Source organism: Lycium barbarum, chromosome 12, assembly GCF_019175385.1.
Source record: "Lycium barbarum isolate Lr01 chromosome 12, ASM1917538v2, whole genome shotgun sequence".
In the NCBI taxonomy this organism is placed as follows: Eukaryota; Viridiplantae; Streptophyta; class Magnoliopsida; order Solanales; family Solanaceae; genus Lycium; species Lycium barbarum.
The window spans coordinates 35,167,302-35,239,390 of record NC_083348.1 but is presented as its reverse complement, the minus strand read 5'-3'; the positions used below and the strand labels follow the sequence as shown (position 1 = coordinate 35,239,390).

General features: G+C 38.1%; 2 protein-coding genes and 1 non-coding gene across 6 annotated transcripts; 1 reads left to right on the top strand and 2 right to left on the bottom strand.

Annotated features, from left to right (window-relative positions):
- The first annotated feature begins 44,350 nt into the window (after window positions 1-44,350).
- Window positions 44,351-44,447, top strand: LOC132625301 (small nucleolar RNA R30/Z108). Its single transcript, XR_009576736.1, has one exon. It is a non-coding gene; the product is annotated as a small nucleolar RNA R30/Z108 (small nucleolar RNA).
- Window positions 44,448-47,181: 2,734 nt separating this feature from the next.
- Window positions 47,182-49,785, bottom strand: LOC132623195 (L10-interacting MYB domain-containing protein-like). The gene is made up of 3 exons (XM_060337922.1): window positions 49,632-49,785; window positions 48,085-48,483; window positions 47,182-47,846 (listed from the first exon to the last, which is right to left on the bottom strand). The coding sequence occupies exons 2-3, from the start codon at window positions 48,442-48,444 to the stop codon at window positions 47,331-47,333; spliced, it is 876 nt and encodes a 291-aa protein (XP_060193905.1). The 5' UTR covers window positions 48,445-48,483; window positions 49,632-49,785; the 3' UTR covers window positions 47,182-47,330.
- A 6,827-nt stretch (window positions 49,786-56,612) lies between these two features.
- LOC132623134 (uncharacterized) lies at window positions 56,613-63,097 on the bottom strand. 4 transcript variants are annotated; one of them, XM_060337838.1, is made up of 8 exons: window positions 62,418-63,090; window positions 62,216-62,320; window positions 61,367-61,453; window positions 59,871-59,921; window positions 59,555-59,648; window positions 59,381-59,465; window positions 59,044-59,276; window positions 56,613-57,153 (listed from the first exon to the last, which is right to left on the bottom strand). In XM_060337838.1, the coding sequence occupies exons 1-7, from the start codon at window positions 62,553-62,555 to the stop codon at window positions 59,111-59,113; spliced, it is 726 nt and encodes a 241-aa protein (XP_060193821.1). In that variant the 5' UTR covers window positions 62,556-63,090; the 3' UTR covers window positions 56,613-57,153; window positions 59,044-59,110. The 4 variants fall into 4 exon arrangements, with proteins under 4 accessions (XP_060193821.1, XP_060193822.1, XP_060193824.1 ...); XM_060337839.1 differs by having other exon boundaries at window positions 56,613-57,118; XM_060337840.1 differs by lacking the exon at window positions 56,613-57,153 and adding an exon at window positions 58,829-58,931 and having other exon boundaries at window positions 62,418-63,092.
- Window positions 63,098-72,089: the final 8,992 nt, after the last annotated feature.

Here is a 72,089-nt window from a genome sequence, read left to right as displayed (position 1 = left end):
TGAGATCTCGCCTGACGGAGTATTATTATACGACGGCAGATTCTGTGTACCGGACGTTGCGGGCTTACGGCGGCAGATTATGGGCGAGGCCCATAATGCACGGTATTCTGTTCATCCTGGTTCCACTAAAATGTATCGGGACCTCAGGTGTTTGTATTGGTGGGACGGCATGAAGAAAGATATTGCTGAGTTTGTTAGTTAGTGCCCGAACTGCCAGCAAGTTAAGATCGAGCATCAGAAGCCCGGTGGATTATTACAGGAGATGTAAATTCCAGCCTGGAAATGGGAGATGATTAATATGGATTTCGTTGTTGGATTACCGCGCACTCCACGCAGGTACGACTCTATCTGGGTTGTTGTTGACAGGCTGACGAAATCAGCCCATTTCCTTCCGGTTCAGACTACTTATTCGGCTGAGGACTATGCCAGATTGTATATCAGAGAGATAGTCAGACTTCACGGAGTCCCGATATCTATTATTACTGACCGAGGTACCCAGTTTACAGCAAATTTCTGGAGGTCATTTCAGGAGGGATTAGGGACTCAGGTGAGTCTCAGTACAGCTTTTCACCCTCAGTCCGACGGGCAGGCCGAGCGCACTATTCAGACGCTCGAAGATATGTTGCGGGCCTGCGTTATTGATTTCAGGGGCAGCTGGGACGATCATTTGCCGCTTATTGAGTTTGCCTATAATAACAGTTATCACTCCAGCATTCAGATGGCTCCGTACGAGGCCCTTTATGGCAGGAGATGCAGGTCTCCTATTGGCTGGTTTGACGTGGGCGAGACTAAGTTGATTGGGCCAGATGTGATCCAGGAAGCTGTAGATAAGGTAAAGCTTATTCGAGAACGATTATTGGCTGCTCAGAGTCGACAGAAAGCTTATGCAGATAGACGACGTCGACCGTTAGAGTTCCGGATTGGCGACTGGGTATTCCTGAAGGTGTCGCCCATGAAGGGTGTCATGAGATTCGGTAAAAAGGGTAAGTTGAGCCCCCGGTACATTGGACCGTATCAGATCGTGCGAAAGATAGGCGAGGTCGCCTATGAGCTAGACTTACCATCCGACTTGGAGGCCGTACACCCGGTGTTTCATGTGTCTATGTTGCGGAAATGCATTGGTGATCCTGCCAGGATATTCCTAGTAGATGACATTCAGGTGACGGAGCAGTTATCTTATGACGAGCAGCCTATATCTATTCTGGATCGACAAGTGCGGAGACTACGCACTAGAGAGGTGCCCTCCGTCAAAGTCCTGTGGCGCAACAATAATCGGGAGGAGATGACTTGGGAGGCGGAGGACGAGATGAAGAAGAAATATCCCCACTTGTTCCCGACATCCTCAGGTAATCTAATTTTCTTTTTTCAGTTTGTTGTGTTGAGTGATAAAATAAATTACGTATGTCATTATTAAAAAAAAAAGGGACACTCCTGCCTTGATCATAAGACCATATAAGATTAATTTAACATTCGGGGACGAATGTTCTTAAGGGGGGAAGAATGTTATGTCCCGTGTTTTCGTATAATTGGAAACCGAGAAAAACAATTACGACTTGTGTGTTATAAGGACATAAATTTAATTTTTGTGAATATGGCTATGTGGTTGTGAAATCTTTAATGCTAAGACCTCGGGGAAGGCCGAGGATAAAAATTGGAATTTCGGAAATTAGTTTCGGGAATTACAAATCGGGACTTTTCAAGAAGTGGGCCCAAGAAATAAAAAGATTACAATTGAAGCCCAAGCAAGAGAAGGGGGCCGGCCAAGCCCATTTTTTTAAAGGGTCATGTGCTATGCACATGACCCCAAATGGATATATACTAGGGAGCCTTAGCAATTCAAGAACAAAAAATCAAAGAACTTACAAAAAGGGGGTTTCGGCCGAAGTGCAAAGGAAAAGAAAGAAAAAAAATTCCAAGCTTCTTTGTGATCCAAAAATCTTGTTCTTCTCATAGTTGTGAAGTGCTCAAGACCCTCTTCAACGGGGTATAATTAGTTTGGCACAAGAACTACGTTTGCGACAAGTCGGAAAATCAAGAAAAGGTAAGAATTTTGCCCCTCTAATGTTATAGAATTGATATGAATGTGTTAAGGATTGGAAATAGACGAGAATCCCGTGATTTTGATATAAATAGAAAGCTGTGGGTGTGTGTGTATAGTGTGTATTGGCCGTGAGCCATAGAGAGGAAATTGATGTGAATTGATCTTGGTTAAGTTGGTATAATGTGTTGTTGTGACCTTTATGTCGTAAAAGATTAATTGATAAATGGAATTGGCGTTGAAAAGTGATTTTGGATATTATCGGAAAGTGTATACCCTTGGTATCATTATGTATATCATTGTATATTTAGGGTGCTAGATACTTTAGATATGAACTTATAATGATGTTAATGAATTCGGGATGAAACGACGTGAGTTAGAATGTTCGTCGTGAACTTTTGATTGTTTTGAAGAATTATGGAACATAATGGATTTTGGTGTAATTTCGGGTATGGCTTGAATTGTAGTTAGGTTGTGATTGTATAAGTTTGAATGTGGAAATGAATACAATTATGTAGATGTAGAATTGGAGTTTTGAAAGTTTGAATAGAAGTTGCCAACTTAGATAACAAAGTGGAATTTTGAAGCTAGAATGGCTTGATTGTTGTTTGTGTTGTTTGTTGATGTGTGGGCTGTTGTTGTTGTTGTATTTTGAGCCGAGCTAAGTCTCGGGGATGTTAGATTTATAGGGGAAGTGCTGCCGAAATTTCGGTAGGCAAAAATTGGAGTTAAAGGCATTTTTTAAGCCTAAGAATCTCAATTGGTAACTTTGACCATTTGCAGATTTTTGACGAAACGGGACTGGACTTTTGGAAGGGCTTACGACGTCTGTGAGGTATGTAAAGCTTCCCAATTCTTTATTTGGCATATCTTAGTGTGTTAGTTGAATATGAGACCTTCCGGAGCATTTCTGCTCCTCGAAACCCGATCCACAGGAAAGTTACTATTCATTCAATTCGATTGAAGCCTAAAGGCTCCCTTTTTGGCTAGAATGCCATTATTCGTCCGAAACCTATCGAAATGTGGTCGGGTAACCTAGAAATGATTATGTATGACCCTTGGCATATTACTGCTCATAAAAAAATATGTTCGCCACCTCACTTCGACTCGAGGTGGGTCCGCTACCCCAAAATGCCCGATTTGCCCTTCGGGCCATCTTTGAGAATAGAGTTAAACGTACCACTTCTGATCTTTGGAACATCCTTCCACGGGGTATGTTTGGACTATTCGATGCACTAATCCAGGTTTTGAACTATATGGACCATTTTGGAATCGTTTTGCAAAATGAAACCTTATGTCGACTAAGTATTCGACTATTTTGTAATAGGATATGATTTATGAGTTTACTTTGTTTTGAAACACTATTTTGAAATACGATTTGCATTTGGTTGCTCACGACTCCGCTCGTGCCTTATTATGACTTCGTTCACCGGTTCCCGGGCCGGTTTTGATTCGTGCGTTTTATGATAATTCGGCCGTATGCTGTGTTACGGTTCCCAAGGCTTCGCCATAGGGCCGGGTTCCGTTTGGAGTTATGCTGTGATATGGCTCGGGATGCGATACGCTCACCGATGATTATGATTATGTTCGGGGATGTACGGAGATTTGAAACCTTCTGGTGTTATGATGTGTGTGGTGCCAGCGTCGGAGTGGCGACCACGTTCTTAAGCGTTTGCATGATTTTATTTGCATAAAATATATGTATATGATTCCGATACAGATTTTGACATACCAGTTTGTACCCCACTTCGACATTTGACTTGCTTTCGGTTTTGAATCCATAATTCTGTACTCCGTGCTTTACATACTCGGTACATATTCCGTACTGACCCCCTTTCTTCGGGGGCTGCGTTTTATGCCCGCAGGTGCAGATATCGGTGATCCTCCGCAGTAGGCTTCACTTCTTGCTATTCCGGAGTTCTCCTATTTGATCCGGAGTCCACTTTTGGTACAGACTCTTTTTGCTTTGTATATACTTTGTATATTTGACAGTTTGGGTATGGCGGGGCCCTGTCTCGCCTTATGTTATGTTTTGAGTTCGTAGAGGCCTGTAGTCATCTTTGTGGGGCGAGGGTCCTATGTGTTTATGGTCTGATTTTGCTATCGGGTCTTAAAGCGGTCTGTTTGATATGATGGCCCCACATGGCCCTTTTGTATATATTTGTATTTTGACCGGCGATGTCTATTCCGCCGCTTTGTTTGAGTTTGGTTTGATATGACCGCTTAAGACATATTTTCGATATAAATTATGTTTGATATAACTTCTTGAAAATTTTGAAATAAGTTCGGATTCGGAAATGAATATGCGATTTGGTCTGGGTACCCAGGTAAGGTGCCAGTCGCGGCCCACGGGGCTGGGTCGTGACAGTTCATTGATGATATCTTGGTGTACTCTAGGAGTAAGGAAGAGCGTGAGAATCATTTGAGAATTGCTCTTGGGGTATTGCGAGAGAATGAGTTGTATGCTAAATTCTCCAAGTGTGAATTCTGGTTGTCTTCTATGCCTTTCTTGGGGCATATTATTTTGAAAGAGGGCATTATGGTGTATCCTCAAAAAATTCAGGCAGTCAAGGAATGGGCTAGGCCTATATCTGAGATCGAGATCCGTAGTTTTGTGGGTCTGGCTAGCTACTATCATCGGTTTGTGAAAGGGTTTGCCTCTATTGCTTCCCATTTGACCCGTTTGACTCAGAAAGAGGTACCGTTTCAGTGGTTCGATGAGTGTGAGGAGAGCTTTCAAAAGCTCAAAACATTGTTGACCATAGCACCAATTCTAGCGTTGCCCGCAGAGGGCAAGGATTTTGTTGTTTATTGTGATGTTTCACGTTCCTACTCATGATCTAGAGTTGGCAGCGATGGTGTTTGTGTTGAAAATCTGGAGGCACTACTTTTATGGTGTCCATTGTGAGGTGTACACAGAACATCACAGTTTGCAGCATGTGTTCACTTAAAAATATTTGAAATCTAGACAGCGGAAATGGATGGAACTGCTAAAAGACTATGACATCACCATTTTGTATTACCCTGGTAAGGCTAATGTAGTAGCTGACGCATTGAGCAGGAAGTCAACTAGTATGGGAAGTCTGGCTCGTTTGATTTTTTTTTAGCGTCCGTTGGCTAGAGAGGTTCAGACTCTGGCTAACAGTTTTATGAGACTGGATATCTCTAACACAGACAAGGTGTTGGCTTGTGTTGATGCTCGATTATCAAATTTAGAGCAGATTAAAGCTAAGCAGTTTGAAGATGCTAACTCTGTGAAATATGTGACAAGGTGTTGCGTGGTGAGGCCAAAGAGGTCGTGATTGATGAGGAGGGCGTGTTGTGAATCAAAAGGCGAGTGTGTGTGCCACGTGTGGGCGACTTGATTAAGACCATTCTGACAGAGGCTCATAGTTCGAGGTATTCAATCCATCCTAGTGCCACTAAGATGTATCGTGATTTGAGGCAACATTACTGGTGGACTAGGATGAAACGTGATATAGTAGAGTTCGTTGCTCGGTGTCTGAATTTCCAACAGGTGAAGTATGAACATCATAAACCTGGGGGTACACTGTAGAGGATGCCCATTCCTGAGTGGAAGTGGGAAAGGATAGCCATGGATTTCGTTGTGGGTCTTCCGAAGACGCTAGGGAAGTTTTACTCTATCTGGGTTATTGTTGACAGGTTAACTAAGTCTGCCCAATTATTCCGGTGAAGATAACTTCTGATGTGGAGAAATTGGCTAAAATATACATTTGTGAGGTACTTAGGCTTCACGGGGTTCTTATCTCCATTGTGTCCGACAGGGGCACCACTTTAACATCCAAGTTTTGGCAGTGTTTGCATGAGGAGTTGGGTACGAAGTTAGATCTTAGCACAACCTTCCATCCTCAGACTGACGGGCAGTCTGAGCGGACTATTCAGGTTTTTGAGGATATGCTTCGTGCGTGTGTGACAGATTTCGATGGGCGTTGGGATTAGTTCATGCCCTTAGCTGAATTTGCTTACAATAATAGCTATCACTCGAGCATTGATATGGCCCCATTTGATAGGTCTCTTATTGGATGGTTTGATGCGTTCGAGGTGAGGTCGTGGGGTACTAACCTCCTGAAAGAGTCCCTAGAGAAGGTGAAGGTGATTCAAGCCAAGCTTTTGGCAGCGCAGGGTAGGCATAAGGAATATCCGGACCGCAAGTGTCACGACCCAGCTAAGGGCCATGACGGGTACCCAGGGCTAGCCACCGAGCACCACTCGTGCTACTACTCATCTTGCTCATTTAATGGTCTTTCATCACCTTTATACTCAAATTGTAGGAAAATCATATTTTATATGTAAACATAAATACTTTTTAAATACATTTGCCTCTCGGACATCAAAATAATATATATACACATAATAGCATCTCGTGAGACCATCTAACCCACACTACGCATCTACGAGCCTCTACTGGAGTACTAAACATAAGCACGAGACAAGACCCCGTCAAGCCCAAAAATACATATACATAAATATACACAAAAGAATCGTCATAAGCAACTCCGAACAAAGGAGTGATTTCAATCAGCTGACGGCTACTGCTGGTCTGGGTCGAACTCTCCTCCCTGTCTACCTGTGGGCATGATCACAGCGTCCAAAGAAAACGGACGTCAGTACGAATATTGTACTGAGTATGAGAGGCATAAACAATGAAATAGAAAATTGACATAAAGCAAATATCAATACGGAACATCTATATCTAGCTATCATGTATAAAAGAATTAAGCCATGTTGTCTTACTCAAACTCATCATCATATCATGTATGCATAATGTATAAGCTGCCCGCTCATATAGGTGCGGTGTAGTAATGTATAAGCTGCCCGTCCATATCGGATCCGTGTGATAATCATAACATTAGCCTGCGTCCAGGCCTCCCGCGTCCGGGGTATCATCTCATGCCGCCCACTAGTGGTGTCTGCCCATGCCATTTGGCCATGGTGTATCGTATAGCTACCCGCCTTAGCGGTGACTGCCCGGCCAACTAGGCGCGGTGTTATATCTCCATTATACATGCTCTTCATAATATGCTTATCGTAACATACTTATCATAATACATGCATAAGGCTTATGAACAGTTTTACTTTATCGGGGTGACGTAAGGTCGTGATCCCCCGATTTCATTATGGAGCAATTATCGACATCCTGCCTCACCTTGAAGGAACTAACATATAAGGTGAGTGTGAGCAATAAATAACATCATGCCATTTTGGGATCATCATATCATATCTCTTATCTTATATTACCATTCATAGTTATAGGCTTTTAGCTTTCCGGGATATAGGAACTCATGAAGAGGAGGAAAATTATGTTATGAGATTCATGCCATTAGAAATAAGGGACTAGCCTCACATACCTTTGACGTTTAATTAAGCTATCGTTCGCTTGCTCTCCTTCGATATCGCGTTTCTACCTTCAAAAGAGAATTCGCCTTTACATTAGTTAATCGACTATAAGAACGCGTTACTAATTCTAGGGAAAATTTGGGCAGTACTTCCTTTGGTTATATTACTTTTCCCATATTCTATATTAACTCCCAAACCCTCACAACAATGTTCACAATATAGTATTCCACAGTCATCATTTATCTACGTTTACCACATTCCACCATTTTTCTCCAATTTTTCCACATTTATGGGTTTTAGCTCATCATCATATTTTCTCATACATCACACCTATTTCATGGTCTACACGTCATTTATAACATATTTATACTCCCAAATCATCAACAATCATAATGCAATCCAACTATCATTCAACTATGGCACTATTCACATCTTATGACCCATTTTACTATATTCTTCTATAATCCAAGTGTTTCAATGTATTTATGCTTCAATCATCATGAGAAGGTCATCAAACTTACCTTGGGTAGTGTTGGAACAAGCCTTGAGCAACAACACTCTTTTATGCCAAAAACCCTATTTCACTTCCTTTGCAATTTCTTGGTGTAGATGAACTTTGATGAGCTTCACACCCTTGGTTCCATGGATTTCATGTAGTTGACCACTAATTTCCCTTAAATTCTTGTGGATGAAATGTTTGGAATGTTCTAGAGTTCTCTTGAGTTGTGTAGATGAGAAATGAAAAGGGTGTCACGACCCGACTAGGGCCGCGACGAGCACCCGGCGCTACCCCACCTGGGCACCCCTTTAACATACTTTCACATAACGTCTAGGTGAGCCACAAATCAAATCATGCATTCTAGTCATCAATCATACTAGTCCCATTTGGGCGACAACATTTCCTATATAACATCATAGGCATCTATGCCACATCAAATGTACATGGGCCGACGTGGCCGACAAAATAATATACAAAACACGGGCCAACAAGGCCAGACATATCTAACCATATACACTTGACTACGAGCCTCTAAGAAGAGTATAACTTATCACATGAGCGGGACAGGACCCCGCTATGCCGATAATTATATACACAAAAGAATAAGTACCCAAAAGCTATGGCTCCGAAAGAAATTGAGCTCTACTATGTAATCTCTGAATAAGCAGCTATGGATCAAGTCTGTCTCCCTGCGCACCTGCAGGCATGACGCAGCGTCCACAAACAAAAGGACGTCAGTACGAAGAATGTACTGAGTATGTAAAGCATGATCAACATCATTATAGAAGCATAATGAACAACATGTGAAGTAGCATAGGAGGGGAGACATAATATCATCAATATGGCACTTACTTGCTTTCCATAGAGACATTCCGTTTCTATTGCGTATCCGCATACATACATCCATATCCGTACTTAATTACCCTCATAATCATTTACATCTCATATACATAACATATTCGTACTCTTAATGATGTCATATACATAACATATACACATATATACGGATATACATAGCATGCCCGACCATGAAGGTTCGGTGTTTCATACATACTTGGCCAACCAAGGCTCAAGGTTATATCTACCTGGCCCTACCAAGGCATCAGGGTTATCTGTACCATCTGCAGATGTGCGCGCGCGTTACGTAATCATATACATACATATACATATATTCTGCCCGGCATTATAAGCTCGGGGTTTCATTATAGCCCTTCATAGGCACACATAAGTATAATAGCCCATAGGCACCTTTAGCATCATTATTATTATCATCATCATTTCTATCATCATTATTATCGTCATCATTACTACCATCATCATCATTATTATCGTTACGTCTGCATTATAGGCTTACTCATCGTGTGAAGAACGTAGTACACATCAAGGATCACAGGCTCAGTAGCTTTTGAGAATAGAATCATATGGAGCACATCATGAGCTCATAGAAGGATAAATGATTGGCCAAAGAACTATGCCTTATGAAAGAAGGGTTAGCCTTACATACCTTTTCGTTGAATTATTCTACACTTGCACGTACTCCTCTGATGCTCACGTTTCTACCTTCATTAAGGTCATGCTATCAATAGAATCGATAACTAGCACACATGGCTAAAGCTAGAGAAAATCGGACAGCATCTCCTTTATTCATACAACGTTTGTCCATATCATGATTCAACTCCCAAACGTCAACAATACATTCACAATATCATAACAATGGCCATTAGTCATTCACATTATCCACATTTCTCAATTTACTTTCATTTGCCCATATCTAGGGCTATAACACATGATTTAGTCCATTCACATACAATATCTATTTCATGGTCTTTCAACATCATTTATAACTCATTCATGTCACAATATAACAACAATCATGATTCGATTCCAACTAATTCTGTAAATGGAACTATTCAACATTCATGACCCATTTTACCATATTTTTTCTACAATCCATGTATTTCAACTCTCCAATATCTTAAACAACGTATAAATATCATGAATCCTATCTTAGATGTTGTAGATGAGCCTTAGTTGATAATACTCCACTTGAGCAAAAACCCTAGTTTTCCTCCATTTGGATTTCTTGACTTGGAGCCCGTTTGGATTGGCTTATAAGTTGCTTAAAAGTTGCTTATAAGCTGTTTTCAGCTTTTTTGAGTGTTTGGCTGGCCAGCTTAAAGTCATTTTGTGCTTAAAATAAGCTCAAAAAAATAATTGGGCCCATTTGACTTAGCTTATCTAAAGCAGCTTATAAGCTGAAAACAACTTATAAGCCAAAAAAAAATAAGTTAAACTACCCTAACTTATTTCTTTTAGCTTATAAGCTGCAAACAGCTTATAGGCATAAGCCCATCCAAACAGGCTCTTGGATGATCTTTAATGGGTTTTTCTTACACTTGATTCACTTGATTAATGTTGTTGATAACTAATAATCCTTGAAAACTTGTATAATAAATGTAGAGAGATGTTTTAGAGAGAAAGGGTGTGATGTAGAAGTGAAATGAAATAAGTCTTGGTCCCCTTATTTAATGACTTAAAAATCTGAATTGAAGTGCACAGTGGTCGTAAACTTGGTTTACGGCCCGTATTCCAGTTTACGGACCGTCCTTCGTGGTCGTGTTTAACCATAACAGAATCAGAAACTTAGGCTGTAACATGGTGATTTACGACCATGGTTTACGGGCCGTAAATCACTTTACGGTCCATATTCCAGGTCGTATTTAACCATTGATCATCTGGCAGAAAGTTGAAGTCTCGAATGCCAAAATACGACAGGCCAGTTTACGGTATACCATTTTACGGTCCGTATTTCACTTTACGACCGACTGGCCAGATTGCAAACCTGCAACTTTTCACATTTCTTGACTCTTCATTCTAATCATCCACATCTATTTGCCTACCTTGCTCATCTCATACTTTGCCTTATCTTAGCCAACTTTCTCGTCTTGCATCGGATGCCTTTGAAATCTCGCCTAAGGTCGTCGAACGTCATTTCTTACTCATGAAACGTCATACACTCGTACTCATCACTAGTTCATTCACTTTCGTGCCAACGGAAGATTTTCCGAGGTGTAACAAAGGGTCTCTTATATTAATCACAAAATCTGATTTTTATGAACAGTAGTCGGGATGCACAGTGGTCGTAAACCCAGTTTACGGGCCGTATTCTGGTTTACGGTCCGTCTTTCACGACCGTATTTAAGCATATCATAAACAGAAAGGTTTGCTGGAGTCATGGTGGTTTACAGTCACAGTTTACGGGCCGTATTTCACTTTACGATCCGTATTCTGAGTCGTATTTAACCATTTCATCATTTGGCAGAAAGTTGAAGTTTTTTGGAATGTTGGAGGATAATGGCAGTTTACGGTCCGTAAACCACTTTACGGGTCGTATTCTATTTTACGACCAACTGGGTCAAAGTGCAGATCTGTAACTTTCTCATTTCCAAGATTCATAAATAGTCATTCCCTACTTAGTAAAACATCACACACTCATACACTTCGTTGGTCTACTCGTTGTACGTTCACGGAGAAATTTCCGAGGTGTAACATTCTTCCCCCCTTTTGGAACATTCGTCCTCGAATGTTAAAGACTCGGGATTCTACGAAAATTTCGCCAGAGTTTCCCCTGTAATTTGGCACTACCAACCTGTCACAACAACCCATAATATCATCGCCTAACAGGGTTACATCACAACATCGACCTATCTATGGCCACACGCGACCAAAAGCATGAAAATAAAAATACCTTATATCGCTGGCGCTTCATCTTGAATCTCTCCTGAGGGTCGAAATAAATGCGGATACCTCGACTTCATAGTCTCTTCTCCTTCCCAAGTCATTTCTTCCCGATTGTTGTTTCGCCATAAGATTTTGACTGAAGCTACCTCTTTATTTCGGAGTCTTCGTACTTGCCTGTCTAAAATAGCGATAGGCACCTCTTCATAGGTTAGCTTTTCTATCACTTGCACATCATCTATCGGGATAATCTTTGTGGGATCTCCAATACACTTGCGGAGCATCGAAACGTGGAAGACTGGATGGACTGATTCAAGCTCCGAAGGCAAATCCAGCTCATAGGCTACATGAACCACCTTGCGGATAATTTTATAGGGTCCAATGTATCTAGGACTTAGCTTCCCTTTCTTACCAAATCTCATCACCCCTTTCATTGGCGATACTTTCAAAAATACCCAATCACCAACTTGGAATTCCAAGTCTCGTCGGGGATTGTCCGCTAAAAGACTTTTGGCGACTTTGGGCTGTCAACAATCGATCTCGGATCACCTTAAATTTTTCCACCGCTTGTTGAATTAATTCAGGGCCTACTAGTTGTGCTTCTCCTGTTTTAAACCATCCGATTGGGGATCTACATTTCCTTCCATATAAAGCTTCATACGGAGCCATTTGAATGCTGGAATGATAACTATTATTGCATGCAAATTTGATTAGAGGTAAATGATCGTCCCGACTTCCACCGAAATCCAACACACATGCTCGTAGCATATCTTCCAAGGTCTGAATAGTGCGCTCGGCTTGTCCATCATCTGCGGATGAAATGCCGTGCTGAGCTTCACTTGAGTGCCTAGACCTTCTTGGAAGGACCTCCAAAACTTGGCTGTAAACTGTGCTCCTCTATCTGTTATAATGGATAATGGAATACCATGAAGTCGCACAATTTCTTTGAGATATAACCTTGCGTAATCTTCAACTGAGTATGTAGTCTTAACTGGGAGAAAATGGGCTACTTTCGTCAATCTGTCCACGATCACCCATATGGAAATCATACTTGCCTCGAGAACGAGGTAACCCCACGATAAAATCCATGTTGATCACTTCCCATTTCCAAGTAGTGATTTATATTGCTTGCAATAAGCCTCCTGGCTTCTGATGTTCGGCTTTCACTTGTTGGCAATTCGGTCACTGTGCTACAAATTCTGCTATGTCTCTCTTCATGCCATCCCACCAATATATTAACTTGAGATCGTGATACATTTTGGTCGCACCTGGATGAATGGAATACCAAGAATAATGTGCTTCCTCTAGAATTCGCCGGCGCAATTCTGCCACATTCGGCACACATAGTCTGCCTCGGTACCTAAGAATTTCATCAATAGAAACTTCAAATGGAGACTTCTCCATGGCACAATTGGGAGTCTTCATATTGTCGCTCCTTCACTTCTATGTCCAAGGACGAAGTTGTGGGATCGTTGATACTAATACCCACATTACCCGAATCTATTACACGTACCCCAAGACTAGCTAGTTGGCGGAGCTCATGAACCATCTCTTTCTTTTCCGGAGGGATTTCACATAAACTGCCCATCGATCGGCACCTAAGCGCATCGGCTACTACATTCACTTTTCCCGGGTGGTACAAAATGTCCACATCATAATCTTTCAACAATTCTAACCACCGCCTCTACCGCAGGTTCAACTCCTTTTGCTTGAAAATATATTGAAGACTTTTGTGATCTGTATAGATATCAACATGCACACCATACAAATAATTCCTCCATATTTTTAATGCATGAATAACCGCAGCCAATTCGAGATCATGAGTTGGGCAATTCCTTTCATGTTTCTGTAATTGTCTCGAAGCATATGCAATAACTTTACCATGCTGCATCAATACGCACCCTAGTCTAACACCGGAAGTGTCCCAATATACAACATAGCCATCTGGCCCTTCTGGAAGTGTTAAGATCGGAGTTGAGGTCAATTTGTCTTTCAACTCTAGGAAACTGCATTCACAAGCATCATTCCACTGAAATTTTGCTGACTTCTAGGTTAGCCTCGTCAATGGGGCTAAAATAGACGAGAACCCCTCTACGAACCTTCTATAATAACCTGCCAACCCCAGAAAACTACGAACTTCTGTAGGCGTTGTAGGCCATGGCCAAGTCTTCACAGCTTCAATTTTCTGAGTGTCGACTCGAATGCCATTATTTGAAATGGTGTGGCCCAGAAATGTCACAGAATTTAGCCAAAACTCGCACTTTGAAAATTTCGCATACAATTCTCGGGCTCGAAGAATGCCAATAACGATTCACAAATGATCTGCATGTTCCGAATCCGTGCGAGAATATACCAGAATATCATCAATAAATACCATTACAAATAAATCCAAGAGAGGCCTGAAAACGTTATTCATCAAGTTCATAAACACGGCCGGAGCATTAGTCAACCCAAACGACATCACTCGGAATTCATAGTGACCATATCTCGTTCTGAAGGCCGTCTTGGGAATATCCGCTTCTCTAACTCTCACTTGATGATAACCCGATCTCAAATTTATTTTTGAAAACCATTTGGCACCCTGTAGCTGATCAAATAAATCATCAATCCTCGGAAGAGGATATTTGTTCTTTATCGTCACTTTATTCAATTGCCTGTAGTCGATACACATTCATAAAGATCCGTCTTTCTTTCTTACAAAAAAGACTGGTGCACCCCACGGCGATGAACTGGGCCTAATAAACCCCTTTTCAACTAAGTCTTTCAACTGCGCCTTTAGCTCTTTTAATTCTGCCGGAGCCATTCGATAAGGAGGAATAGAAATAGGCTTGGTGTCCGGCAACACGTCAATAGCGAAATCTATTTCTCTTTCTGGAGGAAGACCTGGAAGCTCATCAGGAAATACATCTGGGAATTCATTCACGATCGGAACTGATTGGAAAGTTGGCGGCTTTGCTTCGGTGTTATGAATCCGAACTAAATGATAAATATAGCCCTTGGCTATCATCTTCCTCGCTTTAAGGTAGGAAATAAACCTACCCTTCGGAGATGCTGCATTACCCTTTCATTCAAGCACGGGCTCTCCCGGAAATTGGAATCGAACCACTTTCAATCGGCAATCAACATTAGCATAGCACGAGGCCAACCAATCCATACCCATGATTACATCGAAATCTATCATTTTTAGCTCAATCAAATCAGCTCTGGTCTGACGATCACATATCACAATGACACATTTTTGTACACTTGCCTTGCTATCACGGGATCACCAACCGGGGTGAGTACCTCAAAACGTTTAATTAGTTCAGGTTTCGCCACAATACAACCAGCAACATATGGAGTAATATAATCTATCAATACATACACATCACGAGAGAATATAGACAATATACCTGTAACCACATCCGGGGAGGACTCAAGATCCTGTCGTCCGGCTAAAGCATATACACGGGGCTGAGTGGCACCTAAAGTAGATGTTGCCCCTCTGCCTCTACCTCTGCCTCTACCTCGGCCTGTTGACATCTGGGGAGCCTGCCCTACCGGGCGTGCTAACGAGGAACCAGCTGCTAAGCCTGTGGGCTGAACTCCAACTCTACCACTTATCGACGGGCAGTCCCTCATCATGTGCCCAACTTGGCCGCAAGTATAACAAGCGTCCGAACCCTGGCGAAACTGTCTGGAATGCAATCTGCCGCACTGGCTGCATCGCGGTACTGGGGGTCTCCTCTGACTATAATCTTCCCTAAACTGGGAATCTGGAGTCCTCGAACTCGGGCCCTGTCCTGAGCGGAAGGAGCGATCAAATCTCCTACCTGTAAATCGAGGAGGTGCACTGGTCACCGACTTCCCTGAGTAACCAAAATATGTCTGCCTTGATCCCCCTCTATAACTACTGCCTGCTCCCATAGATCTCGCCCTCTTACCTTGCCTTCTTTCATTATCGCGGTCATTCCTTGGTGGTTGTTGTCGCCCCTCTAAATTCTGAGCATGGGCCTGTATTCGGGAAATATCCATCCCGTCTTGCAAGGAAGCCGTCAACCAATCTCTGAATAGATGTAGCCCTAGGCCACTTACAAATCTATGTACCCGATCTCCCATGTCGGCCACAATAGCCGGGGTATATCTAGCCAAAGAATTAAATTGCATGCTATACTCCCGGGCACTCATATTTTCTTGCCTCAGATTTAGAAACCTGTCCGCTCTAGCTCGGCGGACCTCGGGTGGAAAATAGTGACGAATAAATGCATCCACGAATTCTTGCCAAATCGGAGGAGGCGCATTGTCACGACCCAAGCTCGTAGGCCGTGACTGGTGCCCGATATGGACACCCGTATACATACTCTTTAGCTATATGTTCATTTCACATCAAACTCAATATGGATCTTATAACGACCAAACCATGGTCTCAGAACTGTCACATAAATATTCATATAAATGCAAGTCGACAAGGCTGCCATCATATAATAATATCATATGCAAACCGACAAGGCCGCCATCATATATGAACATCATACCACAGCACATCGTATAGACACAGCTGAACAGAACCCATACACAACCCACACATATGTCTACAGACCTCTAAGAGTAGCAACAGTAACGTAATATATGACGGGACAGGGCCCCGTCGTACCCTTAGTCCACATAGGCATATAAATATATATCCGAGAAGGATTTGTACCAAAGTCTGGACTCCGGAACAATGGAGCTCTCCAAAATAGCAGAAGGGGAAAATCCTAAGCTGTCGGATCACCAAAGCGAATGTCTTCACCTGCGGGCATGAAACGCAGCCCCCCCCCCCCCCCCCCGAAGAAAGGGGGTCAGTACGAAATATGTACCGAGCATGTAAAGCATGAAATACAGTAAACGGGATCATGATTTAAATAAGAAGTACAGAAAATGAGTACAATAACCAGAATACCAAATACTTGCTTTCGAAACATAAATCATGCATGTCAAAATCATATATCATATCCGGCCCCATTATGGGACTCGGTGAACATGGTCGCCACCCCGTCTTTGGCGCCAAAACACAGCATAACTTCATAATATAATATATATCTCCGTAACACAGCATATCTCCGTAACACAGCAAAACTCCGTAACACAGCATAACTTCATATCACAGCATAACTTCATAACACAGCATAACTTCAGAATATACATATATATATATATTGTACCCGGCCCTTTAATGAGGGACTCGGTGAACAATACAGTGGAAGTGTGCACGATAACATACCCGGCCCGGGACTCGGTGAAAGATATATTGAGATATGCACGAGCAGAGTAGTGAGAAACTATATGCAATTTAAAACATTTTTAAAGACTCAATAGAATAGTCAACACGAACCATCGTTCGCAATTTCAAATAATAGTCATCTCATATACCTTTCGGATGTCCCTGTGGATTATATCAAAATGAATCTTTGAAATCATGTGTACACATTAATATAGATGAATCAAAACATAAGTTATGGGAATCAAAAATCAATAGCCATCCTAGTGGCTCTAGGAATAGGAGTTTCCTTTGGAATCGTATATATATTGTATATTCATTTCACAACGATCATGTCAAAAAGAAAGAAGGGTTAGATTCGCATACCTTTAGCGTTTATTCGTCACACAATATGTATACGCTGCCCAATAATACTTCAACCTATATTAAGATGCCAACAACTACGTTTAAGTTACGGGGAGATTCAAAACGTATTCTAACGTTAGTAACTCCTTTCTAGATGTTAAGGCGACGTTTACTCTTGTATCCAAACCAAGTACATATAACCAGCCCATCATCAATAATTATATGTTCAATATCAATCCGGACAGCCCACACAATATTCCAAACATCCCACATTCACAACATGCAATAACGATTCACATACGGCTACTACATTCTCAAGTTACTTCTAATAGTTTGTAGCCTTAACGTTTGCATGTAACAACTTATAACAGCCCATCCAACATACAATATGATGTATACTCTTAACTTATAATTAGTCTTTCCAACTTAATGAAAACACAAGTCCAAAACAGTCCCTAACCAACAACACATCCAAAACAGTCCCTAACCGACAACATAACAATGTTCGGAATTCTTGCAAACGTTTACGAACATACTAAGCCAACCACATACGATTTTTACACATCATTTCATGTCTTCTTTTCATATAATTTCAGTAAGTTATGGCCAGCTATCCACACGACAAGTACAACATCAATTCATACGCAACTACGCTATATCGTCATTTCTATAATCCTTACAACAATTCTCAAAAGACTTTAGTTTCAACTCCAATCATTAAAAACCTTCATTTCCATCATAAATTTCATGATAATAACAATCAAAATATCAAGTAAAAACAGTTCACTAACTTCCTCACAAAACAGTCCACACACGGTTTCAACATGCTTCAACATCACTTCACATAAAATCATAGATTCACTTTATTTTCATACTAACACAACTTCACCTTTAACCTTCCAATTATTTTCATTCTTTTTACCATGAGATCTATGATAGTAACATCCATATTTATTAAAGAAAATTAGTTCATTAATTCCACCAAAACAGTCCCCTCGGTCACAACAACATTCCAACACCAACATTCATGATTTTATGCATGCGATTCATGTTATTCAAGTTACAACCATACTTCAACATCAACACATATAACCTCATGGTTACTATCATGTTCCAACATCATCACACCTTATTTCATACATACAACTTATATCTACTCATCTACATCACCCTTAATGCATGGAAAAGAAAGTTAGATCTTACCTTGACAACTTGACTTCTCTACTTGGCTAGAGTTGGTGACTTGAGATGAAAATGGTTCTTGTTGCTCCAAAGACTATCTTCACGTTTTAGGGACCTTCTAAAGGGTTGAAAAACCTTGGAAAATAATTTTTGGATCAAGACTCAAAGAGCTCAAAAATCAGTCCCTTGGCCGAGACTTTCTCTCTCTAGAATTAGGTTTTTCTTTCTTTGTGTTGTGTTGTAGAAATGAATTGTGATGGCTGATCTCTTAGTCATTATTTGGTTCAAATCTGATGCTTACAAGTTGGTCCCATGCTCCACTTATGGCATGAGTCATTCCATTAACTTTACACTTAAATTTTTTCTAATTCTTTCCCTTCACTTTCGGCTAGCCTACTTCCCTTGTCTCTCCTTTCTTCATTCTTTTCAATTGTTTACAAGACAATTGTAAGTGTGGTGAATGATTCATACATCACCATTTGTCTATTGTAATCATGCCAAGATGGATGAGCAATATTTAATGTAAAGTGATCCCTCCACCATGTGATGTCTTCCTAAAATAATGTATACTTTCATAAAGTAGTAGATGCTCAAATATTCAATTGTATGCTCCAACTTTTCTCCTCAAATTTTTTAGCCCTATGGCCGAATGTAACATGTATGTTTCTTCCAAATTTAATTGTCCACAATATGTTGAAAATGTAGTTGATGAATCAACATTTAATTTCACATTTGTATGTCTTCCATTTGCCTTATTTTAGATGACTTTGAGTCATCCTTTTTACCTTGGACGTTTGATGCTCTTGTTGGCTCATTATTGTCACAAATCTTTACTTAACCCACAATTAAGTAATTCCTAATCTCCAATAACATTTTTATACTAAGTAAAATTTATAACTGATTAGGTCTAGTTTAGAAATTAAAAATCCGAGGTTTCTACCTCACGTCGATTCCTTCGCGAATAACTCGACGTATAAAATACGGGTTCTAACACGCATTCTCTCCTCATGACATTACCCAGTTGTTATACCATAAAACAACCACATCCCGGAGTCTATAAGATGCTAACTCCACGGATTCAGTTTCGGAGGCATGGACAATCTTCAATGTCCTTAGCACCTCATCTATGAAACCTTGCGGGTCTTCATCCGGATTTGACCCGAAGAACTCCGGAGGATTTAGGCTCATAAAATCACGGGCTTTGATACTTGCTGCCCGATCACTCGAACCCGCACTTTGCCGTTGTGCCTGAGCGGCAACTAATTGTGTCAATAAAGGAATGGCCTCGGTCATTTGTTGATCCGAAGCAACTGGAGGAGGGATTGGAGTTGGAGCTCCTCCTTGCTCTTCCACATTCGGCGGGGTAGAAGAGGTATTAGACAAGGCCTCATTGTGTGATTCACCTTCTTCTATGTTCATCGGAGGCTCTCTTTCTACCCGCCTGATACCAATTTTGTCACGACCCAGCTAGGGGCCATGACGGGTACTCGGGGCTAGCCACCGAGCACCACTCGTGCTACTACTCATCTTGCTCATTTAATGGTCTTTTATCACCTTTATACTCAAATTGTAGGAAAATTATATTTTATATGTAAACATAAATACTTTTTAAATACATTTGCCTCTCGGCCATCAAAATAATATATATACACATAATAGCATCTCGTGAGACCATCTAACCCACACTGCGCATCTACGAGCCTCTACTGGAGTACTAAACATAAGCACGGGACAAGACCCCGTCATGCCCAAAAATACATATACATAAATATACACAAAAGAATCGTCATAAGCACCTCCGAACAAAGGAGTGCTTTCAATCAGCTGACGGCTACTGCTGGTCTGGGTCGAGCTCTCCTCCCTGTCTACTTGTGGGCATGATCATAGCGTCCAAAGGAAACGGACGTCGGTATGAATATTGTACTGAGTATGAGAGGCATAAACAATGAAATAGAACAATGACATAAAGGAAATATCAATACGGAACATCTATATCTAGCTATCATGTATAACAGAATTAAGCCATGATGTCTTACTCATACTCATCTTCATATCATGTATGCATAATGTATAAGCTGCCCGCTCATATAGGTGCGGTGTAGTAATGTATAAACTGCCCGTCCATATCGGATCGGTGTGATAATCATAACATTAGCCTGCGTCCAGGCCTCCCGCGTCTGGGGTATCATCTCATGCCGCCCACTAGTGGTGTCTACCCATGCCATTTGGCCATGGTGTATCGTATAGCTGCCCGCCTTAGCGGTGACTGCCCGGCCAACTAGGCGCGGTGTTATATCTCCATCATACATGCTCTTCATAATATGCTTATCGTAACATACTTATCATAATACATGCATAAGGCTTATGAACAGCTTTACTTTATCGGGGTGACGTAGGGTCGTGATCCCCCGATTTCATTATGGAGCAATTATCGACATCCTGCCTCACCTTGAAAGAAAAAACATATAAGGTGAGTGTGAGCAATAAATAACATCATGCCATTTTGGGATCATCATATCATATCTCTTATCTTATATTACCATTCATAGATATAGGCTTTTAGCTTTCCGGGATATAGGAACTCATGAAGAGGAGGGAAATTATGCTATGAGATTCATGCCATTAGAAAGAAGGGACTAGCCTCACATACCTTTGACTTTTAATTAAGCTATCGTTCGCTTGCTCTCCTTCGATATCGCGTTTCTACCTTCAAAAGAGAATTCGCCTTTACGTTAGTTAATCGACTATAAGAACGCGTTACTAATTCTAGGGAAATTTTGGGCAGTACTTCCTTTGGTTATATTACTTTTCCCATATTCTATATTAACTCCCAAACTCTCACAACAATGTTCACAATATTGTATTCCACAGTCATCATTTATCTACATTTACCACATTCCACCATTTTTCTCCAATCTTTCCACATTTATGGGTTTTAGCTCATCATCACATTTTCTCATACATCACACCTATTTCATGGTCTACACATCATTTATAACATATTTATACTCCCAACTCATCAACAATCATAATGCAATCCAACTATCATTCAACTATGGCACTATTCACACCTTATGACCCATTTTACTACATTCTTCGATAATCCAAGTGTTTTAATGTATTAATGCTTCAATCATCATGAGAATGTCATCAAACTTACCTTGGGTAGTGTTAGAACAAGCCTTGAGCAACAACACTCTTTTATGCCAAAAACCCTATTTCACTTCCTTTGCAATTTCTTGGTGTAGATGAACTTTGATGAGCTTCACGCCCTTGGTTCCATGGATTTCATGTAGTTGACCACTAATTTCCCTTAAATTCTTGCGGATTAAATGTTTGGAATGTTCTAGAGTTCTCTTGAGTTGTGTAGATGAGAAATGAAATGAAAATGAATGAAAAGGGTCCCTTATATTAATCACAAAATTTGATTTTTAGGAATAGTAGTCGGGATGCACAGTGGTCGTAAACCCAGTTTACGGGCCGTATTCTGGTTTACAGTCCGTCCTTCATGACCGTATTTAAGCATATCAGAAACAGAAAGGATTGTTGGAGTCATGGTGGTTTACGGTCACAGTTTACGGGTCGTATTTCACTATACAGTCCGTATTCTGAGTCGTATTTAACCATTTCGTCATTTGGCAGAAAGTTGAAGTTTTTTGAAATGTTGGAGGACGATGGCAGTTTACGGTCCGTAAACTACTTTACGGGTCGTATTCTATTTTACGACCAACTGGGTCAAAGTGCAGATCTGTAACTTTCTCATTTCCAAGATTCATAAATAGTCATTCCCTACTTAGTAAAGCATCACACACTCATACACTTCGTTGGTCTACTCGTTGTACGTTCACGGAGAAATTTCCGAGGTGTAACAGCAAGGTCCGAGATCTAGAGTTTAAGGAAGGAGAGCAAGTGTTGTTGAAAGTCTCACCCATGAAGGGTGTGATGAGGTTTGGGAAGACGGGCAAGCTTAGCCCGACGTACATTGGTCCGTTTGAGATTCTCAAACGTGTGGGAGAGGTGGCTTACAAGTTGGCTTTACCTCCGGGTTTATCAGGCGTTCATCCGGTGTTCCATGTGATGATGTTGAAGAGGTACCACGGCGATGGTTCCTATATCATCCGTTGGGATTCAGTTTTGTAAGATGAAAATTTATTGTATGAGGAAGAGCCCGTTGCTATCTTAGATAGGGATGTTCGCAAGTTGAGGTCCAAGGAAATAGCTTCAGTGAAAGTTTAGTGAAAGAAGCTACATGGGAGATAGAGTCCGATATGCGTAGCAAATACCCTCAACTTTTTGCCGAGTCAGGTAACTCCTCCCTAGTTTTCTCACCCTTTTCCGTTCGGGGACGAACGGTGTTTTAAGTGGTATCTGCTGTAACGACCCTTCGGGTCGTTATGGGAAATTAGGACCCGTGGCCGCGAGTGGATTCATAGGGCGTCTTTTTTGTATGTGTGCATATTTTGTGTTGTGTTTTTTAGGCCTTAGTTGAATTGTGGAGTGATAGGGGGGAAACTAAACAAATCGAGCTCACTGCCCAAAAAGAACCGTTGTGGCAGTAGGAGTACCGCTGCGGCGATACCGCAATTATTGCGGTACTCGGACCGCTTCCAGCGGCCATCCATTTTCCTTAGTGGCTGTTGTAGCGGGCAATGTACAGCTATGGCGGTACTGCTATATCGGTAGATGGACCGCCATAGCGGTCACAGAGATTCTGTGGTGGGCCACTATAGCGGTCAAGCGGCGTGATGACCGTTGTAGTGGTCGACGTAAAACAGTAGCCCAAATTTTATATACTCAATTTTATTTCCTCTTTTCACAAAACCCCAACACACTTCCCAACAAGCACCTAGAGAGAATTTTTCAAGCTAGGGCAAGATAACTTTGAAAGGTAAGTTCCATTGCTTTTCATTCTATCATTCCATTCCCCTTCATTATTGTAATCATCTTCATGGGTCTTTAATGGTTAAAGTGAAGTAGAAACCCTAGAATGTCAATAAACCTTCTAAACTTGAGGGGTTAGGGTACTAACTCTTATTTATCATTTAAATGGACTGATTAGTTGCTATTTGTCGTAAATTGAACATTTAGAATCATAAACTCAGTGATTGGAGACCTAGGGTTCTATAAAAATAGTAGCTTTACCATAAAAATTGTTTGTAATGGGAATGTTGATAGAAGATTGTTATAAAATGATGATTAATGATTACTAAGGGCCTTGATAGGTTGTTTATCACCTATAAAATCATCCACCCTTAGAATGGGGAAAGGGAAGGGTATTCTTGCTTTGGTGTTTGTGAATTGAGCAATGTGACTCATTGAGCATTCTATTTTTAGACCGTGAATGTATTAAGGCTTTGAGGAAAGGAAAGGCTGTAGCAGAGTAACTTGCGTGTACTTTGAGGTAGGTTACGGTTTACTTAAGTTAGACTTTGGTTAGTTAATTGTATGTTTTGTTATCTCCTTAGGAGAAAGCATGTCTAGTTTTTATGCATGGTAATGTGTGGCTAAATTCCTACGTGAATGTGATTGAGTGATTGTGTAGGCTCCGTGCCATTATTCCTGTGTGATTGAATCTACAGTGGATGTGTTGTGATGAGAAGCTAATATAATCTTCTCAAGGGTGGTGTGACATGAAATGATGAGTTAATTGTTGATATTGGGAAGGTAAGAAACACTGTTCTGTAAGAGGTAAGGCACTCATGTGACCTGAATTATGGGCTCGTGGTCCGATGATCGTTCCGCAAATGAGAGGTACTTGATATGTCCCGCGATCGAGGTTTGTTTCGGAGCGGAGGTTTGTACTCGGGTCCGATGAGTATTCCAGAACGAGTGATACATGGACACCATCGGTCCCCTGCAGGTCATGGTTACTGAGCTAAGACATCAGCTAGCATGCATGTACAGCGAGTGAGGTTATTGTGGTAAATTTATTTCCGTTGTGGCTTACGTGATTGTGATGCTTGACATTTTGGTGAATTAATTGTGATTGTCCTTGGTCGACTTGTTGTGATTTATTGATATTCATGTTTGTTGACTGACTTGTTTTATTCTATTGATTTTACGAAATATCCATGATACTAATCTTAGTCGGCCTATGACATCTACCAGTACATAGTGTTTGTACTGATACTACCTTGCTGCATTCTTTGAGTGTAGATTGTGATATAGAGACTGTTGCTCGTCCTCACATCTAGCGTGGAGGATATTTGTTGACAGATTTTTGGGTGAGCTTCTTCCCATGCCAGGCCGCCCGAAGATCTTCTTGCTATGATGTCTTTTCGTACTCTGGACATTACGGATTACTTATTTGTTGGACTTTAGGTTCTTAGACATGTTTTTAGCTTAGAGTCCTGTACGATAACTTTCGAATTTTGGGGATTTATAATAGTTAGAACTTTCGCACTTATTTCAGTATTTTATGGCATGACATACTTCCTTTATTTGATGTTTGAATGAGTAATTATGTTTAGCTTGGTTAATATAAAACCGGATTGAATGGATAGGTGTCTTGTATGTTGGTTTGCCCACTAGGATTTAGATGGGTGCCAGTCATGGCGGGTTGGGTTGTGACAAAGAAGCAGCAAGCAGAAGAAGAAGGAAGATCTCAATCAAATGCAAAGGAAGGAACATGATTTTTTGGACAAAATGTTAGTCATTTTTTGCTGGACTATTGGCAGCACCTTCATTAGAAATGTGTTGCAAGTCCTTTATAAAATGAGTAGGTTGTTTTTGTATTATAGTTATGATGTCCCATGAGTTGTTAGTTGTAATGAGAACATAACTAATTGGAGGTTAATCTAATTAGTAGTGTTCTCCTCGCTCATAGGGGCAAGTAGTAGGAGAGGTTATTCCTCACAAATGTAAAAGAGGGAGTCATGGCGTAGCCCTCCTCCTATGTATATCTGTGAATGTGGTATTAACAAGATAGGTGTCTTGTATGTTGGTTTGCCCACTAGGATTTAGATGGGTGCCAGTCATGGCGGGTTGGGTTGTGACAAAGAAGCAGCAAGCAGAAGAAGAAGGAAGATCTCAATCAAATGCAAAGGAAGGAACATGATTTTTTGGACAAAATGTTAGTCATTTTTTGCTGGACTATTGGCAGCACCTTCATTAGAAATGTGTTGCAAGTCCTTTATAAAATGAGTAGGTTGTTTTTGTATTATAGTTATGATGTCCCATGAGTTGTTAGTTGTAATGAGAACATAACTAATTGGAGGTTAATCTAATTAGTAGTGTTCTCCTCGCTCATAGGGGCAAGTAGTAGGAGAGGTTATTCCTCACAAATGTAAAAGAGGGAGTCATGGCGTAGCCCTCCTCCTATGTATATCTGTGAATGTGGTATTAACAAGATAGGTGTCTTGTATGTTGGTTTGCCCACTAGGATTTAGATGGGTGCCAGTCATGGCGGGTTGGGTTGTGACAAAGAAGCAGCAAGCAGAAGAAGAAGGAAGATCTCAATCAAATGCAAAGGAAGGAACATGATTTTTTGGACAAAATGTTAGTCATTTTTTGCTGGACTATTGGCAGCACCTTCATTAGAAATGTGTTGCAAGTCCTTTATAAAATGAGTAGGTTGTTTTTGTATTATAGTTATGATGTCCCATGAGTTGTTAGTTGTAATGAGAACATAACTAATTGGAGGTTAATCTAATTAGTAGTGTTCTCCTCGCTCATAGGGGCAAGTAGTAGGAGAGGTTATTCCTCACAAATGTAAAAGAGGGAGTCATGGCGTAGCCCTCCTCCCATGTATATCTGTGAATGTGGTATTAACAAGGTAGGGATCAATGTCAAACCCCCCAATGGTCATAGACAAAGGTAGTCTGTGGAATTGGTTTAATATAAAAAAAAAAAAAAAAAAAAAAAAAAAAAATCCCTACAGTATACAAAAGTGGTGTATATTTGGTCCAAGATAATAGAATATGAGTAAAACTAATTTAAAAGGGGGTGGAGATGATTTACACCTTAATTATGCTTTAAAAATCAAACAACCACCCACCCCCAATTGACTTTTTTTAAAATGGCTATTTACCCTTTAGTTATCATTCTTTTTTTTTGCAATTATTTAAAATCATAATGATTTTTGTATTTTTTGTTCCGAGTGTCTACCGAAAACAGCCTCTCTATCTCCCAAGGTAAGGATAAGGTCTGCGTACACTCCACCCTCCTTAGTTCCACCTTGTGGGATTTCACTGGGTATGTTGTTGTTGTTGTTGTTGTTGTTGTTGTAAATTTATGCAACAAATACACACACACACACACACACACATATATATATGCATAAAAAAGTGAAAAATATTAATTGAGCATATAAGCTGATGACGTCTTGTAATGAAATAACATTGGCAGAATAAAAAAATTAATTTTATTGATAATAATGAAATCTCTAATATCTATTTACACAAGTGAAAATAACAAATATGATAGCTTTAAAAACATATCTTAATGCAGGTATACAAAATAATTAATAAAGATAGAGTATATTTAATAACAAATTCTTAAAAGATTATTTATTTATATTAAAAATAAATTTTGAATTATAATTTAGAAAATATTTTATTAATGACAACAAAAATTCGTTTATCAATTTAAACAATAGAGAATAAGAGATAAGTTAAACTTAAATATACAAACACAAGCATGTACATACATACAGGGGGGATCTAGGTGAGACGAAAGGGGTTCATTGTCAGAAAATTATGATGTATGTGTAAGGTCAAATTTAAATTTTATGTGTGTATAAATAAATAAATATATATATATATATATATATATATATATATATATATATATATATATATATATATATATATATATATATACGTGAGGCACGTGCTAAGTTCGGAACCAAACGCAAAATATACAACAACAATATAACCAGCCATAAACACAAAATATGAAAGTAGTAATATTTTAATTAAAAAATTATAATATGTGATGTACTTTCTTTGTCACATAATTAATATAATACAGTGACTCATAAAATACGTATTGTTGATAAGTCTTAATAATAATTATCAAAGTTTCTCAGGCACCTAATTAGATAATTATTTATGTGGAAGTTTGGTAGGATAATTAATAAATTTCAAAGGACACAAGTGACTTTGACATTTTGTAAAGTAACATGATTTAAATTATATAAAATAAATATAACTCAGTGAAAATTATAAATTAAAAAGTATCGATATTTTTATAAATTTGTGAGCATATAATCTCTTTATTATAGAAATAGATTCTTTTTGTGGTATTTATTAAGTTTTAATTTCACTCATGATATTTCATGTAGCAAGAGTTTATGCAAGTTAAATGTGGCGGTTTATGCTTAGTTCTAAACGAAATAAAAGAAAAAATCAAAATTCATTAAATGAACCTCAAGCATAATTTAGTCTTGATTTATAGTTTATGCTTAAAAATATTAATTTTTATCAATTAAATTGCAATTTATAGTACTTTTGTATAGCTTTTAAATATTTAAATTTAAATTTTAAAATATTAAATTGATCTAATTCAATTTAGCTTCAAAGCTTAGTCAAATTGACACTCGAAAAATGAAAAGCGCAAAATAAATTGAAAGGAGGGAGATTAATTAGTAAGATCTAATAAATGATCCAGTTGAAAACGAAAATCTGGCTCCAAAGTTCCTAAACTTTACAAAATGTATAATCAGGGGCGGCTCAACTACATCAGGGGCCTAGGGCCAAACTCTAATGAGGGCCCTTAACTTAAAAAAAATTATGTATATTTATTTATCTAAAATTTATTTTTCTAGATTTTTGAGACTCAAAATTACTAATAATTTTTTTATAATCAATATCTTCTAATAATTCTTTTTCAATTGACAATATAGCTAATCCATTCAATCTTTCTTGAGACACTTTAACAAAAATTGAAAAGACACTTTATACGGATGAAATATTAATATCAATAAAAGTATGTAAACTAATAAAAGATAAAATTATAGAACCTGATTCAAGAGATGGATAACTTGCTTTTAAATATTTCCGCTCTTCCAAAATCCAAAACCCTTGAAATTTGAAAAAGAAATCCAAAGTATATCTTCGGCTCTTTTTTCCTCTCAAAATAGTATTTGATCAATTGATTTTGAGTATATGGAGGATAAAGATTGAAGAGTTTAGTTGGAGATTGAAGAATAAAAAATTAAAGAGAACATTTGTGTTTGATAAGTGATGAGTATTGAGAAAAAGTTAAAAAGTATTTAGAAAAAGCAAAATAGTTAAATATAAAGTACAATAATTTATTAGAGAAAAAATGTATGCGGTGCATTCTTGGCATGAAATCACGCGTCCCTACAATATTTTCTTTATGAATGGTAGTTTTCATCTTTCTCTCACCAATTTTTCTTATTCTCTCCCAATCCCAAACGGTCACTTTTTTTCCGCTTTTTTTTGTTGATTCTCTTTTTTATTCAACAACCCAGTACGTGGTAATTTTATTTTCGGAAAAGGTCCAAAAATACCCCTGAACTATTGAAAAAGGCTCATAAATACCCTTCTTCCACCTTTTGGTCTAAAAATATCCTTCCATCCACCTTTTAGGTCTAAAAATACCCTTAAGGTTTGTTTTTGGCTCAAATATACCCCTCAAACTAACAAGTTAAAATTAACTCTTTTAAAAAGCCAAATGGCAATTTGTAATTGGTCAATAATAAAATTCCGTAATTTAAAAAAAAAATCCAAATTTAAAAAAAAAATTGCCAATAATAAATTTCCAGTAATTTAAAATTCCAGATTTAAAAAAAAATTGCCAATAATAAAATTCCGTAATTTACATATTTGTTTTAAAAAAAATTGTGTGGAAACTTAAAAATTAAAAACTAAAAACTTTAAAAATATGAACGAAACTGTTTTTTTTTTTTTTTTGCATTTCGTGAATTAATCAACGAAATATGTTTTTTTTTGCATTTCGTGAATAAAAAAACGAAATAGGAAATTATAATTTTTTTTGCATTTCGTGTATTAAAAAACGAAATAGGATAAAAAAAAATCGTTCATATAAAAACGAAATAGGATAATTTTTTTTTCGTTCATATAAAAACGAAATTGGAAAATTGGACAAAATATATTTTCCAATTTTGTTTTTATATGAACAAAATTAATTTTTTTATCCTATTTCATTTTTCAATACACGAAATGCAAAAAAAAATTATAATTTCCTATTTCATTTTTTTATTCACGAAATGCAAAAAAAAAAAAAAAAATGTTGATTAATTCACGAAATGCAAAAAAAAAAATCAGTTTTGTTCATATTTTTTAATTTTTAAATTAAATAATATATGTGTCCAATCACAAAATGTCATTTGGCTTTTTAAAAGAGTTAACTTTAACTTTGTTAGTTTGAGGGGTATATTTGAGCCAAAAACAAACCTTAAGGGTATTTTTAGACCAAAAGGTGGAAGGAGGGTATTTATGAGCCTTTTTCAATAGTTCAGGGGTATTTTTGGACCTTTTCCGTTTTATTTTTCCTAAACTACTAGATATTTTTAAAAAATAATACATATAAAATAATATGGGGCCCCCATAATTGTGGGGCCATAGGCAATTGCCTATGTGGCCTATAGGTTGAGCCGGCACCGTGTATAATGACAAATACTGTAAAGGGTAATCTAAGCTTCCTTTCAATCTATAATATTTGGTGTTTCGACTTGGGCACATCTCCTAAGAAATCACTCAATTCTAGAAAAGAAGAAGTGTTTTTATTAATTTACGCTTAATTGAGTAGAACCAATTTAATATGGGTCCTTGATTATGTAAAAAATCACTTACTTAGATAAGGGTAAATTTAAGGGGAAAAACTGTTAATACCTTCTTACTACTATGTAAATAATTATTTTTAAAAATGAGAAAATAAAAGGCAAGAAAAGCTTCATAAAGTTACTGACTGAAAGCTAGCCCTGGTTTTAAGGAAAGATCATGAGTGCAATGAGAACAGGCAATAGCAATATAGCCACGTGTGTAGGAGCAGAATGAAAATTACTCTGACAACAAAAAATTGTCATCCTTGTATACGGTGAAAACCGGATGAGGGCCAATCCGGGGTAACCGTGGCTCGGAGGAGGAAAAGGAAGGAAAGTTCGTGTATAAGCATCGGGTTTCCGGATAAGCATTCGGATCAAAGCCGAGCGGAAGCATCATCGGTCCCGGTTTTTAAGCCACCGAAGGTTCGGATCTCTTTCCGGGGGGTTACCGCCGGAAGTCCGGTACCCGTGAGTCCGTTGGTCCGTTATGACCGTTACTGGGGCGCAGCAGTGGTGTCACATCACGGTCGGCTACCAACTATGCGTGTGTCAGACGGCGCCGTCAGTCAGATCTCATCACATCCATACAGGGGCTGTCCTTTTATTATTATTTTATTACTTCACCCATGGGTTCATCACTATAAATAGGGCATTCCCTCCTCACTTTGGGGGTTGGTTGATCTTTTATTCAAAAGAACACTTGTAACACAATACATATATATATACAGTTCTAGCAATCTCAATATTGATATTTTCCATTGTAAGTTTGTCATCTATATCATATTTTTTCAATCAAATTGGCCATACGCGGAGTCATCTGTCACTTGCGCTCCTTGCACGTTTATCAATAAGCATTCTCATCCACGGTTTGTAATAAACATTGGGACTCAAGCACATATCCTATACTCACACACAAATTCAATTGATTACCGAATCCGGGGTAAACAGTTTGGCGCCCACCGTGGGGCAAGGATAATAGTTCTTGGTCCTGATTCTTGTCGTTCTCACCTCCAAACCGTAACACTTCCGCCTCGTTTGTCTCGACAAAAACTGACTCATGGCTGATGTTGAGCAGTCCGGCCATGTCAATAATACCGAGATTGTGGCAGAAAACGAGGAAAGCAAATTACGGGGACTACCAAACCCCGCTGACCCGAACCGCATCGACTCGAGGGAGGGCCTCAACCGACAAAACACGGTGGATCAAATTAACGCCGCCCTACCGGCAACTGATCCCCTAAGAACTCGCAACTCTGTCACATTGTCTCGGACCCAAAGCCAGAAGGAGCCGGAGGCACCAAATGACGGCATTAATTTGCGTTTGATTTTCGAGATGTTGCAGGAACAAAGAGCGGCAATCGCCGAGCAAGGGATGGCGATTGCCCGGTTGCAGAGCGGGCAGGGGGAGCCTGGGCCGGAAAAGGCCAAGGGAACAGCGGAAATCGAGAGAAGCAGGCCGCGGACAGTCGAGAGCAATGATTCCGGAGCCGGTTCTTCCACCGAGGTACTAAAGATGCTTGAAACCTTAGCGAAACGAGTGGACTCTACCGAAAAAAGGGTAGAGACTTACAATTCTCGGGTAGATCAGATACCGGGGGCTCCCCCTTTGCTGAAGGGGGCTAACTCGAAAAAATATATTCAAAGGCCTTTTCCCCCGAGTGCAGCGCCCAAGTTGATCCCGAAGAGATTCAAGATGCCGGACATTCAGAAATACGACGGCACCACGGACCCGCATGAGCACGTGACCTCGTACACCTGTGCTATCAAGGGTAATGATATGGAAGAAGATGAGATAGAGTCAGTACTGTTGAAAAAATTCGGGGAGACTCTGTCAAAGGGGGCGTTGACGTGGTACGACCATCTGCCCGAGCATTCGATCACTTCTTTTGAGATGCTCGCCGATGCCTTTGTGAAAGCCCACGCCGGTGCAATAAAAGTGCAGGCCCGTAAGGCTGACATTTTCCGGATAACCCAAAGGGACGGCGAGTTATTGCGGGAATTCGTCACCCGGTTCCAGAGGGAACGAATGGAGCTACCCCCGGTACCGGAAGAGTGGGCCGCACAGGCCTTCACAAAGGGCCTCAACATGCTAAGTTCGGTGGCCTCGGCAAAATTGAAAGAGAGCTTGCTGGAATACGAGGCCGTAACGTGGGCCGACGTCCACAATCGGTATGAGTCAAAGATTCGGGTGGAGGATGATCAATTCGAGTTCTCTCCGGTAAGGACCAAAATAAGTAGAGGTTTTGAGCCGCCAAGGAAGGGATACGAGGCCATGTCTGAATCATCGAAAGGAAGGTTTCGGCCATATCCCTATCCGGATAAGCAAAGTTTCAGGTCGGAAAAGGCAATAGAGAGCCCGAGCCATTTCTCAGGACGCGGCAGCAAACGAGTGGAGCGGCCATCGAACAGTCGGGGACTCTCATTTAGGAGCGATGCCGGAAGTTCCGCCGGCAATAAAGTTCCTCCAAAAATTTCGGAATACAACTTCAACGTTAGTACTTCAGGACTTGTCTCGGCTATTGGACGTGTCCCCGATGTAAGGTGGCCTAAACCATTGAGGTCGGATCCGGGTCAGCGAGATCCGGGTGTAGTATGCGAGTATCACGGGACCCACGGGCATCGAACCGAAGATTGCCGTCAATTGAGAGACGAGGTAGCCCGGTTATTGAAAAATGGTCACCTCCGAGATCTGCTGAGCGACCGGGCCAAAAATCACTATAAGGAAAGGGAATCTTTTCAAAAGTCCGAGCCTGTCGAACCCCAGCATACGATCAACATGATAGTGGGCGGGACAGACGCCCCTCGAGGGCCGGTAATGAAGCGGATGAAGATCTCTATTGTTCGTGAAAAGCGCACCCGAGGCCATTCGGCCGAGGGATCCATCTTCTTTAATGACGAAGACGCAGAGGACATCGTTCAACCCCACAATGACGCATTGGTAATCTCTATACTAGTCTTTAAAACTAAGGTTAAACGTATTCCGATTGACCCAGGTAGCTCGGCCAACATCATCCGATGGAGGGTGGTTGAACAGCTAGGACTGCTCGGCCAGATCGCACCGGTGGCTCGGGTGCTAAGCGGGTTCAATATGGCGAGCGAAACCACAAAGGGGGAAATCTCATTGCCTGTAAATGTGGGTGGCACCATTCAGCAAACGATGTTCTATGTGATCGAGGGGGACATGAAATACAATGCATTATTGGGCAGACCTTGGATACATAGCATGAGGGCGGTGCCCTCAACACTACATCAGCTATTGAAATTCCCCACGCCGGAAGGAGTGAAAACCGTCCGGGGCGAGCAGCCCGCTGCAAGGGAAATGTTTGCAGTAGAAGAAGCGGCACCTCGGCCCGAGGGGCCGGAATGGAAAAGTGCAACCGGAGGCGAGATTCCCAAATAGCAATCAAAGTGCGCCGGGTTGAACCCGGTACATAAGGAGGAAGATTACGAGGTACCCAGATCGTTCGTCATGCCAGATGACTCGGATGCAACTCAGTCAACTGTGGAGGAATTGGAGCAGATCATCCTGTTCGAATATCTCCCGGACAGAAAGGTATACCTGGGCTCGGGGCTCACCCCGGAGCTCAGGCGTCGATTAATTGAATTTCTTCGTGCTAACGCCGATTGCTTTGCATGGTCGCATATAGATATGACAGGTATATCACCAGAAATAGCAACTCACAAGCTCAGCCTGGATGGGAAGTTTACTCCGGTGAAACAGAAAAGGAGACCCATGGCGGAGGCTAAACACGCATTTGTGAAGGACGAGGTAGCAAAACTTTTGAAGATAGGATCCATCCGAGAGGTAAAGTACCCGGACTGGCTGGCCAACGTTGTGGTAGTACCCAAAAAAGGTAACAAACTTCGAATGTGTGTCGACTTCAAAGATTTAAACAAGGCATGCCCGAAGGACTCGTTTCCGTTGCCTCATATCGACAGAATGATCGATGCGACGGCCGGGCATGAGATGTTGAGTTTTCTCGACGCTTACTCCGGGTATAACCAGATCCGGATGTACCCAGGGGATCAAGAGAAAACATCCTTCATCACCCGGTACGGGACCTACTGTTATAACGTCATGCCTTTCGGACTAAAAAATGCCGGTGCAACTTACCAACGCCTAGTTAATGAAATGTTCGAAGAACAGATAGGGAAAACAATGGAGGTTTACGTTGATGATATGGTTGTTAAGTCCCTGGAAACAGAGGACCATTTAAAGCATTTGCAGGAAACCTTCAATGTGCTTCGCAAATACAACATGAAGCTTAACCCGGAGAAGTGTCCATTCGGTGTGAGATCTGGCAGATTCCTAGGTTTCATGGTGTCAAACCGAGGGATCGAAATCAACCCGGACAAGATCAAAGCCATCGAAGATATCGAGGTAGTGAACAGCATAAAGGGGGTTCAGAAACTCACCGGGAGAATCGCAGCACTAAGTCGCTTCATATCGAGATCCTCGGACAGGAGTCACCGGTTCTTCTCCTTGCTCAGAAAGAAGAATGATTTTATCTGGACACCGGAGTGCCAAGAAGCTCTGCAGGATCTGAAGAAGTACTTGTCTAACCCCCCTCTACTGCACACGCCGAAGGCAGGTGAGACACTATTTCTGTACCTAGCGGTCTCCAAAGTTGCGGTAAGCGGCGTTTTGGTCCGAGAAGAATCAGGTACGCAATTCCCTATCTATTACGTGAGTAGAACATTGGGGGATGCGGAGACCCGTTACCCCCATCTGGAAAAGTTGGCGTTGGCACTAGTAAGCGCCTCCAGAAAGCTTAAGCCTTACTTTCAAAGCCATCACATATGTGTAGTAACTACTTATCCTTTGAAAAACATCATGCATAAACCCGAGTTGTCGGGTAGGCTAACGAAGTGGGCTGTAGAGGTCAGCGGCTATGACCTCGAATACAGACCCCGAACGGCCATCAAATCCCAAATCTTAGCCGATTTCATAGCAGACTTCGCCCCAGCCATGGTCCCCGAGGTCGAAAAAGAGTTCCTGCTGACCTCGGGAAAGGCCACGGGCATTTGGTCTCTGTATACGGACGGGGCTTCGAACCTTAAAGGTTCCGGGCTTGGCATTGTCCTTAGGGCCCCGGCCGGTGATGTCATTCGACATTCCATCAAAACTATCAAGCTAACTAACAATGAAGCCGAGTATGAGGCTATCATTGCAGGATTAGAATTGGCCCGGAGTATGGGGGCAGAAACTATCGAGGCAAAGTGCGACTCGCTTTTGGTCGCAAACCAGGTGAATGGCACGTTTGAAGTCAAGGATGAACGGATGCAGAGGTATCTCGAGAAAACCAGAGTGATACTTCACCGATTTAAAAAATGGACCCTGGAGCATATACCGAGAGAACAGAACTGTGAGGCCGATGCATTGGCTAATTTGGGATCTGCGGTCGAAGGGGTCGAAATCAACTCCGGAGAAACGGTGCAACTGACAAGAACGGCCATAGAAAGCGGACACGCTGAAATATACTCGACAGGTCTGACTTGGGATTGGCGCAACAAATACATTGACTACTTGCGTGATGATAAGCTTCCAAGCGACCCGAAGGAGTCGCGTTCGTTACGAACGAAGGCAGCCCGATTTTGCTTAGTGGACGGTCAATTATACCGACGCTCTTTCCACGGACCCTTGGCTAAATGTTTGGGCCCCGGGGAAACGGAGTATGTGATGAGGGAAGTACATGAAGGGACCTGTGGCAATCACTCTGGTGCGGAAGCTCTGGTCCGGAAGCTGATCAGGGCCGGGTATTACTGGAATCAGATGGATGAAGACACGAGAAACTTCGTCCGAAAATGTGACGGGTGTCAGAGGCATGCCCCGATGGTTCACCGGCCCGGGGAGTCGTTGCATTCAGTGGTCTCACCATGGCCGTTCATGAAATGGGGAATGGACATCGTGGGTCCGTTACCCCGGGCACCAGGTAAGGCACGCTTTATTTTATTTATGACTGATTACTTTTCTAAATGGGTCGAAGCGCAGGCCTTTGAAAAAATCAGAGAAAAGGAGGTTATCGACTTCGTTTGGGACCACATCGTCTGCCGTTTCGGCATTCCAGCCGAAATAACTTGTGATAACGGTCCTCAGTTCATCGGTAGTAAGGTCAACAGTTTCCTCGAGGGGTTGAAGATCAAGAAGATTGTGTCGACCCCATATCACCCGTGTGCAAACGGACAGGCGGAATCCACTAACAAGACAATAATCCAAAGTCCAAGGAAGCGGCTGGAAGCATCGAAGCACCGTTGGAGAGAAGTGTTGCCCGAGGTACTATGGGCTTACCGAACCACGGCGAAGTCCAGCACGGGCGAGACCCCTTTCTCGTTGGTATACGGGACCGAAGCCCTTATCCCCGTCGAGGTTGGCGAGCCGACTCTCTGTTTCAAGTATGCAACCGAGGAGTTAAACGGGGAGGCCATGGTTGTAAGGCTCGACCTGGCAGATGAGATGCGCGAAAGAACTTTGGTCCGAATTGCGGCTCAAAAGCAGAGGATGGAAAGGTACTACAATCGGAGAGCCAAATTTCGGCATTTCCGGGTTGGGGACCTGGTACTTCGAAAAGTCACTTTGCATACAAAAAACCCAAACGAGGGAAAGCTAGGACCAAACTGGGAAGGGCCGTACAAGGTGACCGGTGTAACAGGCAAAGGATCGTACCAGTTGGAATCCATGGATGGACAATGCCTACGCAACAACTGGAACATAGCCCATCTGAAAAGATATTACTGCTAAGGTATGATCCTCTCATGTACCTTCTGTTAACCGTATTGTCTTTTTGCAGGAAATCGAACACAACACAAAAATAGAAACTTAGGACTGAAAGCACGTGTTGCACTCTTTTCCTTAAGCGCGGTTTTGTCCCAAAATGGGTTTTCCGCCGAGGTTTTTAATGAGGCAACGAGTACAGCGTGCTACGCAATAAAGGCCAAGGGCCAGGACTCGGACACCCGAGGTTGCATCTTCCGAGTGAGGGCTTGGTAACACTCACCCGACCTCGAAGCTCGGATCAGTGTTAAGGGGCCACAGTACCCACATCGAGGCATGGCACGATAAAGAGAAGCAAGGGAAGAAATTCAGCATTTGCCACGGCAAAAGCATAGGCCGGCCACCGGCCTCCGACTTCGATGTAAGGACCAAACGATCATAATGAATCGTGTCCCATTTAGTGTTTGCTATGGCAAAGGTACAACCGACTTCGATGTAAGGACCAAACGATCATAATGAATCGTGTCCCATTCAACATTTGCCACGGCAAAAGCGTAGGCCGGCCGCCGGCCCCCAACTTTGATGTAAGGACCAAACGATCATAATGAATCGTGTCCCATTTAGTGTTTGCTATGGCAAAGGTACAAGGAATGAAAATTCTCCTATATGTACGAACACTTGTAATACAAAAGTCATTACAATAACCAATATTTTGGCAGTGCTCAAGTTGTACGCCCAAAAAACTGGGCGAAGTGAGGTCATATCAAATCGGCCTTAAAGGTAAGTCCCACGGGCAGAATTAATCAACGACCACGGATCATCTTGTCCGAAATTCGGACCAATAGTTCAAGGCAGAATAAAAACAAGCAATCAAACGAAGACACAAGAGAAGTGTAACTTTCGTATACGCAAAGGATACTTTTATAAAGAGTACATTTACATCAAAAATAAAAAAGATCTTAGGCTACTCAGCACGGCTAGAGTCAGAATAATCGGACTCGGTTCGTTCGGAGTCATCCGAGTCGGACCCAAGGGCACGGTTGGCCTCCTCCTCCATCTCCTTGGCCTGGGTAATCAGGGCCGGAAGATCGGATAATCCGCGATCGGCTTCTTCAAGGGTGAGCCGCCGAGACTTCCACTTCTCATACTCGGCAACAATGGCAGTATGGGCCTCGGCCGTCTCAACGCCTTTCCAGGCTTCTTCCAAGTCGGCCTCAACCTTAGCCAACTTAGCCTCTAGCTCAGCTCGGCCTGCCACAGCGATAGTCCTCATGTGGACAGCAGCTTCTAGCTCGGCCTTAAGAACGTCGTTGGCACTCACCGCCTCCTCCAGCTCGGCTTTTAAACCCTCACTCATCCGAGACCGCTCCTCGGCCTTCTCTTCGAAAACTTTCATGTGCTTTTCGTACAGGGCGGTATCAGATTCCAGTTGCCGATTCCTCTCGGCCAAGATAGTCGCATCGGCTTTCACCAAGTCAAGTTCCCCTCGGAGTTGAGAGACAGTGGTCTCCAACTCGTCCAGCCTTGACGAAAACTGAGCTTTGTCTCGGCTGAGGCAAATCTTATCAGCCTCGAGGCTTCGGTTATAATCAGTCATGGCGGCCAACTCATTTTTTAAACGACGACTTTCGTCCTTAGCCGCATCGAGTTCGGGACGAAGGTTGGCGAGAATGGCAGCCTGGCTCAACTCTTCCTCTTTCTCTCGGAGGAGGTGTTTGTATTTCTCCATTTCTCAGCCCTGGGCGTCTAGTTGGCCTCGGAGATCATCCATCTCGTGTTGGGCACGGATGAAGGCTTCGTTCACCAGTACTACACTCTGCAAGGAAAGCAAACATAAGGAATCAAAACCAAAATGAGCGCAAAATCTGATTGATATACAAAGATGGCTGTAAGTTCTACCCGGTTGCCCGCGTGCATGCCTTCGTTCATGAGGCATTGCCAAGTGACCCCGGTCATTTTGCGCTTATCCGAGTCGGAAACAAGAGGACGCAAATAACTTGCCACTCCTACCGGACGGGATAGAAAGCCACAATCCTCGGGGACGGTGACTACGACCGATCTGGTCCTTCTCGGCTCAACGCTCGGGGCTGGGAAGATGGTCACCAGGTTATCCCTAGAGCCAGATTCTGACTGTCGGTTGGCCGACCTCGTGACCCGAGGAATTGGAAGATGACCAAAACCCGCAGCTTCACCGGTAGCCGGAGGAGTGGCTGAAAACATATCGTCGAAGTTTGCAACCCTCGGGGCAGGGGTAGACGAACTCGGTATAGACTCAATATTCCTGGCGAGGGCCGGGGGCTCGGAAGTAGAAACCGGTTCGTGGTCGGGCGGTGGACGAGCCTGAGTAGGGGCTTCGGTCTCCGGAACTGGAACGGTCCCTTGATCGGTTGCAGCAACCGCCGTTTCCCCGGCTCCTTTTCTCCTTTGCAGGGGAGTATCTTCCGAAGAAGTTTCACCTGAAATGTCGACGAAGTCAACCGACCGAAGAGGGGCCGGGGAAAGGATTTCTTCCGCGCTTGAAAGAAGAGCGGGAATTAAGATACCTTCATTCATAGAAGGCAAGGGTGGTTCGGAGGCAGCCTCCTCGGGTACTGGGGCCGCTAACGGTGCCGGGTCTACCCTCCGAACAATGATGTCAGACTCCACCTCCTCCCTCGGTGGCCGGGCTACACTCCTTGCTTTCTTTCGTTTGGACGGTTGGCCCTTTTCGGGGGGTCGTTTCCTTTTGGCGGCTTCGGCGAGAACGCGAGCGGAACCCGCCATGTCAAACGCGGACGCCGGTGCAGGGGAAGCAGCCCCCGACTCCGATCTAGATGCCACCGAACCCTTCGGCAAGCCTGAATGACAAAAGCATAGGCAGGTTAAGGAAATTGACGGCCTCGAATGGCTAAGGAGGCAACGAGATCAAAGGGAAGCCAAATATTACCATGATTTTGAGTGATCCATCGACCGCGTGATAAGTGGGCCCAAGTCCGGTCCTCATAGGGAAGCTGGTTGAGGAGCGCCGTGACCCACTCAGTCAGATCTCGAATAACCGGGGGAACAAATCTGTTTGCTGTAAAGTAGCGAAAGGGTGGTGAGAAAACAATACCGTAAGCAACTAAACATATGATGACGATTACTCAAAGGATCGAACTTACGTTTGTCGTTCCATTTCTCCGGAAAGGGTTGATGGGAGTCCGGGATTATGTCCTCGGATTTTACTCGGACGTAGCGTTCCAACCACCCCCTGTCCCGGTCTTCGTCCATCTTCGAGAAGAGCGGGTTCCGGCTGCGCTTGGTTAATCTTATGACACCACCCCGGAATATCCTCGGGGAATACAAGCGTATTAGGTGGCCCAATGAGAATTCCTTCTCAGCCCTGATGGCCAGCAACCGGAGGCAGGCAACGACCCTCCAAACAGTTGGGCCGATCTGAGCCAAAGTTACGCCATAAGTCCGGCACATATCCAGTATGACCGGATCAACCGGGGGATCGAGCTTAAGGGTGAAGGGGTAAGTGTACACGTACAAAAACCCCTCCCGGTGGTCGGTTATGGATTCATCCGGCCCAGGTACGAAAACCCTTACCGGGCGTGTGTCCCACCCGCAGTCTGTCCGGACTGTGTCGAGCCTGTCCTCGATTATAGAGGAAGGATATCGCCTCACGTCGTATCCCCGGTCTGAAACGACGGAGGGTTTTTCTACCTCCAGGTCTTTGTTGAAGTTAAATTTTGCCGGTATAATATCCGAGGCCGCAGTTTCGGGGTTACCCTTTTGTTTGACCGGGGATACGGCCTCGGCCCTCGGGGACGAGATTGAAGGAATGTCTGTAGAAGTGGTTTCAGACATAATTGAAAGAAAAGGAGGAAAGTAGGGAATGGCGTGAAGGAAACGAAGGAAGTGACGATTTGAAGAAGCAAAGAAGCAATTGACGAGAGTAGTGACAAAGCTAATTCCCTTTCCTTTCTTTTTTTTGTATTGGTAAGAGAAGGTTTGGCAACGAAGTTGTGAACGGAAAGGATGGTTGTTGACGCACAGAAGGAAGAAGAAAAGGGAGAGCAAACGAGAAAAGTGAAAAATGAGGAAAGGAGGGGCTTTTTATAGGCGTAAGGGAGGAACGGTTATCGAGGGCGGCCAATCGAGGATCGCCACGTGTTGCGACATTAATGCGAAACGACGTGTAAAAGGCGGTTGACAGGAACGAACAAACCAGAATTGGACACGTGGGCGGCAAAAAGGAAGACGAAACGGAGCCGTTCCCGCCAAAATAAAGTGATAAGAATTGGCCGACCGGGTGGCCGGATGTACGATTCATTCACTTCCCATCACTCCGATAGATCGTTGGTCCGGGAAGCGCGGGGCTATCTGTATACGGTGAAAACCGGATGAGGGCCAATCCGGGGTAACCGTGGCTCGGAGGAGGAAAAGGAAGGAAAGTTCGTGTATAAGCATCGGGTTTCCGGATAAGCATTCGGATCAAAGCCGAGCGGAAGCATCATCGGTCCCGGTTTTTAAGCCACCGAAGGTTCGGATCTCTTTCCGGGGGGTTACCGCCGGAAGTCCGGTACCCGTGAGTCCGTTGGTCCGTTATGACCGTTACTGGGGCGCAGCAGTGGTGTCACATCACTGTCGGCTACCAACTATGCGTGTGTCAGACGGCGCCGTCAGTCAGATCCCATCACATCCATACAGGGGCTGTCCTTTTATTATTATTTTATTACTTCACCCATGGGTTCATCACTATAAATAGGGCATTCCCTCCTCACTTTGGGGGTTGGTTGATCTTTTATTCAAAAGAACACTTGTAACACAATACATATATATATACAGTTCTAGCAATCTCAATATTGATATTTTCCATTGTAAGTTTGTCATCTATATCATATTTTTTCAATCAAATTGGCCATACGCGGAGTCATCTGTCACTTGCGCTCCTTGCACGTTTATCAATAAGCATTCTCATCCACGGTTTGTAATAAACATTGGGACTCAAGCACATATTCTATACTCACACACAAATTCAATTGATTACCGAATCCGGGGTAAACAATCCTCACTTATATAACGTAGTAATAATGAATTTCCTTAATAAAGTTGAGAAGCTTATGTCATGATTATAATAAAGTTGAGAAGCTCATGTCAATGATTAAGGAGTTCAAATTTTTCTCAAGGTCGTTGTTTCAGACTTTCAGTGCTTGCTCACTAAAGTGTTCTCCCTTATTTTAACTTCGGCGTTCTCCACCAAAAAAGTCGGACCAACAAAGCCTTCAATGTGTGACAGGCCACCAGACACACCTTTTTTCCTTTTTGTCTTTTATTCGTCTTATCTCTATTACTCATTTTGTGGTTAAGTAACTCTCCTCTCATGTGCTAACTCGAACATACTCTTTAAGAAAATGAAGAATTGTTATTAAAGTTGAAATTGAGATAGAAAACTATTCAAAAAAATAAGGTAAATTAAATTAAATATAATCAAATAAGGTAAATTAAATTAAATATAATCAAATAAAGAATTTAAAAATTGTGAAGACCTTTTTATCAATATCTATTTAATTGAATTTACTTTCTTTCTCATTTTTTCGGCAATGACAAGACGGGTTAAATTTAGCGGGTTGAGGTTGTCTTACCCTTTGCCGCCTATTCCGTTTTTCATCCTATAATTTTTGCATATTTACTTATTCATATTTTGCACTTCCTTTGGTGAAAATCTTGTATCTTGCCACTGCTAAAATTGGAAAAAAAAAAAATATTTGACAGGATTAGGGTAAAAGCATGTGTGGTGATTATTAAGGGTGAAAATTTAGAAATCTAAAGGCCACCATTGTTGGGGTCTCAAATCTTTAGGTTATTCTAGAAGAAATGAAGAAGGCTTCTTCAAATATAAAAAGTGAGTTTAAATCAAATGAGACTTGAAAACAATGGCAAACCACCATTTTTGCAAAATATGTTACATTGATGATTCAAGTTTGTTCTTTATGGTATATATAACTTCTGTGTTAAAAATTGAGCTTATTTGGAATACATTTGGTGTTAGGTTGTTGAAATTCGAAGAACTTTTTATTTTGGGCAAAACAAAATTCAACTGCACTTTAGACATACATGACTGAAGTCTTAGCCAATTTTTATATGCACTTCATCATGTATGACCCAAGTGCAGATTTACATGAAAAAATTAAAGCGAAAATGATCAAAAATACCCATCTACTTTCATTTATTAGTTAAACTAGATAGTAGAGCCCGTGCCAGCACGGCCCAACCTATATTTATAATTTTATTCAACATATATTTATAATTTTATTTTTATGCAATTATAAAAAGAATTGATATATTCTACAACATTTCTTGAAAGTCACGTATGTAAAAAGATAAAAGTTTTGGGAGCACAAGTTCAATAATTTGTGTCATGATGTTATTTCTTTGTTTCAATTTATATGACTTTATTTAAGAAAAGGGCTAATAGACACTTTTTAAACTACACGTTAATCAAATTTGAACCAGAATTTCAAAACTTATTGAATTTTTAACTACTTCTAAATACGGAAACGTCATTTGAACCGTCATTCCCCTAGGCTAAAACGTGAAACTTTTTATACATATGGTGATTATGTATATTGTGTCATATAACATAGGCATAGATGCGGTATAAGATTTCTATCCTTTTATTTAACCTATCATAAGTATGTACTAATAAATTATTTTGGCTATTATGGCGCTCCGTATATAATTAGAAACTTAAGACATTGGAAAATGCCTTTTGAGAATGTAATACCCATCTTAGTTTCTTTTTAGGATATTAAATAGTACTGCAATAAACATCCAAATAATTTATTTTATCAGTTGTAACAATATTCAATTAATTTGATTATAGAATTACAGTTGGTGAGGAACTACAAAATGTAATCAGTTTTAATAGTAACTTTTAAAAAATGAAGCTTGATAATAATATATTTACAACTACTTTTGAAAGATTAATCACCATTATTAACTTGATGGGGATATTTTAAGAATTACATGGATATTGCTTGATCTTTTAATATGGGATCCACGTTTTTTTTTTTTTTTTGATATTGCTTATTTTTTAATATAGGGTCCACGTTTTTTTATTATTTTTTTATCATGAGTTGGAGGTGGACGACGAAACCACCTCCAAACTCATGCTTATATATAGTATAAAATTTGTCCCCCGTACAAGTTGGGGCTATTTATAGTCCTGTCGTTATGAAAGTTAACAAAAATATCTCTTAATTTAAGGGACAAGTCAACCTCAATTCCTCAAGTTCACTTAAAATTACCCAATTCCCCCCTTTTAATCCGACCCGACCCGCTAAATTAATTTAACGCATATAAAATAACACTCAAATCCCATTTCTCTCTTCTTCCTCACATTATACACCATAACTGAAGTAAATGGGATCATAACAGGGATATCCCCGCTGAACTGAGTGACTCCTCTAATCTTTTTTCCATATATTTTTTATAATGATTACAAACAATTTATTTTAAATTGGGATCAATGAGGATATCTAAGCTCCCTCTTCTGATATTGGTGAGGAAGTTGCTGGCAGAATCGAACCAATAAATTAATTTGCCATTACTGAATGAACTTTCACTCTTGATTTATATATAAAACTACTACAATCTTTTAATATCTGGTCGAATTTGTAATAAATGGTTTTTATGTTTGTTTTGGACATTAATTGTTGTTTTTGACGATGATGATGAAGCAATAGTTTTTGTTCCAACACTTACTGATTATACAACTGTTGATAACTTGATATGTATATTGCAACTGAATCACATACTGCATACTAATTTAAGTTCTAGTGCTGTTTTTTAAAAAAAAAAAATTGTGGCACGTATTCTTATTTTATAAGTAGATGTACCTTTTTTGCAAACTTTTTACTTAGTTTAAAGTCACCAGAAGTCAAATGATGACACAGATCAATCTTGGGACACAACCAGTTATGGTTGTGAATCAAATTGATTTTTGTTCTGATGATGGTGTCTTCTATTATACGTTGGAAGTTCAATTGCTTCAGTGATGGCTGGTGTAAATGTGAGGGAGAAAAGAGAAATGGGTTTGAGTGTTATTTCTTTGGGTTAAATTAGTTTAGTGGGTCGGGTCGGGTTAAAAGAAATATCTTTTTTTTAAAAAAAAAAAGTGAAATTGGGGAATTGAGATTGATTTGAGGGAATCCGTTAAATGGAGGGGTATTTTTGTTAACGTCCATAACAGCAGAAGTATAAATCGCTCTAACTTATAACGGATGACAAATTTAACTAATAAATGAAAGTAGAGGGGTATTTTTTACCGTTTTCCCTTAAAGGGTGACCGGTTTCCCTTAAAGGGTGCTAGTGTATTCTTTTTTCTCCTCTTATTCCTTTTTCCTCTTATTTGGTTGCAATACTGGTAGCCCTCTTCTGTGTTCAACGGTTTGGTACAGACAAAGTGGGCTATAAATCTGCTCCAGCCATAGGAGTTTGGTTTTTATTCATAAGTAGCATTGGTCTATACAAACTCACTTACAAACCAAATTGTAACAATAGACCAACACCGCTTGCAAAAACTCTCACATATACCACTGTGAAGGGTGACACCTTGCAGTAAAAAATGATCCAGATACAGGGTAAAATTCAAAGGGATCAGGAGCATACTAATTGTTATCCTTGCCATTCTGGTGCAACAACAAGAAGCAGAAAAGCTCAAGCAAAAGAAGCCGGAAATGGCATTTAAAGAGGTTAGAAGAAGGCTTAACCTTTGGCTGTTGGAGTTCAAGTATGACCCAATTCTATACCTAAAACCTCTAATATCAGAAAATGCAAGAACCCCATGGTCATGATTGAGAGAGGAGCAAAAGGTGGATGCAATAAGAGCAAAGACCGAGGATGAGACGGCCAAGTATGACAAATTAGGCAGTAAGTGTAACATGGGTGATGACTTTGAATAATCTCCAAATGATTTTATTCGTATAGGTACTGATGAGGGGTAGCAGGCAGTGTTTTAAAAGGCGGGGGCGTAAGACGAGGCGTTTTATGTCTGCCTCAGCGAGGCGTAAGCCCCGAGGCACGAGGCGTAAGCCTCATGGGACTTTAATTTTTAGTATTTTATAAAATGATATAATTATAATAAATACTTTTAAATTGGTTAAATAACGTAAAAAATTGAAGAAAACAATAAATAAGTGATATATATATATATATATATATATACACATATACATACTCCACCCCCACAAAAAAACTAATTAGAACAATCTATTATACGTACTTACAAGTATAAGTGACTGCTCGTTACTTTTTTGAGATAGTAGAAGACAAGATAAATAATTGGAAAAGAACATATATTAGGCATTCTAGCAATAAAAAAAGGTCTTGACTTTTAAATTTAATGTTTCAGTTCCTTTTTAAAATATTTGAGTAATTACATGTTGACTTTTGAAAATTTGGGCATTATACTAAGGACTTATTTAACAAATTTCGTTTTAGTTTGAAGAAGTTTTCTGGACTTACGCCCCAACAAAAAAAAACTCGCCTCAAACGCCTAGGCTTACGCCCCAACAAAAAAAAAACTCGCCCCAAACGCCTGGGCGTACGCCCAGCATACGCCTTTGGGGACTTGCGCCCCGAGGCATTTTTGGTACGCCCCGCCCCGGGGCTCGCCCCGAGGCTCGCCTCAAAAACGCCTTTTAAAACACTGGTAGCAGGTACCCGGTGGAATAGTTGAGGTACGCACAAACTGACCCAGACACCACTAGTAAAAAAAAAGTATACAGGTGGGTTTGCCACATGCGTATCAGGCAGTGACGGATTTCATCGATGAGCGGGCACATGCATTTGAGTCGATATATAATAAACAAGCTAAAGATAATGATGAGGTGCACAATGTTACCTTGGGAGACAGTAAACAGTGTGGTCCGGCAGTCACACTAGAAGGAAGAGTTTGTTTTGACTTGACGTATATATCTGATGAGCTAGAATTCATTGAAAACCTGGTAATGCAGATACTCTGAAGAGTGGATTACCACTGGTAAAACGTTCTGACAGAGTATAGTTGACGATGGTGGCTTTGATTATTTTTGTGCAACATAAGCTACTGGGGTTTGGCGTCAGAGGATGTTATTAGTTTAGAAGTAAGATTTAGCTTTGTTCAGAAAACAGTTGGTAACTTCCATACTGGTTACAATGAATAAAAACAATGCCACATTTCCATCCGAACGCATGATGAGGGTGCTTACTTTTTTAACAAAAAATGCTCCATCGTGCAGCAAGTTTCAACTCTCTGCCTAAATTTAATCCCATAGTTGCCAAATTCTGAAGTATATATTCTTACTCCTAGTTGTTGAAAAGTAAAAAGTGAGAAAAAGAGATAGAGAGATGGTCTATACATGAATCTTCCAGCTTTGTAAAAACCAATAAATGAATACTTCAGATAGGAGATGATTGCTTACTTTAACATAACAAGATTAGTTGGACTAGTCCTTTAAACTAGGGAGGACCAGAAGATTTGCCAATTAACCAGGTCAGCCGCTTCTCAACTTTGAGAGATAAGAAAATCTCCCTAGCTGCATGATTGTTGAAGAGATCCAAAGCAACATAATACACTTGGTCATTGACACCTTCCAATTCATCCAAAGCTCTAATACAGTCGGTTATGGAGAAATTACCGTTGCACTTCTTAAAAGCAGATGCTCTAAGTCTCGAAGCAGCAGCCATCTCAGATATAGCTCTTGCAATAGCACCATCAACCCCCTTCCCCCGCCCTCTCTTTCGAGATATATCAGTAGGTGAGCTCACAGATTGAAGAATTTCTAGCTCATTGGAATCTGGACCTTCTTCAGACTCTGAATATGAGAACTCTTCCTGTAATGAACCATAGAGAGGGTCCTTGTGCATAGTAGATCCATTATATGTCCCTCTACTTCCAGAATCCGCAAATATCACGGTTAGTCCCTTGTAAAATGGGCAGCCTGTGTTCCTTAAGGTCTCCGCATCTGGATGATCCTGATTAGTACATGTCAAGGGGGGTTTTGGCATGAAAAATATAGATAAGGTAAACCGTGATCAATCAATGAATTACTTGGGCAAAGATGAAGGAAGTCTAGTCTGGTTCACAAGAATCTTCAAGGGATTGGGATATATAAAAAATAAAAAAAAGAAAAGGAGAGTTCAACTTGCAAATAGAAAAGTGTGTCCTAGCAGCTAAAGTATTTCTTTCGGAACAGAAAAAGTGGGAACGAACCTTGATGTACCGGTCCCAAGCTTCATCTGTTGCTGTTATTAAACCTGTAGTTTCATCCCATTCGAAATCAGTATGTTCAAGTAGCAACTTTATAGTAGCAAAAAGCTTTCTTAGTGCAGCATATCGATACTTCAATTGATCCCTCTCCCACGTAAGACCAGTTCTTTTTTGAAACTCATCAGAAATGCATTTCCAACCCTTCTTACTAAAAGACTTGTTTTGCTTATGCCCCTTGTGAACTTCGTCTACCATTACATTCACCATTATTATGGTACGAGATGTGGTCCACTTAGCTCTACACTGGGATTCTCGCTGCTGCACAGTTAGCTGTGTTTTCGAACGAGAAGACCTCCCAGCCATCTATTTGATTGAGCAAAAATAATTACAGCAGTATTGCACCTAACCACGACAAGCAAGATTGGCTCAGAGAAAACAGAAATTCAAGCTTGGAAATTTTCGTTTTCCTTCATATCAGTTTACAAGCTCAAAAGAGGCATTTAAACATCTTACTGAACTTTGAAGTTCATCTTATCTTAAGTAAAAGATTTTTTTTTCTGCAAAGATCAACACATGTATCACCAAGGACAATTGCATTGAGAATTTAGTATTTACCTAAGGGTTATTCAAGAGTAACACAAACTACCAGGGTTCAGAAGCTTGGACTTCAACAGAACGTTTTTATTAAAAGGAAAAACGGTAACCTCTAGTTAATCAAGAAACTATGTACCAAACACTAAAGAATACCCTCTCCTTCATCTCCTTAAAGTTTTAATTTTTCATGCATACACAACTGCACGTATGGGTTTTGCAGAACCCAGTAACTTTGGCTCAAACGTTGTTATGTTTAAAAATTCATTTAATATATATAAATAATTTATTCAGAACCCAGTAAACCAAAAAGAATTCTAGTTCAGAACCCATAAACTAAAAATCCTAGCTCCACCTCTAAATCAGCCTTGGACCTAGCACAACAATTTGCAATTTCAGGGCACTTTTAACCTTTTTCATGAGGAATCACGACTACGGAAACTTTTACTAGAAACAGAAATTTCCATTTGGTAATTTAAAAGCACCAAAATATTTTTTTTTTTCCCACAAAGGAACCTATACATAAAGCTCTAATACATTCAAAGACCTAAAAATCTAGTGACCAACTTCAATCTGGCCATTGGGACACGCTAAATGTTAATTACACTAAACGCTCGTGTAATATGACTCAGTTTCCAAGTATTTTAAAAACAAACACGTACCCCCCAATACTATGAAAAACCTACAGTTACACCCCCATTCTATAATTCTAACAACTTGTGGGTTTGTCCTGTAGCAGTGAACAACAATGACAGGGCTATAATTGGAAATTCCAACAGCTTGAAATTCCATACAAGTCTCTTTGGTTCATAATAATCAAATTAAACAACAATGATAGGGCTATAATTGGCGACCCTAAAAAATCTATGACTTGAATTAGCGAAAAAAGAAGAGAGATTCTGTGATTTTTATATGAATAATGCAACGAATAAATAATATATGGAACGGAGAGAATTTACCTCTGAGGAAAGTGGGCGGTATATTTCTCGTACTTCCGCTACAGTAAAGAACTGGTTTTCCCCTAAACGAGAATTTGGGGCATCCAAACAGGGCATAGCCTTTTCTCCTTGTGCGGGATCAAGAGAATATTTTAGCTGTTTTATTTAGAATTAATACCTATAAAACACCCTAAATTATTTATATTTGGTCAGTTTAATACTTAAACTCTGAAAATGTTATTGTTATCCCCTAAATTATAATATTTTCTATCTAAATTCATGCAGTGCCAAGTGATACTCCCTCCGTCTTAATTTATGTGGCACCATTTGATTTGACATAAAGTTTAAGAAAGAAAGGAAGACTTTTGAAATATGTGATATTAAACAAGTCTTATATAAATGAGTGACTATAAATCATCTTATAAAGTTAAATTATTTCTAAATATAGAAATGTGATATTCTTTTTGGGTCGAACCCAAAAGAAAATGGTGTCACATAAATTGGGACAGAGGGAGTATGAAAAGTGGTTTCGCTCTCTTTGTATGAGAATTAAAAAAATAGGCCCGGAAGATCATTCATGGCATTTTCCATTATTTTATATTCTTATTAGTTACTAGAGAATAATCTCACGCTTCGCGCGGTTATGAATGTAATTTTCTTTTTATTTTTAAGAGGATAAAATTCAGTATTAATATTTAAGAAGGTTTATCTGTAAATATCAATTGGGTGATTTGATAACGTAAAAAATTCTTATATTCGATGTGTATAACTCAAAATGAAATCTTTCACCATGACTTAAAACAGAACTATCATATCTATTGCAGCCATATAAGATTAAGAACAATGAGATCTTTTTTAATTGACAAATTTTGTAAAAAGCCTACAACATTATTAATTAATCAGCATTCACATGGACCGTTGAGAGAAGTACACAATCTTAAGCCATGATTGTGAAAACTATTGTAATACTCCATATATAGAAGTATCACAAACTAATATTTCATCGTAGCGATCAATTTATAGTTATATCAAATCGATCGATAAGATCAGTCGGTCTAAAGTAAAAATTCCTTTCAAATATTTTGATACCTTTGCTCTTAAACAATTACTGAGGAAGTGTTTATTCTTTTCTTCTTTTTCTTTTGTTGTTGAAGCGTCAAGATGATTATAATGGGACAGATCTCTTCATTTTTTTCCGATTGTATGTGTGTAAATCTAAGCCAAAAGCTAAAGTAATTCTTTAGAGAGAATTAAGAGGTATTATAAATGTGACACACCTCTTCAGATTTTCCCCCTTTTACAGGACTTGAAATTTGTCGATTTATATATGAAAAATGCTTATCTAGTCCACATATATAGATACTGAAATACTTGAATATTGTTCAATAAATAAAAATTATAGGGGAAGGAGAGAGGTTGAGTAACAGTGAAATAAAAATGACCCAAAAAAATAAAATGAAATAGATAAATAGATTGAGAAGATCATATTACCACAAATAAGTTGTTAATTCTTTGATGATCGATCACCTTTAAAGTTATTGTACCATCCTAGAAATTTTCGTGCTCCCATGCTTGTTTCCTCTCCTTCCCCCTAAGTCATTATATAGACCACATCCATCTCACAAATCACAACTCTTCATTTCTATAACTCCTTCCAAAATGATTAATGAGTTTTATTATTATTAAAAGCTTCCGTCAGTTTATTTCCTAGTGCTCCAAATAGAGCTAATCAATATAATTACTTTCTATAAAAACTTAAATAGAGGAAGATGAAAAGAACAAACTCAAACAAAAAATGTTAAATGAAAAAATGAAAGATAAAGAAGGCAGAAAGAGGGTTTCTTGAAAAAGACATAAATAGTAGTAATAATAATGAGGAAAGAAAAAAATTAAAGAGTACCTAATTTCTGAAGATTTCTTTAAACATAAAATAAGGATACAATTCAAAAAATTGGAAAAATATATAAATATAAATAGCGATCATAGAAAAGTATCACATCATCTTGTTTATGTCTAACTTTATTATATAATAAATAAATAGATAATATAATAATATAATATAAAAATTGAATGAGCATAATGAGGAAAGTTTCATTGCTTTTAATTAATAAATTTAATACAAAGTAATCACAATATTTATAAGGGAAGTGGTGGCAAATATTATGCTATTAAATGGTGAGTGAGTCTTTATTATGAGTGGATGGATGAAATCTTTAATTATTTAATTTATTTAGTAAAATAGAGAAATGAAGAGGAAAAGGTCAAAAAATTGAGAAAAAAGATAAATGTCAATGGAGGCCATAGAGAGGTGTCACATAGGATTGGTTATTCCTAGCTTTATTATATATATTGATTTTTTTTCTACGAATCTTATTCATTTTTTTAATTCTTCAAATCGCTACATCTTTTTGCTAAGAACAGTAGATAGTTGAAATCAATATAGTAAAATATAATTAAGATATCATAAAAGATGAAATCTAGATAAAAATCACGGCTAAATCTTATCATAACGTAAATTCCACTTAAAAATATTTAAAAATATAAGTCTAAAGTACCAGTAATACTAAATAATTAATCAGAAAATGTACATTAAAGCGTAAACAATGTTTTTCATATTTGTTCTCTCTTCTTGGCTTATCTAAATTTATTGATTTCTTCTTCAAATTAGAATATTATTTTTTTAACAGTAAACTTAGTTGAAAATTCATCTTTTACAATAGTAGTAAAATATAATATTAAGCAATAACAATTAACCTAATTCAAATTAGAACAAAATTTACTCAATAATAATAAACTCAATTGAAAAACTTAAACATTAAAACATACTTAAAATAAAAGTTATGCACTTTATGATTATGTCTTTTTAATTGAGTCTACCGGAAGAAAGAAAAAATAAAAGTTAAAAATTAAAAATAATTAATTTTAAAAAATAATGTAGAGCGTCACATAAATGTTTATTGACCTATTTTTTAGCCCCCGCACATTACAAAAGAGTGAGACCACTCTCCATGTGACTTGGCACTGCAGGAAAATATTATAGTTTAGGGTAATAGCAACACCCGTAGTTCAAGTATAACTCGAATAGTTTAGAAAATGTTTTAGGTATTTACTCTCTTCTTTTAGGAACCCGCAATCCTCTATGAGTTTGCACTTATACCTTTAACTTTTCCTGGTAGTGAAAATGGGCTGAGATTACTCTTTAGTCATTTCACTAATACATGATTTTAGACCTTTTGGTTTTCCTTTTTCTGATCGAATTATCTGTAGTTTGGATGACTCATAATTCCATCTTTAAGTTGTGAAAAATATATTTGATATTGCTAAATGTAAAACATTCAAAAAGTTAACGCGAATAACATTACAAGATCATTAAATTTTAAAGTAAAAGGATGCAAATTTATTCTTACAGTATTTGATTTGTTTTATGTTTACCTTCCATTTAGCTTTTGATCCATAAAAGCCCCGCACGACTAATTTCGTTTCATATTTGTCCCTCCCTCTAACGAATGTCCAACTTGGCTCTAACATTTGCCACATGGAACTATGTAGACAAACAAAATATCCAAATTTTCCCTACAATATCAAATTGATTTATATACACCCTTGCAACATTTTGAGGCATGTCCCAGTGCAAGTGAAAAGATAATATACCTCTGAACACTTGAAAATTCATATATATCCCTACGCAGCTTGCATTGTACTGACCAAAGCATACTAAATTCTTCACGTTGGAAAACTTTAACAAAAATAGATATCTGATTCACACAAAACACTAGATATGTTCAATCTCTGACCCTGAATTCCACCATTCTTTTCTAAAGGAGTATGACTTTGTAAAAGTTCAACAATACACCCATCAATTTTCCTTTATGATCGATACATGTACCGGTTGGGCAAGCAACGCAAGTGGATACTAGAGATAAGAGTAATCAGAGAGTCCGGAGCCAAAATGGCATATTTTTACAGCAATTAGACCAAAATAGGCTGTCTTTTTTTTTTTTATACCCAAATGGGTATTTCGTTGATCATTCAACGAAATACCCCAGTTACTGTTCATAGTAGCAACTCTTTTTTTTTTTTTTTTTTTTTTTTTGCTATTTCGTGGATTGTTCCACGAAATAGCTTTTTTTTTAATTTTTTTTTGCATTTCGTGGAACAATCCACGAAATAGCTTTTTTTTTTTTTTTTTTTTAATTTCGTGAAAAAAAATGATTTTTTTTTTACATATCATGACACAATCCACGAAATAGATGTTTTTTTATTTTATTTCGTGAATAAAAAAAGAAATAGGAAATTATAATTTTTTTTTTGTTTTTGCATTTCGTGTATTAAAAAACGAAATAGGATAAATTTTTTTCTAATTTCGTTCGTATAAAAAGGAAATTGGAATATATATATATATATATATATTATTTCGTGTATTAATGAAGGAAATTGATTTGTTTTTTTATTTTTTTTGCATTTCGTAATCTAATGAACGAAATAGGTTTTTTTTTTTTGTATTTAGTGAATAAAAAAACGAAATAGGAAATTATATATATATATATATATATATATATATATATATATATATATATATATTGCATTTCGTGTATTAAAAAACGAAATAGGAAAATAATTTTATTTTTATTTCGTTTATATAAAAATGAAATAGGAATATATATATATATATATATATATATTTCATTCATGTACCAATGAAATATTTCGTGGATTGTTCCACGAAATGCAAAATAAAAAAAATAAAAAAAACATATTTCGTGGATTGTTCCACGAAATGCAAAAAAAAAAAAAAAAAAAAACAGTTTTATTTATATTAACGAAACTGTTTTATTTTTTAATTTAAAACTGTTCTTTTTTATTTTGCATTTCGTGGAACAATCCACGAAATATAAAAAAAACAGTTTTTTTATATATTTTTGAAATTGATCTTATATATATATATATATATATATATATATATATATATATATATATATATATATATATATATATATATATATATATATTCCAAATTGGTTAAAAGCCATTTTTTAATTTTTTTAAAATATATTTTTCAAAAAACTTAATGTTTAACTGTAAGGTTATTTTAGCCAACTTTATATATCGAGAAAATTAGTCAGCTTTATTTTCAAAAATTGAAACCGCAGAAGTGAAATTGACATTCACAGATACATTATCCCTGGATTTTTACGTTGAAATCTATTGTGTATCATCATCTTATAAGTAAATAAAACTGAAAATTTCATGCCAATTTGGGGAAAAATTGAAATTGAATGTGATAAAAGGCGTTTTTTTAAAAATCGGCTCGGCCAAACCGCCTTGCGGCAGTTTGTGTGCATAGATCTCGGAAAAATACCCAAAATCAAAAAAAAAATCGCGTAAATCGGACGTCCGAGCGCAAAGTTATGACCATCTAAAGTTTGACGACTTTACAACTAGTTTTTCTCCCTATATTTTTTAGAATTATATTTATATTTAAAATAAAGTTATGTCTTGACTTTACAACTATTTTTTTTTTCGTTTATTAAAAAACGAAATAAGATTTTTTTTTATTTCGTGAATATATAAATGTTTTTATAAATGAAACACAAAAATATATATATATTCATCCTATTTCATTGGTACATGAATGAAATATATATATATATATTCCTATTTTTTATTTTCCTATTTCGTTTTTTAATACACGAAATGCAAAATATATATATATATATGTGTATATAATTTCCTATTTCGTTTTTTTATTCACTAAATACAAAAAAAAAAAAAAACCTATTTCGTTCATTAGATTACGAAATGCAAAAAAAATAAAAAAACAAATCAATTTCCTTCATTAATACACGAAATAATATATATATATATATATATATATTTTCCAATTTCCTTTTTATACGAACGAAATTAGAAACAAATTTATCCTATTTCGTTTTTTAATACACGAAATGCAAAAAGAAAAAAAAAATTATAATTTCCTATTTCTTTTTTTATTCACGAAATAAAATAAAAAAACATCTATTTCGTGGATTGTGTCATGATATGTAAAAAAAAATCATTTTTTTCACGAAATTAAAAAAAAAAAAAAAAAAAAAAAGAAGCTATTTCGTGGATTGTTCCACGAAATGCAAAAAAAAATTAAAAAAAAAAAAGCTATTTCGTGGAACAATCCACGAAATAGCAAAAAAAAAAAAAAAAAGAGTTGCTGCTATGAACAGTAACTGGGGTATTTCGTTGAATGATCAACGAAATACCCATTTGGGTATAAAAAAAAAAAGACAGCCTATTTTTGTCTAATTGCTGTAAAAATATGCCATTTTGGCTCCGGACTCAGTAATCAGATATACAATTATATGCTCTCATTACTTGATTTAGAAAGGTCACGCCTTACTTGATTTAGAAAGGTCACGCCTGAAGTCCCCTTTTGGTTAACCACTTACTCGAGTCATCTGACCCTTCTCAAAATTTGTAATTAACGAAAAAGGAGACTTATCATACAAGCCATTATTAAATGCATAATGGTATTAATATATGAAGATTAACCACTTTGTTTTTATAATTGTGGTATCTGAACCAACTTGTAAGCACCTCGACTATTCTATCTAGTACATGTTACCTCTAACTAGCATAGGTAACTTTGTCCACCAAGGCTTGGGCAAATGGCAAAAAATCACCTAACATTTTTTGTCTCTACTATAATTTGAACCCAGCTCTCCCATGATTTTCACGCACTTCATTAACAGCAAGAGCACATCCCTAGCTTTGAAGCTTAACGACCTTAACGCATCATGCAGTACCAACAAGGGAGAAAAGGAGGTGGTAAAAAAAATGCCATGCCTGGTTTCAATCAGTACCCTTTGGCCAAGGTTCATTGAGCTGCAAAAAGGCGGGCAGACAAAAGTAACATGATATATCTAACCTATAGAAGATATGCCTGCAACCAAATTCACTATTTTAAACCAACCATCTCAAATCAACATATTCTAAAGAAATAACACTTTGGCCTTCTTCCTATAAATAGCCTTTGCAATTCTTATGTAGTTGGCATAAAGAATCAATGACGTATTTTGTACCATGTTTTGAGCTCATTACTTGTATTCACATGTCCTAAGGCCGAATACACTGTCAGACAAGTCGTTGAGGAGGCCACAAAGGACAAAAACAGTGCCTGCGGCACTACTAAGGATGCATTTCCATGATAGTGTCAACTGAGTACACAACTACAAACCATATTCAATTACAACAATCCCATAATGGTTAAACTTTTCCACATTTTCCTTCCCCCATTGCTAAGCAAATTCTTCTTTTTATGAGTTTATCACCCTTTTACCTTCTTAAGGGGCTGTGATGCTTCAATTTTGCTGAACTCCAAGGAGAACTAGGCAGAAAAAGATGGTCCTCCTAATATTTCTTTGCATACATCCTATGTCATTGATAATGCGAAGAAAGCAGTTGAAGCTCTTTGCCCCAGCATGGCAGCATAGTCTCATGCACAGATATTTTAGTCTTTGCTGCGAGAGACGCAGTAGTGACAATAAGTTTCTCCCTAGGAAAAGCAGACAGAAAACATATAAAGAAGACAGCAATGCAGCAAATCAGTTCCTTCTACTAGTAATTACTCTAGATTCTAGAATGCCTAAAAGTTTAGATAAATGGGATAACAATTGACGAAGTCATATTCACAATATAAAATAGGAGAAAATTACGAACTCCCTGTCAATTAGTATCATTGTTTTAAAAGGCACTGTCAGGACTCGCCCCGGGGCTCGCCTCGGGGCAGGGCAGTGGCAAAACGCCCTGGGGCTAACGTGCGGGGCTTAGTTCGTATGAGGCTTACGTCCTAAGCGCCCAACCGTACGCCCTAAACACGCCTAACGCCCAACGCCCAGGGCTCGCCTAACAGTTCTTACACAAATTATATTTTAAATTTCTTAATTAAAATCATTCACCCTCATAATTGTTTAACAAAATAATGATACTTAATAGTTTTTCATCTATAGAAATAGAAGATTGGGTGTAACTCATATAACAAGTCGTAGTATTGGATTTACTATTTGAGAACGTCATGAGAGTGAATATCACTTATTTAAAAAAAAAAAAAAACATATAGCGGAATTGTACATTTTCACTTGTCATTGGTCATAAGTCCTATGTATCAGAATTATCATATAATTTTATTTTTTGTTCATGAAGAAGTTATGTTTTAATTGTAATATTGATAAATTTTATTGATTATTTGCTTATAGGGAGATAAAATGAATAGTATGATAGTAATAGTGTTTTAAGAAACTGTGTTTTTTTCCGTGTTTGAAAGTTAAAATGTTAGAATTGTTTTGCATTTCATAATAGCTTTTATTTCATTGTATTGTTTATACTTGTAAAATTATGTTATATATAATTACAAGTTATAAGCGGTGTATAATGGGTTTTGATCATTTTTTTGTGAGGATCGAGCGCGCGCGCGCTCACTCACACACACACACACACACACACACACACACACACATATATATATATATATATATATATATATATATATATATTTCATTTATTTACAGTTTTCTTTTATTTTTTAATGTAATTTTACCTATTTAAAAATATTTATTGTAATTATATTATTTTAAGAAATACTAAAAATTAAATACCCATGGGGCTTACGCCCCGTGCCTCGAGGCTTACGCCTCGTCGAGGCGTATGTAAAATGCCCCGCCTTACGCCCCCGCCTTTTAAAACACTGATTAGTATTATCGCATAAAGTTATTTCTTACTTTCTAACATGGTAATACCAAAATGTGTAAATAAGATCAATGCTATATTCTACCAGCTTAATAAAGTTGATTTGCTCTGGTGGGCCTTAGTGGGATATGCCTGAAGGAAGAAAACAGCATGTCTGCTGAAACATAGGAAGACCCATGGATCCTTCATCAACCACCTTTCAATAATGATATACAACAAGCTAATTCTCCAGAGGAAGAGCTTGTTCTCTTCATATATCAAGCTCTGTTAAGTACTCCAAAAACTAGAGAAATGGTTAACAATTTTGCTAGCTCAAAAGCAGTTTCTCCAAGGTTTTTCCAATTCTATGATCAAGATGAGCAGCCTTACAGGATGCAGGGAGGTTAGAAAAAATTGCAGGAAAGTTTAACTGATTTATTCAAAGTTAATTCTACTTTTATCTATCATTCGCTGTATTATCTTAGTTCATTTATTGAATGCAATAATTAGAAGAAATAACAGGTCTTTTCGTAAGACCTTGCTTCACTAATCGCTTCTGTTTGATATGCTATGCACAATAAGTTGATCACTAGTTATTTACATCGAAGCCTGAAAAATTACAAATTATGGCATCATTTAGGAATTAAAAATTGAGGAAAAGACTGCAGCAAAGATTACTAAAAATGTTATATAGTTGACAAGTAGTGGATAACTGACTTACAGTGGAAGAAGTAAAATACGTCAGCAGAACCTAATATTTGGCACCATCGCGCTTGAATTCAGTTACATCATTTTTTCTCGTCTCTGTTTGTTGTGTCCAAAACAATCTCAGCCAATTGAATGTTACCACTCAAACTAGACGTCTTGTATGATGGCATGAATGAGAACCCATCAAGAAGCTTCACACACTTCAGGCCCCATTTCACCATCAAGAATCCAATTAGGTGATGCCCACTACACATGGTTAAGTTGGATCATCTATACCTCTGAATGGCTTAAGTACACAAGAAAAGAGTCCTTAGCTGAGCCTAAAGCAAGAAAAGATGATAGACACGTACCTTCTGTTGTGATACGTAGTAATAAAAACGGATGATGGACAACTCTGGAGTAAAAATGCCACAGTTGCGAAGAGATCATCGAAGGCTTGGTAACCATGCAAGATAGACATTTCAGCTAAAGTAGACAGATCCAAAAAGAAGGAAAGAACAAGATAAATAAAGAAATAATCCTACCACAACTCTCATACAGGACATCAGCTCCAAGGATAATGTTTGGGCACAGACAGAAGGTTTGTGTATCCCACACACCCCATGTAAGTCCGTGTACCTAGAAGATAAAATGAATAAAACACTTCAACGAAAGTACGGGCAATGTGAAAATGGAAGACCTCAACTAGATATCATGCACAAAATAAAGCCAAGAGAGAAGATCTTCATAAAGCCTACAGAGGAATGAAAAGTAAAATGGACACAGATTAACCCTTATACACAAAATGCGTCATGTGGAATGACAAGTTGCATATATAGCAAACAAAAGCGTGCAGATTACCTTGCACTTGATATCATTTAAGTCGCACTGTCTTCTAATGTGAGTAAGCACCTGTATATCAACAGACAAGCAGTTCTGGTAAAACTGATAAGTATCTTGCTGCTTATGTGGAAGTTCAAGGTGCTGACGAATAAATTCTACAAAATGTTGAGACATTCTTACTCAGGATAGGTACTTCCTAGCCTACATACTAGCATATTGTTTAGTAATTCAATGCCATCAATCACCACTGCAACTTCAGATTGTTATTCACTAATACTGAAGCAGCAGATGAGTGTGCGAGAATACGGTCAACGGCAGCTCTATTTCACATAAAGCATCCCTGGACAAAATCTACAAGTTAAAACTCAGAGCAGTCCAACAGTTTCTGTAAGCATATTACTTCGAGTTACCAACACTGTTGTCGGCACACCTGATTCTTCATGAAAGGCTTCAAAAATACACCAACACTCCAAGGTGATTAAAGAATAGGTGTTTACTCCGAATTTGGGAAATCAATTGAATTTGTATGCGGGTATAGGATATGTGCATGGATCTTGATATATGTTTGATAGTGGAAAATAAGCGTGTGAGTATTTAGTAATAAAACGGCTAATAACGATAATTTGCTCGATTTGCTATGGACATGAACATTTAGAAGCTATGTTCAATACTTAATGGAAGAAGCACAATATAAATGGAAACAAATGGCTTTGGCCGGATCAGATATTGAGGGAGAGAGATTGTGTATATGAGCTCTTTTATTATAAATGTTCTTGGAAAGTAAAGGAGCCAACCCTTACAAAGGAGGGGGATGTGCTCTATTTATAGTGGTGCCTCTATGGGCCTCTTCCCATACAAATGATTAGAATAATAATAAAAAGGACAGCTCTGAGCAGATTTGGTGGGATTAGGTTGGCCGTACGATCTGACGCACGCATGGTTGGTGGTTGACCATGGCAGGACGCTATCGACGCGTGGCAACCGCGTAACGGATCTCCCGGATCAACGACCATGACCAAAACGGACCAACGGCCAGGATCTCCCAGACTAACGGCCATGATTTCCCGGACTAACGGCTATGATCAAACGGACCAGCGGCCCCGGTCAATTCGGACCAACGGCCACGATCAATTCGGACCAACGGCCACGATCAATTCGGACCAACGGTCACGAATGCTCGGGTCACCGGGCTTGGTCGTTCCAATGACGAAGAAGGCAGATCAATCGGTCCCCTCGCTCCACCGGTTTGCCTCGCATCCGGTTTTTACCGTATACAATAGGTAGGCAAAAGAGAGAGGAAAAAAGAAAAAGGTTCTCCTTTATAATTCCAACTACTGCATTCCTGCTGTACAACATTCTATGCTCAGTTCTTGAACCCAATTTAGATTACCAGTAATATGGATATGTAATATATTCACGGTTAAGTAACCGGGTTCGGGCACTATTTCAAGGACTATGATCAAATAATGAAGTCTCAATTCAGTGTCTATTAAAAACTACTTTCAAAATCACACCTCTGATCTGTTTGAATTGTCAGTCAGCTTCACATCTGCACCCACTTTTGCAGCAACCAACCCAGGCAACGAGGTCCCTGCCCCAAGCTGTAAAACATATGATGAATAAGAAGAAGTTGATATAACACTAATCAAACTAAGACTGCACAGTAAGCAAAGTAGGGATCAAACAACTAACAAATACTGCTATGCTTCAATCCATATCTAGTTTGAGTCAACTATATAGATTTTTAAATATGGTGCCGATTCAATATAAATTACTAATTGGCTTTACAAATAGAGTCACTTACTCCAAGCATCCTACTTTTTCTGGGTTTAGGACCAAGAAAAGGCAACTACTACTCCCTCCGCCCCAAAATAAGTGTCGTTTTAGCTCATTTCACGCCCATTAAGAAAAATAATAGACACGAGATTCAGTTTACTAAGTTACCCCTATTTATTACTAGATGTTTCTTGAGAATTCAGCACTATCAAGAAGAAAAGGTAGTTCTTTAATATAAGGGCATTACTTGGAAACAATTATTCCCACTGTCTCAATATATATGACACACTTTTCTTTTTAGTCCGTCTCCAAAAAATGATATATTTTCTTATTTGGCAATAATTTAACTTTAAACTTTACCTTTTGCACTTAACTAGATGATTTATAACGACACAAATATATGTAACTTGTTTTAAAATTGTCTTTTATTTGTTAAACTTGATGCTCGGTCAAACTACATCACATAAACTGGGACGGAGGGAGTAGTATTTCTTGTGTTGAATTTCACTCATTTTGGGACAGAAGGAGCAAGTCATAAAATTTCAAGAGCAGAAGTGCAAGTAATACAACAAAATAAGGTTCATTACCTCAACTACGTTAGCGCCGGTAAAGCGGGATCTCTGTTGCCATATGTATTCGGCTAGAACAATACTGCAAGGCCATACGAACAAACCGTACTCTTCTTTCATGTTCTACTTACATGCCAAAAACGAATCAGTTAACATTGAGTTCTTTCTTCTTGTTTTTGTTCGCTTTTGAAACTGAGAGATATAAAAAGAAAAGAAAAACCTCGATGATGGTGACGGAGAAGCCATCGTCGGTGTCTTCGGAACTTCGGAAATGGTGGCCAGAAAAAGTAGTCATTTCTTCTTCTTCTCCAGCAGGAGACTTCGCCGCCGGTTCGCCGTCGTCCCTGTTCGCTTCCATGCCGCTTTGATTTGTACTCCTTCCGTGCACGTGACTTGTCACATCTCTTAACAATAGAAACGGCTCAAATATACTAAATATACACTGCGTTATACTTTTGGTTCAAATATGCCTTTTCGTTATAATTCGGTTCAAATATACCTCTCTCATTATTCTTTCGATACTTCAGTCTAAATATACTCTCCCGTTATTCTTTGACACAAAAGTATTTTTAACTTTAGTAGAGAAACACATGTCAAGCTCAGAATCAAATGATAAGCCCTCAATTTTAAATACTCAATTTCTTTTAAAACCCGCCAGTTTAATGTGATCCGACCCAATTTCTTTTCTTTTCTTTTCTTTTCATCATCATCATATTCTTCTCTTAAGACCCAAATCTGAGTTTCTTTCCAAAAGAAGTATATGGGATGGCAAAATTGAAGATAGGAGGGCGTGGAGTAGGGCACTGGAAGTGAAATTGAAAGATGAAAAGCAAATGGGTGTCGATCGGATTAAACAGGTGATTTTTTAAAGAAATCGATATGTAAAATTAGGGGTGGGTCATTTGATTATGAGCTTGATACATGTCTCTCCGTTAAAATTAAGAATAAATTTGTGTCAAAATATAATGAAAGGGTATATTTGGACCGAAAATATAACGATAGAGGTATATTTGAACCGAAAGTATAACTATGGACATATTTGACCCTATTCTGATAGTACAGAGGTATATTTAACTCTTTGCCGTTTTCGTATTTTATTAATTTTGATTTCATCAATTCGTGAGACAAGAAAAAAGTCTCACATAAATATAAATTTCATAACGCTAACCTTTTTTATGATTTGAAATATTAAGCTCTCCCATCTTATTTTAAGTTTTTATAACAATTTTAAGTTATATGGAGGGTGGAGCTTTCACATTTCTATTTCTAACTATTTAGAAGAGCCGGTTGGGCACCTTTTTTGTCGTCCAACCGGCTCCTTTTTTATCGTCATTCCAAGTTAAAAAATTATGGGCCCATATATATTAAAAAACAATAACTAATATTAAAAAAAAAAATTGGCCTCCATATTAAACACCAACCAGTATTAAAAAAAAAAAAAAAAAAAAAAAAAAAAAGTGGAACCCACCACATCCAAACTCACGGGAAAAAAAAAGTGAACTCCATATTAACAAAATCAAGCAATATTAAAAAAAAAAAAAAAAAAAAAAGGTGAATCCCATATTAAAACAAAAAATAATGTTAAAAAAAAGTGCTTAGAAAATTAATAATGATGGATTCATTATCACATGCGTATCAACCCATTAGTGGGAGCAAATGAATTTATTGTACAGCAACATAGTTGAAATACTTATATATTACTACTATATAGAAAGGGGGTTTGGGCACTTTTTCGTCATCAGTTTGAGGGCCCAAAAAACAATTGTGGGTCCACATATTTTAAACAACTACGAATATTTTTAAAAAAATTGTGGGCCCACATATTTTAAACAACTACTAATATTTTTAAAAAAATTATGGGCCCCATATTAAATATCAACCAGTAATTAAAAAAAAAAAACTGGAACCCACCACATCCAAACTTACAGGAAAAAAATGAATCACATATTAACAAAATCAAGCAATATTTAAAAAAAAAAGTGAATCACATATTAAAAAAACAAACAATGTTAAAAAAAAAAGTGCTTAGAAAACCAAACAATTAAATCAATAATGATGGATTCATGGCCACATGCGTATCAATCCATTAGAGGGAGCAAATGAAATTATTGTACAGCAACATACTTAAAATACAAAAATGCTTAGAAAATCAAACAATTAAATCAATAATGATAGATTTATTGCTACATGCGTATCAACCCATTAGTGGGAGCAACTGAAATTATTGTACAGTAACATACTTAAAATACTTATATATATATATATATATATATATATATATATATATATATATATCCATTTTCCAATTTTTGAAAAAAAAAATTGTGGGCCTATATAGCCTAATGGATTCATTGCCACATACGTATCAACCCATTAGAGGGAACAAATGGAATTATTGTACAGCAACATACTTAAAATACAAAAGTTCTTAGAAAATCAAACAATTAAATCAATAATGATGGATTTATTTCCACATGCGTATCAACCCATTAGTGGGAGCAAATGAAATTATTATACAGCAACATAAGTAGAATACTTTAAAAAAAAAGTGTGGTCCCCATATTAAACACCAACCAATATTAAAAAATTCAAAAAAACACCAACCAATTAAGCATTTAAAAAAAAAAGTGTGGTCCCCATATTAAACACCAACCAATATTAAAAAATAAAAAAACCAACCAATAGTTTAAAAAAAAAGTAAATAAAGTGGAACCCACCATCTCCAAACTCACGGGGAAAAAAAAGGTGGACTCCAAATTAACAAAATCAAGCAATATAAAAAAAAAAAATGAATCCCGTATTAAAAAAACAAACAATATCAAAAAAAAAAGAGTGCAGACTTTGTATTCGTAGCAAACACTAATATAATAAAGTTTTAGATACGGAGCACAAACTGCAATGTTATATTAATCGTGTTTTGAACATAGTATCCCATATTGACAAAATCAAGCAATATAAAAAAAAAAGTGAATCCCATATTAAAAAAACAAATAATGTCAAAAAAAAGTGCAGACTTTGTATTCATAGCAAACACTAATATAATAAAGTTTTAGATACAGAGCACGAACTATAATGTTATATTAATCGTGTTTATATATATATATATATATATATATATATATATTATATGCATAAAAATAGTGCAAACTAATAATGTCCAAAAGCGTGGGCCCATACTAAACAACACCAAGCAATATAAAAAAAATATATATATAAAGCATGAGTTTAGACTCATGCTTCATCGTCCGTTATCCCTTAAAAGGGGGGGGGGGGGGGGAGGTGGGCCCCATACTAAATAACACCGAGCAATAAAAAAAATGAAGAAAAACAATGGAACTCACTATCTCCAAACTCATGGGAAAAAAAAAAGTGGACCCCATATTATCAAAATCAAGCAATATCAAAAAAAAAAAAAAAGTGAAACCCATATTAAAAAAATATAATGTTAAAAAAAAAAGTGCAGACTTTATATTCGTAGCAAACACTAATATAATAAAGTTTTAGATACGGAACACAAACTACAATGTTATATTAATCGTGTTTTGAACATAGTATACGTATATATATTATATGCATAAAAATAGTACAAACTAATAATGTCCAAAAAAAAAAGTGCACCCCATAAAGGGTGGACCCCATACTAAACGATATCAAGCAATATATAAAAAAAAGTAGATCCCACCATCTCAAAACTCACGGTAAAAAAAGGTAGACCTCATATTAACAAAATCAAGTAATATCAAAAAAAAAAAAATTGAACCCCATATTAAAAAAAATAATGTAAAAAAAAAAGTGCAGACTGTATTCGTAGTAAACACTAATATAATAAAGTTTTAGATACGGAGTACAAACTACAATGTTATATTAATCGTGTTTTGAACATAGTGTATATATATATATATATATATATAAATAGTGCAAATTAATAATATAAAAAAAAAAAGGCACACCCCCTATTAAAAAATCAAACAGTATTCATGTAATTTCCAATGTATCTTATTAAGTCAATAATGATGAATTCATTACCACGTGCGTGTCAATCCATGAAATTGCGTTTCTTCAAAAGGTTAAGTAATCAAACCATACAATTTTCTTTCCTTTTTTATATTAGCCTGAGATCTAATCTAAATATTAAAATCTTGTATTTGTTATTCCGCCATGTCATTTATTTGTTATGTTTACTAAAATAAATATACTTAAAATATTTATATTTTAAAATAAGATAGAATTTAATTATTTTTTTATTTTTATTCTTACTCTAATAAATGTGAAAAGAAATTAATGTTGTAAAAAAAAATATCAAATGAAAATCAAATAATGAATAAGGTAAACTAGTCAAATTATAATTCTGATCGACGTTTTCTTAAAAAACCATGCAAAAAACAACATGACAAGTAAAATGAGCTAAACCGAAAATATTTACTAAAAATTAAAAAATAGTATTTCTTCGTTTAAATAAAAAATTAATTTCTACTTTGTTTCGTTTTAAACATGTAAAATTAATTTAATAATTTGAATTAGAATTGTCCAAATCAAAATTTGATAAAAAAATAATAAGTATTTTACACCTTTAAATTAATCGAATTAAAATTGAAAGTATCAACTGATGCTTAAATATTGCTATTGTTTTATCTCAAAGAGAAGAAAATAGTTTCCTTTTAAACAAGTCTTCTCTTTTAAAAAATATTAATAAATTTGTCGATTTTGTGTTCATAGCAAACATTAATATAATAAAATTTTAGATACAGAGCACAAACTACAATGTTATATTAATCGTGTTTTGAACATAATATATATATATATATATTATCACTATTCAAAAACAACTACATACACATAAATGCACTATAATCTAAAGTGTTGGGCCCGTGCGCAGCACGGGCATAGGCCGTCTAGTAATTTTAGAGAAGGAGATCGTGGGGGCCGTGGAGGGGGTCGAGGTCGCTCTGGAGGCTCTGATTTGAAATGCTACGAGTGTGGTGAGTCTGGTCATTTTGCTCGTGAGTGCAGAACACGTGGAGATGGAGGTCCTGGAAGACGTAGAAGTCGGAGCCCTCCTAGATACCGAAGGAGCCCAAGTTATGGTCGTAAGAGTTATAGTTCTCGTGGGCGTTCCCCTAGGTGCCGAAGCCTATCACCATGCGGTCGCAGCTATAGCCGGTCTCCATATCGCAGCCGAGATGAAGCTCTATATGTTAATGGAAATGGACTCAGGGAGCGTCACAGAAGCCGAAGTTGAATGGAAGAGATGATAGTCTCCTTGACTTAATCACAGTGTAAGTGAGGCCATGCCCTCAGCTTATACTAGTGCTTTTGGTTAAGTTTTAAGTTCTTGCTTGGGTATCATAAGTGTTTGGTTTTTGTTTTTTCTCAATATTACCCTTTTTAAGAACCTATATCATAGACTTAAATTTTGGATTTAAAAAAAAAAATAATACCTCGACTAATTTATCCTTAGCAATACATTCTTTCATTTAGGCATGTTTGGAAAGCCCCCTAGGTAATTGGAAGTGGGTGTAATTCGGTGTAATTTCACAGTTTAATCTATTTATTTGACTTCAAGTAATTACTTAGTTAGATGAGACTTGGGTGTAATTAAGAGGGTGTAATTACACTCTCCAATTCTCAAGGTGAGTTGAGAATTGGGTGTAATTAACACCTTGTTATTGCATGGTCACTTTTTTAGTTTTTTTTTTTTTTTTTCTATTTTAATTTCTTTTCTTTTTTTTAATCTATTTTTATTTCTATTATTTTAACTACTTGTTTATTTTTACCTTTTAATTTTTTAATTTTTAAAATATATTTTTCTTTTTATATTATTTATCTTTCATTTCTTTTTTTTTCTCATTCCCAACATTTACTTCTTGTGATTACATGCAATTGCTCGTATTTTTTTTATTTTTTATTTTATTCATTTAGCATAACTGTGTTGTTATTCTAATTTTTGATATTACACTTCTGAGTATTAGAAAGATTGAGTCGTTAACAAACTTGGCATATAATGAGTGATGTTATTAAAGTAGAATTTTGTAGTGAATGAGGTTATAAACTTATATTTTCTCTTTCTTTTAAATTATATTTACTTAAGTTACATTGGAAATTACTTATGTAATGTTGGAATTTGACATAAGAGTATTATGTTAAACTTTTTTTTTTAATTTTGAATTTAGGCTATATTTTTTCGATTTTAATTAATTTGCTTTAGTACTATTAACTTGTCATTTCACATTACATGTTGTTTATTTTTCACTTACTGTTAATAGATTTTTTTTGTCAAACATTTGAATAATGTTATGACATTATATTTATAAAAATTATTTTTTTTCGTCAAACATCCATTCCATGTTGTTCTAAAAAAAACGTCTGCTTTTAATTTTTATATTTAATTAAAATTAAAATATTATTAATTTGAAAAATATATATCAATTATTTTTTACAATATTAGTCACAAATATATGATTATTGTTTATATATTTTCAAGAAATAATGTGTTGTTAAATAAATAATTTAATATCATTTATAAAAGCACATAATTTTCAAATACTAATTTTTAATTTTTTATAATTAAGCTTTATTTTAAAATTAAACTAACTGTACAATTACACTTGTGTAACCAAACAGTATGTTTGTAATTACACTATAATTACGTGATGACAAATAAACAGGTCGTTGTAATTACTACCCTAGTAATTACACTAATTCCAACTACCTGGTGACTTTCCAAACAGACCCTTAGTTAATTTTAGAAATGCTTTCTTCAATTAACTGATTTATCGGGAATTTTTCGTACACTACAAAATTGGTTTTGCAAACTTTTACTCTGCAAAAATTGGTTCACTTCACCGTCCCGCCAAAAAAAGCTACTCCTTACACATTGGGTAGGCCCATAAATTGATTTGAAGAGCTTTCATTAATGAATAATGGGGGCAATTTGCAGGATTGGCCTTCGCTGGGGATGGTCTTTAATTTTTGTCCCTTAAATTAGCGGTCTTTAACTTTTTCTAGTAAGCCCAAGGCAGAATTTGCATGGACAGTTTTGCAAATTTTGCCTTGCGATTTTTTTTTTTTTTTTTACTGAGCTGAGGTTTGAACCCATAACTTCAGGGTATTAGGCGAAGGACAAAATTTAAAGACCACCAATTTGAAGGGAAAAAATTAAAGACCACCCCAAATGAAGGGCAATCCGCGCAAAAAAAAAAGAATGATGGGCAATACGCAGGAATGCCCTTATTTCGGTGCAGTCTTTAATTTTTGCCCCTCAAATTGCTGGTCTTTAATTTATTTTTTTCCTTTGGTTAAAAAAGTGGCCGAAAATATTCTAACATTTTGGGTTTGAACCCCAGCAGAGTAAAAAATAAAAACAATTACAAGGCAAGATTTCATAACAAATTATGTCTATTCGGGGTGAATTTATGCCTTAGTATCCTAGCAAAGTTAAAAAAAAAAAAATCGCAAGACAAGGTTTCATAGCAAACTATACCTATTCGGGGTAAAGTTATGTCGTCATAGTTATGTAGAAATTAAGTTATCCTACATAAATATGCCTTAAGGCATGGTTTCTATATAGGAGTAGTAGTTATGCCTTAAAGACATAACTTTACCCCTTGTTCGGCATGGTTCTGTAGAATACAATAAAAGTTATGCCTTAAGGCATAACTTTATCCCGATAGGCATAGTTTTTATGAAAATCCTGTCTTGCGATTTTATTTTATTTTACTCTGTTGGGGTTCGAACCCGAATCTCTAATTTCGTAGATGCACGAATAAAGATCCACAAATTTTTATTAAATGAAAAATAGGAACAAAAATTAAAGACCACCGATTTGAGAGCAAAAATTAAGGACCAGTCCATATGAAGGGCAATCAACACAAAGTTTTTATTAATAATCCCCCACACATACCTTTGCAGTAAATTAAGGTGGAACTAAGTGAAGTCAGTCATTTTTTTTTATAAACTGTAGCTTTAATTTACCAATAAATAAGTCTTCTCTCTATATTTATATTCACCCAAATATCTTTACCCATTTTGCTTCCCTGGCGACTACATTTTCCAGCAACACTTTCCTCAAGTTTGATGAGGAAAATGAACTCCAAAAAGGTGTAAATCGGTGGATTTAATTTTTTATTTTAAAAGAAAATTGTTGAACAAAAGATTTTTTTTTTAAAAAAAATTAATACATAGAGGGTAGGGAAAAGAAAATGGGGAGGATTACAAAGTGGGAATCGAAGTAGTCAACCAACTGAGCTATTAAAATCCCCCTAACAAAAGATTATATTAGTGAAATAGAAGGAAAAAAAATTAGTAAGGGTAAATTAATCGAATTGTAATATTTCATATTAATGATTAGGTTAAAAATTAAGATAAGGGAGGTGCATAATATCGTAAATCATATGAGAATTTAGCGTTACAAAGCACAATATGAGGAAATTCTCTGAAATGATCCCTCTGAAATTCAGATCCAAAAAAATAATTTCAAAGTTAAAGTTTAATTTTCTTGGAATTTATAAAAGAGGTCAACATCGCTTTTCTTTAAAGACAAGAAATACCTTAGGTTCCTTGCATTACCCTCTTACTTTCGAAAAAGAAATAAACGAGTGAATGCATGTCGTTTTAACTAACATATATGTTTTTGGAAAGCAAAAAATATTCAAACATGCCAACGAACAACTATTTCAAAATACGGTATCACTTTTTTTTTCAACAAATAACTTTTTACAAATTAACTAAAACCAAATTCAATTGCAATCAAACTATCCTTTCAAACACGGTGGCGTTTGTTTAACACTGATTTTTTTAGAAACTCATTTTAAGTTGCAAATGATATTGTATACGGTAAAAACCGGGTGTGGGCCAAGCCGGTGGAACGAGAACCGGAGGAAGGGACGATAATGCGCCCGAGGCTACTCGCCCTTGACCGAAACGGTGCCAAGGCCGAAGCTGAGCAAGGGCACCGACCGATCTGCCCTCTGCATCGTTGAAACGGCCGAGCCCGAGGACTCGGGCTTTCATGGCCGTTGGTCCGCAGGGCCGATAGCCTGAATGACCGTTTGTCCGTGTGGCCGTTGCAGACGGGTCACGCGCCAGTGACGTCCAGTCATGGTCAACTACCTACCATGCGTGTGTCAGACGGCGCCAGCAGTCTAATCCCACCAAACCCGTGCAGAGCAGTCCTTTTTATTATTATTTTATTGGCTCATATTGTATGAGAACCAGGGGAGTGCCACTATAAATAGGGCGTGTCCCCTTCCTTTAGGGGGTTGGCCCTTTCTACTTCCTAAGAACACTTGTAATAGAAGAATTTATATATACAATCTCTCTTATTATTTGATTCGGCCAAGGTCACTCGTTATTGTTGTTAGTGAATTCAATCCATCAAATATCATACATTACACACGGACACTTGTGTTACTAGCCAACTATCATCTTTAGCCGTTTTATTAAGGTGCTCTCAAATATGTACTTTCTTTATCCAACACACATCAAGAACGAAGCACATATCCTATACCCATTTACAAATTTAATTGATTATCCGAAACCGGGGTAAACAGTTTGGCACCCACCGTGGGGCTAGGATAATAGTGGTCTTTGGCCTTGATTCCTACCATATTCATCGAAACCAAAAGCGTCCCTACCCATCTCTGTGAAAACGGTCCGAATGGCTGACGTCGAACAATCCGGTCATGCCAATAATACCGAGATCGTGGCGGAAAACGAAGGGAGCGAACTACGGGCATTGCCGAACCCCGCTGATCCGAACCCCGTTGATTCAAGGGAAGGACTCAACCGGCAAAATACCATAGATCAAGAGAACGCCGCCCTACCGGCTACCGATCCTCTCAACACCCACCATTCCGTTACGATATCCCGGGATAGGGGCCGGAGAGAACCGGAC

Excerpts from the sequence above, each read along its gene's own strand:
- LOC132623195 (XM_060337922.1), bottom strand. The coding sequence starts at position 48,444 with ATGGCTGGGAGGTCTTCTCGTTCGAAAACACAGCTAACTGTGCAGCAG. Across the intron at positions 47,847-48,084 it reads CTTGGGACCGGTACATCAAG|GATCATCCAGATGCGGAGAC; the intron begins GTTCGTTCCCAC and ends TGTACTAATCAG.
- LOC132623134 (XM_060337840.1), bottom strand. The coding sequence starts at position 62,555 with ATGGAAGCGAACAGGGACGACGGCGAACCGGCGGCGAAGTCTCCTGCT. Across the intron at positions 62,321-62,417 it reads TCTCCGTCACCATCATCGAG|AACATGAAAGAAGAGTACGG; the intron begins GTTTTTCTTTTC and ends GCATGTAAGTAG. Across the intron at positions 59,466-59,554 it reads TGTCCTGTATGAGAGTTGTG|CCTTCGATGATCTCTTCGCA; the intron begins GTAGGATTATTT and ends ATGGTTACCAAG.